Raw genomic sequence first — 72,089 nt, forward strand, 5'->3', positions numbered from 1 at the left:
ACCAAAAAATAAATACACAGTCTTTCCCTCTGATAATACTAAAGCCTAGATTTTGTTCCAAGAATGTGAATTTGGAAACTATCTCATCCTTGCCTTTGATAAAAAAGAATTTGAAGAAGCAGTTGATGAACATGACGGATTGTGGTAGATGGAATTTGATGGAAGTTGTGCCAACTCTGGCTATGGAGTAGGGGTAGTTTTGTTGTCCCCTAATGGTAACTTTTTGCTTTTTCTTTCAAGTTGGATTTCAAGAATACTAATAATACTACGGAGTATGAGGCATTACTATTAGGAATAAATGAAGCCAAGTGTAAGGGTATAAAACTGCTCAAGGTTAGAGAGGATGCAGAGCTGATTGTCAGACAGGTAAGAAATGTCTATTCAGTTAAGAATGATAGATTGAAACATTATAGAAATAGGGTTTGGGATGAGATAGAGTTTTTGGATGCTTTCTCAATTGAAGCTATACCAAGGGATCAAAACACTAGGGTAGATTTGTTGGCTGTTTCAGCTTCTCTTTTGTTACTACACCTAGACTTTAAGGATGATTCTTATAGGATTGAAATGATTTATAGGCCTAGTGTCCCTGATAATGTAAACCATTGGAAAGTATTTGATACAAATGCTTAGATTAAAGACTTTATCGAGTGTATTTGTTCATTTTCCCAATCATATTTCAAAGGTTTCGAAGATAGTTGCAAGGAATTTAGTCCGGATCCAGGTATTGATTCTGATAAGAATTTTATTCAGCTTAAAGGGAACAAAATTTTGAAAGGGCTAGTGACTTTGGAGAGGTTTTTCACCCGAAATGATGTGTTCACAGGAAAGAAAGCTCCTGACAATGACAGGAAAGGAAGTTGTGAAAAGGTTAATCTTGGTGATGAATCTAATCCTAAAATGGTAACAATTGGCAAATTTTGCTCTTTTGAGGAAAAGCAAATACTTAGTGGGCTACTAAAGGAATACATTAATGTATTCGCTTGGTCTTATGATGACTTGAAGGAGTTTAGGAATGGGTAGTTTCAACATCAAATTCTGTTGAAGCCTAGTGTTTCTCCTTTCAGACAAAAATTGAGAAATTTCAATCCCATGATGACAGACATAATTTTTAAAGAGGTACATAAAATGCTTAAAGCCAAAATTATATATCCAATTCATCACTCTACCTAGGTGGCCAATATTGTGCCTGTGAGGAAGAAGAAAGTGGAAATTTGGATTTGTGTAGATTTTCACAATCTGAATCAGACAAGTCTTAAGGATAACTATGCTTTACCCAATATGGATCATATTTTGCAAACAATATCTAGGGTAGAAATGATGTCAATGTTAGATGATTTTTCTGGTTACAATTAAATTAGTGTTGTAGAGAATGAACATCACAAGACAGAATTCATCACTCCATGGGAAACATTTGCATATAATCATATGCCATTTGGTTTGATAAATGCTGGAGCAACTTTTCAAAGGGCCGTGGATTCTTCTTTTAGGGATTTTCGTGACAGAATTATTGTTGTTTACCTAGATGACATGACAGTGTTTTCTAAAGATAGGAAGAATCATCTCAAAGATCTGAGGGTAGTTCTGCAACGTTGTTGAGAGCATGGAATCTCCTTGAACCCAAAGAAGTTAGTTTTCTATGTAACTGAGGGAAAATTATTGGGGCATCTCGTTTCAAAAGAAGGTGTCAAGATTGATCTTGAGAGAGTCAATGTAATTCAACATCTCAGCATACCTTCAAATCGGATTGGAGTAAGGTCTTTCTTTGGCTAGGTGAATTTCCTAAGATGGTTTGTACCTGAATTTGCAAAAACTACCAAGCATATCATCAACTTGTTGAGCGAAAGGCATCCTTTCAAATGGACTGAAGAAGCCAAAGAAGCTTTTGAAAGAATCAAGAGTTCAGTTGCTAATGCGCCAACTCTCATCAACCTGGATTTCAAAAAGGATTTCATTATATACTGCTATGCCTCTGAACATACAATGTTAGGAATATTGTTATAGGTAGATGAATCTAGGATTGAAGCACCTATAGCATTCATGAGTGTTCCTCTCAAGAAGCATGAGCTTAAGTATTCACTCTCAGAGAAACAAGTCTTTGCTGTGGTTAAAGATGTAAAACAATTTCGGTATTACATTTTGCACTCTCATTCTGTGATTTTTGTTCCAGATTCTGCTGTGAAAAGCATTTTAACTTAGCAAGAAGTCAGACTCAATAAAAGAGCGACATGGGTAATGAAAATTCAGGAATACGATCTAGAAATTCATCCTACAAAGATGGTTAAAGGACAAGGATTATGTAAATTAATAGTAGAAAATAAGATGGAAACAGAAAAAGAGTTACCATTCACCCTATTTATTGGATTGCAAGATAAGTGGTTTTCTGATGTAGCCTACTATTTGACTTACGGCAATTGCCCAAGTCACTTGTCAGCTAAGGAGCAGAGGAATCTCAAGTTAAAAGTAGCTAAGTATGTTATTTGGCAATATTTTCTATACAAAAAAGGTTTGGATGGTACTTATTTAAGGTGTGTGGATAAGCCTCAACAACAAAAACTTCAGGAAGTTTATCATGGTGAAGCCTGTGGCGGGCATTTCTCATCCTCTGTGACTACTTTTAGGATTTTAAGAAATTTCTTTTATTGGCTTGGTATGTTTTGGGATGCATATGTTTATGTTAATGGATGTGAAAAATGCCAACTCTTTTCCAAGAAACTGCATTTAGCAGCTCTGTCTTTAAGGCTTGTGGTAATAGATGAACCCTTCAAACAATGGGGTATTGATTTCATTAGGCCAATAAATCCTCATTCCACTACTGGTCATATGTACATTTTGATAACAGTGGATTATTTTACTAAGTGGGTGGAGGCAGTTCCCACTAAGAAGGTGAATTCAGAGGTCGTATGTAACTTTCTCAAGGATTGCATTTTGGTCCGTTTTGGGGTCCCTCAGAAGATTGTTGTAGATAATGCATCCTATTTCTCCTCTGAAGAACTGACTATGTTTTGCTATGAACATCAAATTACTCTCTCGCATTCCTTTGATTACTTTCCACAAGGTAATGGATTGGAAAAATCAAGCAACAAGAACCTGGTAGCAATTATGAAGAAGCTGGTTGATGAAAATGCTCGAAACTGGCATAAGAAGGTATATAAAGCCTTATGGATGGACAAAATTATGCCTAAAAGAGCCATTGGAATGACACCTTTTGATCTTGTGTATGGGATTGGCACAAAAATTTCTTTATCCCTAGAATTATCGGCAGCCAAACTTCAAACAATAATCGAAGATTCCTTTTTCCAGAATGCTCTAGAGAAGAGGGTTATGTATCTAATGAAGTTGGAAGAAGAAAGAGAAATGTTAGTGGATATAATTACTGAGCATTAGAATAGAGTGAAGAAGATCTTTGACATGAGAGCTCATCCAAGAGGTTTCCTTAAAGGAGATGAAGTACTGTTATGGGATAAAAGGAAAGAACCAAAGGCTACCCACGGTAAATTTGACTCATTGTGGAAAGGCCCATTCAAGATCTTTGAAGTGGTGGGACAAAATGCTTTTAGACTCAACTATTCCCATGGAATAGTTATTCCCTATACCTAGAATGGGCAGGACCTCAAGCTCTACAAACTGTGAAATATGTGATTAAGAGCTCCTATATAAAGTAGTTTAGGTGTTTTGTTTTGTGTCTGTTAGGTGTGGGTCCTCTTTTGTTCCCCTTTCTCTTTTTGGCTATGCAAAACCAGAGATTTAGAGTTCTTTGCATTTTCCTTCACAAAACACAATCCCCAATCAGAGCCAATGTTACCTCGTCATTCATCCTTCATAACAGGAGTAAATCACCCAATAAAATTTTATCTGAAGTCCTTATCTTTCTTGGAATTCCTCAGTTCAATCCTTAATCCGTTTGTAGATTGTTTTTTAATCTGAAACACTAAGTTTTAATGATCGGTTTGAACCCCATGAACTCATTGAACCTTTTTGAAGCAATTTCATAAGGTTCATTTAGGTTCTGTAGGTTCTTAGGTGTCTACGAGGTGTCACACTAACATTCACTCAAAGTGTTTTGCAGCAGTTCTTTTAATGGTCATGTTCGGTGATGTGTTATATCATCTCTCTCCAGGCTATGAACTGTTTGAACCTAGTTCAAATGGTTTGGGGGTGTTCAACATGTTCAACGTGGTTCAAAGGGTCAACATCACTTAACATAGTTAATCCTTTCCGAAGAGAATTTTCTTGGTGTGGTGTACACCTTGAACTACTTGAACTCTGGTGAAGTCAACTCAGATTGTTCATGCATGTTCAAATCAGGTGGGTCGCATGAGCTAAAAGACATGATGGTGCACTTATTGCCAAGTATGATGAAGATTGAACCATATCTCGGGTGACGTCAATTGTTTGAGATTTCGAGGCAAGTAATCATTCTGGGAACTGGTGGTTACTCAGAAAATGCTGACATGCATTCAATGTGTGCATGTGATGTCCAATCCAAAAGCTCAGCACATTTAAATTGATGATTGGAATTAATGCACTTAATAAGTACATATCACTACTTTTTCTATAAGGTATGAAGGGACTAATTCTCTGAAAATTTGTTCCTCATTGCTGCAGAGTTACTTTTCTTGGATAGAAGGTTTGTTTGTTGGTAGTCGTCTGATTGCTCTCAACTGTGAAGGTGAGTTTGTTTCCTATCATCTCCAGTGATTTTTACCCACTTTTCCTCTCTCGTAATAAGATTTGCTGATAAAATAAGGCTTGTCATTTATGAATTATGAAGTCCACATTGCACCTTTTCGGGAACATTTTTAGTCTTGCATGTATAAAGCCCATAGTCAGTGATACAAACTTAAAATAGGAAAATATTGAAGTTTTAAAGGAAAGGGTGTTCAAGGGAATTGATGGTTCCTTTGGTGTGGAAATTCTGAGTAGTGGTCGCATAGAAGTGGCAACCTTCCCCCCATCTATCCCTTTCCCAGAAATGGTTAGAGAGTGTATTGCTAGGTATGATCCAATTTCTGAGACCATTAGAAGAGATAATGGTGAAACCCTCCTTGCCATTAACCGCAAAGTTATTTCCTCCATTTTCAGACTACCTAATTACTAGTTCTCAAAGTTTTCTCTTGCCCAATCAATTTCTGAGTTCAATGCAGATAGAACTGGGTACCAGAATAATGTAGCGAAATATTGGTTGAAGGTTCCCCAAAGGGGTGGATCCAGGTTCCCCAAGAATCCCAACAAGAACCATATGCTTCCCCACATTCATGATGTCATGTTACTATTGCACTGAGTCAGAGGCTCGGCGGAGGCCTACAATTTTGATGACTGGATTTATTGCTATGTACAATTGGTATTAGAAGGAAAGCAAGAACTCGATTGGGCAGAGTTGATTGCCGATTCCATGAGGGAGCACCTTCGTATGGCCAAATAGTTCAAGAAGAATTTCTTCATGTCCTCATATATGATATATTGTTTGGCATGTGTTAAGGAGATAGTGGGAATACCTAAGCAACTCACTGAGGGAGAGGTCTCTATATATAATTTTTACCCTATGTTACAAAAGGATAATGCTTTGCAAGACTCTAGGAGGGTACATAATGCCTTCATGGGAGATTTGTGTTATGAATAAAAGAACATGAAAACCAAGAGGATGTCTCAGGATGCATAGGCATTAGTGAAGACATTTGGTAGTTTCTTTATCCAGTTTTGTCACTTTTGCTACATAAGAGTAGGCGGTTTTGAGGAAGAGCCCTTCAAGCTTCCTCATTTTTGTTTAGATTGTTTTGTTTTGGCTGAGATTTGTAGGCAGTTGGCTACCTTGATTAAGAAGGCTCAACCTAGGGATAAATGAGAGGATCATTTTCCTATTCAGTTGGGTATTTTATCCTATAGTTCAATGTCAGATGCTTTGAGCATTGGAGCGGACGAAAAACTTCAATTTTCCACTGTACCGTGAAAGAAAATGCTTTGACAATAAAGGTTTCTCACGAAGTCTTGGTCTGATGTCATACCTCCCAATTCCACATATAGAGGACTTCTAGGAAGATTGTAGTGATCAGCTTGAGGTGTTCAAGAGGGAAAACATGAGAATGGTGTTGGAGCAAGTAATTTCACTGCAGGTGAAGCTTGACATAAATGGGCTTGAAGAAGATTATCTGGAGCTGTTTGAACTTGGATACTTAGACCAAGCTAAAACTGAAGTGTCCTGCATCAAATGGGATGTGGAAGAAGAGTACGATATACAACTAAAACCAAAAAGGGTTTTGGAGAGAACCGTAGAATGGGTTGGTAGGAAGAGAGTGGTGAGATCAGGCACCAAGTCTAACTCTACGAGAAATAGTGAGGTTACTCTGCATTCACCAAAGTGTTTTTCTAATCACACTTCTATGCCTGTTCATGCAGGTAAGGATAAAAAGCCATCTCACATTAGGCACAAGCCTAATCTGGCTCTGGACTTCTCTGCTCCTCGACATACCAAGTCACGAAGTGCTGCGTAGAAAAGAATGGACCAAACCAAAGATACAGAGGCAAAGGATAAAATTCTTGATGCTTAGATATTTGAAGTTGAAGATCTTGACAGTGACATTGTCAACACCATGGATTCCCATGCGGTTACCGTAGCCATGACGCCACCCTCTAAAGTGATCGAAGGAACAACCAGTTTGAGTGTAACTCCTAAGTGGCTAACCACTCCAGTAAGAAAAAAATGGAGTTTCATTCCCATGACCATTCCAATGCAGGACATGGTAGTTAAGTACACAGAGAAGGGCCCCAAGCCAAAGAAGTTCAATACAACTACCCATTTGGATAATGATGAAGGAACCAAAAAGTGGGTTGTTGAGATTGCCTCTTACAAGCCCAAAGATGAAGATAAGGAAGTCAATGCAAAGGAATTTGAGATCACCAAGGTGGAGCTCGGGAACATGAGTAGGGATTTGGATAGTCATTTGTTCCAGGTATCGGCTAAGAAAATGCTCACTAGGTCGAAAAAAGATGGGCGGGAGAAGAAAGAGCTAAAGCGGCATATAAACATTCTCGCTCAATTCATTGATAGCATCAGTTGCTTCAGAGCACTTCCCATATCCCATGCTACAGAGAGCTTTGACCCTACTTCACCAAAGAATAAAAAGCTAACGAGTCAGGTTCAACGAGCTAAAAGCATTGTAGAGGCTATGGAGAGATAATTTGAAGGAATAATTAAAGACGGAGAAAAGTATATCACAAGCTCCAGGAAGTTATGCGATGAGATGCAGAGCCTCATTGCAGAAATTAAAAAGAAAATTTTGCCATGGGATAAAGAGGAACATAAATGGGAAAATGTGTTGCCTATGCTCACCAAAATAGAAGAGTACGGAGCCACTAGATTCCTGACAGAACATTCAATCAAGTTGGTAACTGATGAATGCCAACTCTTTGTATTGAAAAAGACCATAATGTGGCGGGTACTCACATTCAAGTCTGTGACTTTTGATGCCAAGACTTTTGTTTATGAACTTTAGGACCTCCAATGCAGTTTAGTTAATGACAACAAGGTGGTTAATCCAAACCACGATTGGCAGCTGGGGATTTGTTGGCTGAACACGTAGGATGCGATAAAGGCTTTCAGGCTATACATGGAGAAAGTTAAAGATAAAGGCAATTTCACCCCTAAAGATATAACACAAGTTGCCCAGATCGAGTCCATGACGTTTATCGGTAACGATCAGTTACCAAAGCATGCCGAGAAAATGGTGAAGCACAGATGGGACAAAGAATCTACAAAGGCAAAAATCAATGCTATGAAGAATCCAAACCAATCTATAATCAAGGAACTTACAACTACCCATGATGCCCAGGAAAGCGGAGGAGAAAATGACGATGGAAAAGGAGCATAACATGTTGTTAATGGTCTATTTTTATTTTATGTATTTTTCATGATCGTGCAAATGACTTTGGGACATCTATCCCAAATATACTCTGTTGGTTTTCATAACTGATTCAGAGGAGGTCAAGTTTTCAAGGAGACCTCCTCTATTCTAAAGACTATAAATTAGATTACGATAGACAAAACAGGGGTGAGATTTTGGTTAGAATTTTGTTAGTTTTTACTTAGTTTTTCTAGTTTTAGAAGTTCTGTTTTGTTGAAGGAAGTCATCAAACTTTAAAAATCTAGAATTGAAAAGGATTTATACATGTATTGTTGTGTCTTTGTCACATAATATATATATATATATATATATATATAAAAGATCATATTGTTTTTGGGAGAAGGAAAACCTTTGAGTTTTGAATCTGTGTAGTGATATATCTTTGCATATATTGATCTAATCAAATGACAGTGATCACCTTTCCAATGCAGAATATTATTATTATTCTGGGACTCCTTCCTATGAGATTTTAAAAGATATGTGCTTGAAAAGAGATTTTATTTCTCTTATCTATTTTTATGAATTGTTAAACTGGTGTTCTGATCTTTGTTTCGATCACTTCCATTTCTCATGTTGAAGCATTTTGAAGAATATTTTTTCTCTGAAATATGTGTAAATAATTAGCCTCTCATCTAAGAATGAAGTAGGTAGCCTTACATGCTTTCAGGTTAAAAATATACCAATTAAATTTAATTTGATTATTCTTTGAATAACTAATGGAGGGATCTGTACCTATCAAAAATTCAGAGGGAAGTAGTATATGTTACACTTACCCAATTGTTTAGTTGAACTTTTGTCTTTTAAACAAATGGACAGAGTTTGAAATTAATTAATTTGAAGAAAGGAAAAAATCCATTCACTAACAGATATGAAGCCCACTAAATTGGTCAGAGGACAAGGCCTTTGTAAACTAATGGTGGAGAATAAGTTTGAAGAGGAGGAAATTCTACCCTTGACGCTATTTGTGAGTCATCAGGATTCCTTGTTCACCAATGTTGCCTATTGTATATGGTGAAAATGGATAACAACAATGTTGAAAGACTAAATAGATTCAACCACAAAACCCTAGCCTAACAACAACAAAGATCCACCATAACATATGAAGATTACCTAAGACAATGCAAATCAAATGAAATCACAAAGATTATACCATCACATGTCCAATAGGGTTTGGATCTCCATTCTTCCTATCTCTATTGATCTTGCTTGATATATTTGCTCTCATATTTTATGTGCACAAGAGCTCAACAAAGAACCGAAATGTGGTTGCAAGTAGGATCACATATGAAAGTGCAAAGTGTAGTGAAGTCAAGTGTGTAATTGAGTTAGCCAGGATGCATAGATTTATTAGGGTTTGATAATGAAGGAAGCATCTCCTTATATAGAAGACACTATATGAAATGGAGGGATAAGATTGAGAGGTGTAAAAAGAGGTCGGCTATGATTAGAGGGTAGGTAAAGAAAATAATACAATAATGAAAGGGTAGGTAGTGTATGAATTAAGAGATGAATGACATGTGTCATGAGTAGAAAAGGCTAATGAATTAATTAAATAAATAAAGATTTATTTAATTAACAGAGGAAGTGGGATCAATTAAATAAATAAAATATTTATTTAATTTAGGAAAAGGACAATTTAAATAAATAAATGTATTTATTTAAATGAGAAATAAGGCTAGAAGAGGATAAATGAATTAATTAAATAAATAAATATTTATTTAATTAATAGAAGAATTAGGCTAAAATAATTAAATAAATAAAGATATTTATTTAATTAGACATGACAATTTTAGGTGTCTACATTTTGCCCCTCTTTGAGACAATGCAGCTTGTCGCGTTGTTTCAAAGAAGATAAGATGAACTGATACAAAGTTGCCCCAAGATGGGAATGGTATGCCCCCTTGAGAGATTAGATGAAAATGTCTCAAAAGATTGCAGACAATCTCTCGATAAGAAATAAAGACTAGAGTGGACTGACCGGATAGGATAGAGTGACAAAGTCACGAGATAACAAAGACTGACTCAGGAGATGAGGGCTAGGGCTAGGGTAGTCTATAAAATAGACCATGAGGAGAATATATCCTCATTGTCATCCACACATCTAAGATATCAAAGTGCAAAGCGAGAATAGAGTAGCAACAGTCAGCAACAATGGCATTGGTGCATAGATTCGATCACGTTCGCCGATTTCAGAGGCCAGTCGACGTAGGAGAGTTGGTGAGTACCACAAAACATCTTTGTACTTTGTCACAATAAGTGTTGTCATAAATCCATGCTAGGTAGTGCAATAAATGCACTTTAGGATATTGTCAAAAAAAATGTCAAAACATCGAGGCACGTCTGCATTGGTGCCAAGCGCATCTAGGTTGGCTAGGAGCATCTGTGTTTGTGCCAGGCGCGTCTATGAATTTAGCAATGTTTATGTCAGATGTGAATGCATCTGTGTTGTGCAGACATGTTTGTGCAATGTAGGTACATTTTTGTAAGAAATGTGCGTCTATGCAGAGCATAGGCACGTCTATGTATTTTAAGTGTGTCTGTGCAGAGTAGGTGCATTTATGCAGTAGGTAAGCACGTTTATGTCATGAAAGCGCATTTGTGTCTTCAAGGTCAAATCAACAATTTTGTGATGATCATACACTGATGATTGGATAAGCTATTGAGAGGATACACTCAAGCAGGTCCTCTAGGGAAGACTAGGATAGCAGATAGGGCTAGGTTTGACAATTTTGTGATAGGACATATGTTGCCAATTAGGAAACTACTCAAGAGGATACACTCAAGTAGAGGCGCTAAGATAGGATAGATCAAGGCAATTTGTGATGAACAGTGAGTACCAAGACATAGTACTTTGTGTTGAATAGGGAGTACCAATAGGAGTAGCACTTTGTGATGAATAGGGAGTGCAAATATGAGCAGCACTTTGTGATGAACAGGGAGTGCAAAACTCGTAGTACTTTGTGATGAATAGGGAGTACCACTAGAATAGATAGCAACATTTTGTGATGAACAGTGAGTGTCACTAGGATAGAAGCAACACTTTGTGATGAACAATGAGTGTCACTTTAATTGACATGATTGCTTTGCTTGACTATAGGAGTACCTGCCTATGCTAGAGTCACGAGAGAGATTCTTATTGATGCAGAGATTACAACTAGAGCTGACATTCGAGGACCGAGCTGCTATTGAGGCTATGGGTCTAAGATATATCTTGTATATGCCTAAGTTTAGGGTGAGCATGGGGTTGCTGACTATGCTGGCTGAGAGATGGCACTCAGAGACTTGTAGTTTTCATTTATCGATGGGTGAGATGACAGTCACCTTAAAGGATGTATACAGGATTTTGCGGATATTGATTGATGGGGAGCTAATACCCTATGCTTGAGATGGAGACAGGGAGGCACTGAGGCGAGTGTTCCAGGATTTGGGACTAGAGATGAGGGATGGACATGTGGCATGTGACACGATGACACAGACAAGATTGGCACTACCAGTAGTGCTAGGATGAGTGATCACTGGGTTCTTGTGTCCAAACAGGGTGACACGAGTGTTGGATGTGTGTTGGGGGAGTACCTTGGAGACACTGGTTACACAGCACACCAGATATGCCTGGGGACCATGTGTGCTGACACACTTGTACTATGAGCTTCATCAGTTTGTGTATCATGGATCCATAGGATTGGGTTGTAGAGTTACATTGCTACAGGTGTGGGCATATGAGAATTTGCCAGTTACTCGATCGATACACTTCAGGGGTAGGGGTCATGGATGCATCTTTGTTCATCTGTATGATCTGATTACCTCACAGCCATAGATTGGTAGGTTGGAGCATTGGCATCGAGTTCTAGATGAGATCGACACTATGATATGGAGGTCATACCATGAGTGTGAGCAATGGGAGGAGGACGTAGTGGATCTACCGTATACTTTCCAGAGTAGATATCTGATTGGGCAGACACCCTATGTATTGGAGAGATAGCTGATTGACAGGGTGTGCAAGCAGTTTGGCCATATTCAATGGATGCCACGTGGATCCAGGATGTATGCTCAGATAGTTAGGGATCAGGCACACTTTAGGCCATTTCTATAATATGATCAGGTAGTGATGCAGCTGGTAGAGATGGTGTCGATGCCATGGGATATATGGCCAGAGATTGAGGATGCAAGCATGGATGCAGAGTACATGACGTATTAGGCTGAGCATCCCTTTCCATGACTGACAGACCTAGGGGAGCCTATAGATGGAGATGGTGGTGGAGATGGAGATGATGATGGAGATGGTGGGGGGAGAGGCCGATGGAGGAGACAGGGTGCTATTGGAGAGAGGAGGGTGGCTCCGTAGAGAGAGGGTGGAGAGGAGAGACATGCTCGGGTAGTGAGGGGTCATAGTGGATTGCCACTATAGGTGCCAGTAGCATAGGGTCCTAGATAGGTGCAGGGATAGGGGCAGAGGTAGGTACAGGTGCCAGTACAGGGGGAGCCACAGGAAGAGGCACAGGGTGCCGAGGAGGAGGAGGAGGATGAGCTGCTTGAGATGAGGGAGATCTGCTAGGGATAGGTAGATGAGATTCAGGACCTGGAGAGGGAGACAGCTAGGCTCAGGAGGTGACTGAGGGAGATAGAGCATGAGCAGGATTAGGCTATCCAGTGCTCTACTGAGGCTAAGACAGCACTGAGGGCTAGGAGGCAGGCGACAGAGGACACAAGGGCTGGATATGCCTATGTTCTATAGGCAGGGGAGGAGATAGGTTACTGGTGAGACCTATATTATAGGGCAATGCCACCAGAGTAGTAGGAGAGGAGCTTTTATAGACCATCACAGACAACGATGGCCATAGGAGGGACCCAGAGGAGACAGGCATCCAGCGGTGGGGTTATGGGTCCTCCACCACCACTAGATAGAGGGGATAGGAGAGATGATCCTGGAGCAAGTCTTTCTAGGGCTTAGACTCCATTGAGGCTAGGTAGCTCTGAGGGAAGGAGTTCATCATAGCCATAGAGGGCTCCCTATGTATTAGTTTTGTACTATTTTGTATGATGATGTAGACACCTTCGGATGATTTTGTAGCCATATATATTTTGACATCATTGTATCATGACACTTTTGATTTATATACATGAGATTCATCTTTGTGGTAGCTATATGTATGTGTACCTATGTGATGAGATGTTTCATGATGTATGTTTCTATGTGATGGTTATGATATGGATGCAAATATGTACATGATGAAATTCCATATTTTTGTTCTTTTATGTTTTATATATTATGCATATGCAATTGTGAATGTATGGAATACAAATGAATATGATGATGTAAATGATTATTTACATGATGAGAATGTAAAATGTGCTAATATGTGTTGTGTGCAGGATGTGATGCAATTGTGATATCTATATGTATGTATGAAATGCTTAATATGTGATAATGCAGGTGAAACTACATGAGATGCAAATATTTTTGGCGTGTCATTATACTCAATCATGTGATAGAAGGCTACACGGACTCAAGAAGAATGATGGAGGTCAATCAAGAAATGGGGATGGAAGATAGAAGATATGAAAGTGAAAGAGCTTCTTGTGCGTTATCATCATTGAGCTTTATTATGGCAAGTAGGTTATGACAATCAAGGCATATGTTCGACCTAGAAAGTCATTGTACCTGTTTGCATGGAGATAAGATAGTCACAAACAAGGAATGCCCTAGTTCATACTAGAATCTCAATGTCCTCATATCCTTGGACAAGTCATAGCATTACTAAGAGACAATCCACAAACAACAAAGAAAAATAAGTGACGATACCCCATCCTCAGCTTTCTAGTCAAAGACATCTTGGAGATAGAATCTCTAGTCAAAGACATCTCGGAAAAGCTAAAAGACATGTCACCAAAAGATAAAAATCAAAAGAAAACCAAGACTTAATACCAACATTCACTATAGTCCTCAAGTTTAGTGTCTCTTGTCACTTGTATAAGTCTTATTTGATTGTGGTCATAATGTTTACTCTCACAAAAGGATAGATAGCACTAAACCATAATGTTGTCTGAGTCTGTTTAAAGATTTGATTTGTTGAATCCCATTGTTGCTATTGTGTCTCATCTAAAATTGATTGAATCCATTCAACTGATACTTTATTATGGAGAACACAAAACTTTATTGAGGATTTGTGATGCAAATGCTGCCTTATTGCGGATTGTACGCGGATAGATTGAAGAAAAGTGGAAGAAACTGTACTCCTCGAAACACGTAATGTTCTCAATTCCACACCCATCACTAGACGTAGGATTTTCCTTAGCCACAGATAGGAGCTGATTTATTATGAATGGAAAGGGTGAAAAGGGGGTTTATTATGAATGGTGAACCAATCTTGGGTAGATCAATAACAAGCCATGATGGGAATGTGTAAGTTTTATGGTAGATGAATAGGTTGTGAGTGTGTGCAAAGTGAAGGATGAAATGGAATCCTGAAGGAGGGAGGAGAAATGTCTCTACACATGGCACTGGTGACCCATTTTTCACCATGGTACTTGCCCAGAGCGCCACCGAAGTGGTTTTCACCATTGGACGAAAATGTTTTTCTTTACTTTTTTTTTTAATGATTTTTTTTTTTTTGATAATTTTTTGATTTTTTTTGTTGCATTTTTTGAATTAGGACACTCTGAAAAGCTATGTGTAAAACTTGTGAAGGTGCATGCTATTGATAGGATCATCCAAAGGTTCACCCTCTATGGTTGAGAGCTAATATGCACCAGATCCATATGCTGCTGTGATGATGTAAGGACCAAGCCAGTTTGGTTCGAATTTGCCCTTCTTCTCTCTGTCTTGTTGATTTTTAGGATTTTCTCTGAGAACCAAGTCACCTACCTCAAATGTGTGAGGCTTCACTTTATGATTGTAACTGTGACTCATTCGTTGTTGATAAGCCTTGAGATGATTAAAGATGATTAAAAGCAGTTTGTTTTTGTTCATCCAATAGTTCAAGTTCTTGTAAGCGAGAGACCCTGTAGTCTTCATCACTGATAATGTTTTACAAAGAGACTTGTAAAGAGGGTAGCTTGACTTCAGTATGAAAGATAGCTTCAGCACCATAGACAAGTGAATAGGGTGTATCTCCTGTAGGTGTGTGGATACTTGTGCAGTAGGCCCAAAGTGCGAGATTAAGTTGGATATGCCAATTACGAGCAGCATCGTCAACTGTCTTTTTTAAGATTTTAAGGATTGTTTTATTAGACGCCTCAGCTTGACCGTTACCTTGGGGGTAATATGGAGTGCAGAAATGATGGGAAATATGAAAACGGTCATAGAGTTCATGAACATCCTAATTTTTGAAGGGACACTCGTTATCTGTGATGATGGAAACAGGAATACCATATCAACAAATGATATAGTTGAGAATGAATGTAGCAATTTGTTTTCTAGTGACTTGTGTGAGAGGCACGGCTTTGATCCATTTTGTAAAATATTTTGTGGCAGTGAATATGAATTTATGACCGTTGGAAGAGGGAGGGTGAATCTTGCCTATGAGATTGAGTCCCCACTGACAAAAGGGCCAAGGAGTCGCAATTGGTTGAAGTTCTTGTGCTGGCGCATGAATGAGGTCTCCATGAAGTTGACACTACTTACATTTCTTAAGAAACTAATATGAATCTTTTTCCATATTGGGCTAGTAATATCCAATCCTGATGAGTTTCTTGGCTAAGGTAGGACCACTAGAATGTGGACCACATATCCCTTCATGTACTTCATGTAACGCAATCTGAGCTTTGTCAATTTCTAAAAATCTAAGAAGAGTGCCATCTAGACCTCGACAATATAGGATATCGGCTAAAATGATGTATCTAGAAGATTGGCGAATGAAAGTGCGACGTTGATTATTGGATAGATCAAGAGGTAGGATATTGTCATGAAGGTATGCAAAAATGGAACCGTATAACTAGGACTCAGGACCAACAAAACCTATCATCTCAGTAGGAGTGATTTCATATGAGGGAACCAAAAGGTTATCCACCAAGAACTCATAGAAGGTCTCATTCGCTGGTAGATCAATTAGTGAAGCAATTGTAGCCATGGCATCTGCGGCTCGATTCTTCTCTCTTGGTATCTGCTCAAAGTCTAATTTCGTGAAATGTTGTTTCAAGTCATCGACCATTATTTTGTAAGGCATTAATTTCTCATCCTTTGTTTGGTAGTCATCAGTTGCTTGACGAATTACAAGCTGAGAATCCCCAAAAACACAAAGTTCTTGGATCTTCCACTGAATTGCAATCCGTAATCTAGTTGTTATTGTCTCATATTTCGCTATGTTATTAGTGTAGGGAAATGATAACCGATATGATTTTGGTATACAATTCCCTTGAGGAGTTATGAAGAGGATGCCAGCTCCTGCCCCATGCTGTGTGTACGAGCCGTCAAAGTATAGTTGCCATGGCTTTGCATGTGACACTATTAAGATGGATTCGTCTAGAAATTCTGAAATTAGAGGAACGTCATCTATCATGGGAGCATCTGCTAACTGATCTACAATAGCTTGTCCTTTTATTGCTTTTCTGTCCACATACTCGATGTCGAATTCACTCATGATCATCACCCATCTGGCTAGTCACCCAGTAAGTGTTGCTTTATTGAGAAGGTATTTCAATGGATCAATCCTTGCAACCAACTTAGTCTTATGAGTTAGCATGTAATGTCATAGTTTCTGTGAAGCAAAGACCACAACGAGACATGCAGGCTCAATTGGAGTGTAGTTTAGCTCATATCCCACCAATGTGCGAGTGATATAGTATACTAGCTTTTCTTTGCCCTCAACAACTTGTTGTGCTAAGAGTGTCCCCAATGCTATTGAAGTAGCTAATATGTATAGTAATAGAGGTTGGTCTGGAACTGGTGGCATCAAAACTGGAGGATTCAGAAGATAATCTTTGAGTATCTGGAAAGCCTATTGATAGTTATCATCCCATTTGAATTTGATGTTTTTATGTAGCAAGTGCTGAAAAGGATTACACTTATCTGCAAGTTGTGATATGAATCTTCATATGGACTGGAGTCTCCCTTACAAAGATCGAAGTTGACTGATATTTCATGGTGGTTGCATCTCTAGAATGGCCTTGACTTTTGTTGGATCGGCTTCGATTCCTCTTTTTGATACAATGAATCCTAGGAGCTTCCCGAAGGTTACTCCAAAGACATATTTCTTGGGGTTTAATCTTACTTTATACTTTTCCAACTGATCAAAGATGACTGAAAGTATGTCCAAATGTGTATCTTTGTCTATTGATTTACCCAAGAGGTCGTCAACATAATCTTCCACAATTACGTGCATGAGATCATGAAAGATAGTAGTCATGGCTCTTTGATATGTAGCACCTGTATTTTTTAGCCCAAAGGACATGACATTCCAACAGAAAGTTCCCCAAGGGCAAGTGAATGTTGTTTTGTGCTGATCCTCGAGCACGATTTTTATTTGATTGTAACCAAAGAATCCATCCATCAAGGATAACATCGCATGACCTGTTGTGAGACCGCCAATCAAGTCAATATTTGGTAATGGAAAATCATCCTTAGGATAAGCTTTGTTAATATCTCTAAAATCTATACATATTCTGATACTATGACCTAGTTTACTGACAGGCACTAAGTTGGAGATCCATTCAGGATAATCAATTGGGCATATGAATCCGACATCCAATAATTTCTCAAGCTCTACTTTGACAAATAATGTGACTTGTGGATGCATCTTTCTTAATTTTTGTTTCACTGGTTTTGCCCCTGGTTTAACTATCAAATGGTGCATTACCAAATCTAGATCCAATCCAGGCATATCAGCGTATGACCATGCAAAGTTGATTTGTTGTTCTGTGAAGAAACTTATGAATTTTGACCTTTCTGACTCTGTCAAAAATTGAGCCAGGAATATGTTGTGTGGAACTTCTTCTATACCAATGTTTGTTTTGATAGTCTCCTCTACCAACATGGATGACTTTTCCTGATATGATGCTGGGAGAATGTCAAGCCTTCCATCTTTGGGTGCCTCAGAGAGGTTTTTGCCCTCAGCTACATCCTTTCCTTTTACTTTTTTAGGGTCAGACAGCACCACAATGTGGTTTTCGCCATAAGACCCTTGTTTTGTTTTTATTTTTATATTTTTGCGACTGGAAGGTCCGACACCCTCACCAAAATATGCCACGCTGTTGAGTTCTATAGTGTATCCCGCTTTATGGTCCCCAGGGGGAAGATCCTCTCGTATGCCAAGATAGTCAATAAAAGCTTCATCATTTTGGAATGTGTCAAACTATGCAGGTCCTTCATGGTCCCAGTCAATAAGTTGGTGGTGAACAAGGGGGAGGCCTTTTATGTCTTCGAAGTTAGCGGGGCTAAGAGTGAAGATGCAGTTATATTCAGGTATGTCAAGGTAATTATCAAGGTCATTGGCACTCTCCTCATTAGTCTCAATCATGAATGAATCCAAATTATCATCACTAGTAGCACATTCTAGGATAGGTGTTCTCATTCTATGTGATTTCAACCTAGGACCTAGAGGCAAGGACTGTACGGCATCCTCTGGGGTTGTTTCTTGACCAAATTTAAATTTTTCATGAAATTCCTCTTCTTCTATGGGTTCATCTGGCTCTTTGATCATCTCAATGAGTTTGTAGTCACTGGAGGATTTTTCTGAACCCCATTCCCATTCATTGAAGTCTGTGGAATAGTGATTTTCTTGTTGAATTTTGGTAGCTTCGATTTGTAATACTTCTTTTTTCCTTTGAGTGTGGACCTTGGAAGTCACGAAACCAAGTCCCCTTGAGTGTTCCTTTTTGAATGTCAATTCAATTTCTAAAGGTTCAATGATGCCTTCCTTTCTTAAGCTAAGAGGGCTTTTGCCATCATACCCAAATTTTTGTAGGATCTTGAACTCTTTGCTATATTTCTCACATGGTATGCTGATGTGATCTTGTGTATCATTTTCAAGGTCTTTGTAAAGAATTTTGTATAATTCTTCCTCTTCCAGTTCACCCCATCTTTGAAAGATAGTAGGGTCCCATTTGAGTATAATGATAGATACCTGCTTATTAGGATGTGGTTTTCCATATTCTTTTGGTGAACCCATGACTTGTCGTAAGTACATGGTTTGATTCAAAGTGTATTCACCCATGCCCTTGTCCTAGAATTTGCATTTAAGCTCACCTTGTTTTGAGGTCAAAGGTTTTAATGACTCAGGATCAATGTATGCAAAAGAAGGAACAACTTCCCTATTACTTGGAATGATTGTCTCAGTTTTTGGTCTCAAGTTATTGCAATATATGAATGGATTAGGATCCCCATTAACTATTATTTCAACTCCACTGTGAGGAAACTTAATGCATTTGTGATATGTAGATGAGACTGCCCTCATTTCATGAATCCAAGGACATCCTAGTAATATATTGTATGTGAGATCTAGGTCTAGGACTTGACAAACCACATCCATTGTAACTGGCCCAACTCTAGGAGGTAAGGTGACTGTGCCTTTGGATGAATGCTCTTCATCATCATATGCCTTGATGGTAATTTTGTTTGTAGAATTCACAGCTTTATCAGAATATCCTAATTGTTTAATAGTGCTCAATGTACAAATGTTCAGACCTGCTCCTCCATCTATCAGGACTCGTTTTATTCAATGTTTGTGTATGAAGGCTTCAATGTGTAAAGGTGCGTTATGTGACTGACTTATGGAGGCATCATCGGCTTCTATGAATGTAAGGGAGTGTGGAATGGAAAGGTATCCCACCATGGCTTGAAACTGGCCCATGTTCAGATCAGTAGGGACACCAGTGTCTCTCAAGATTTTATCAAGAATATCTTTATATGCAGGGGATATACGTAAGAGTTCAAGGATGGAGATTAGCGCGGGTGTCTTCCCTAACTATTCTACAAGGTCATACTCAGGCTTGGTTGATGAGGAAGCTGTGATTTTAGTTGGAGCACCTTGAAAAGTGAATTTACCTTGATGGGTTGTAACATGACATTCAGAGGTAGGTTCAGAAGAAGATCCAATGCCTTTTAGGATAATCTTGGGTCTTTGGGTAGAATTCTTTGGCGTTTTGTCCTTGATGATAATGGTAGAGACATAATTATCCATTGAATTGTCATTGATAGTTGAATCATAGTTATAAGATGCTCTGGTATAGTTGGTTTGGTCATCTGTGGCTTTAGCTTTTCCCTTGTCGTGCTTTGGGAATGGTTCCTTAAACATCTCATGTTCTTGATTGGATGAGTGTCCTTCAATCTCAATGTCACCTCTATTAATGAGATCTTGTATGATGTTCTTTAGTCAATGACAATTTCCTATCTTATGACCCTTGCTCTTATGAAATTCACAATATTCATCATCATTCCACCAATTTGGTTTGACCTTTGGTTCATATGGAGGAAAATCTAGAACGGTGATTATTTTGTTTGCCACTAGCTTCTTGAAAACTGACTCAAGTGGTTCTCCCAATGGAGTGTACTTCCTTTGTGACTTTGAAGTTGTTTGAGTATTCACTTGATTGTTTGTAGAGATTGATCCTGAAAAACTGATTTTGGGTCGCACTGTATTGGCATAAACAACACCATCATTGACTGTGTTCTTGTTTTTGTTCCAAGATCTTGGCTTATCTTTTCCTTTAAAGTCATCTTTGTTTTCCTTGAATATCTTAATGACTCCTTGTTCGATTAGGACCTTTTATGTTGCTAAGCCTTTTTCAATGACATCCTTGAAGGTGGACAAACAAGTTTTCCTTAGATCATAGCCAATGTTTTTGTTAACATTCTAAGTGAACATTTCTACCATTTGTTTTTGTCGAATTTCACAAGAGCATCTGCTGGCTAGATTCCTCCATCTTTGTAAAAATGATGCAAAAGACTCTCCCTCTTTTTGCTTGGTGTTGCACAAGGTAGTGATTGATATGTTTTTCTCTATGTTGTATGAGAAATGTTGAATAAATGCCTCAGCTAATTCACCCCATGACTTAAGTCCAGGTGGAAGTTGGAAGAACCATTCCATAGCTTGATCACCTAAGCTTTGTGGGAATAATCTCATCAAATATGTCTCTTTTGCTGCTACCTCAATGTAAGCTGTGAAAAATTATCTTATATGTGCCTTAGGATCCCCTTTTCCTCTATACCTATCAAACTTAGGCATCACGAAAATGTGTAGGAAAAGGAGGCATTGGAATGCTCTTCTCAAATGGATAAGGACATATGTCTCTCATTATGTAAGTTGGCTTCGGTGTATTTATGTCCCCCATTTTCTTTTGTAAGTCCCTGATTTGCTGTCCCAAATTGTTCTTAGGTGGAGATCGACTTCTTGGACCATACCCCATGCTTGAGGCACCAATTGGAGGAGGAGCATGTTGCATATATGGATGATATTGATCATACACATGTTCATATGGAGGAGGTCTATAATGATGTTGCGTATAAGGACCACTCGATATAGAATCATGATGAGGAATGGAATATCTACTTTGTCCATGTATACCATACTCTATAGGCATGTCATGAGTTTGTTCTAGTGTGTTGCCCCCTAATTTGACATGAGGTTTCCTTGTGTCCAAATTTTGAGCATGCCTTTGAATATCCAATTGCTTTGGTGGTTGATCCTTAGCATTGGTATGTGATTGAGCATATTTTTCTGCATAAGACCTCCATAATGGTCTGTGAAGGTGAGTATCATATGCTTGACCATGTGTATGTGGAACCTCTAGTTTTTGAAACAAAGATGATGGTGATTCAGGCACCATATGTGGTCCTCTATTGCCTCCACTATTAGGTCTCCTTTGATCCATGTTGGAGTGAGGTTGTTGCAAAGGTCGATTTTCCATTATTTGAGACATGTCAAAATCATGAGGGATCTTGGCTCCACTTTGTGCCATCACTTGTAGAAAGTATTGTCTGTCTCTCCTCATTATTTCCTCAAACAATCGATTGAAATGGGGATTCATAATGGTGTCTTCCACTTTTGTTGAATGTACGAAGAAGTTGTGCATATTCTCATTGTGTGTATCATTGTTGTTTGTAGTGTCCATGTTCTCAACATTTGGAATGTTTCTATAAGCATCCATGTCAGGTAATGTAGTATGATTAGAATTGAAAAATATATCATTGTCATATTCATAAGAGCTCATGTTTGCGGACTCTTGAGCCTCTTTAGTTTCTCTCCTAGATTTTTGGGAATGGGTTTTAACCATGAACTAGGTATTTATCAAGATGTGTGAGACTAGATGAAAATGGAAAGAGTATGGAAGACCAAGAGTTGGATGGAATGTAAATGAATCTGAAGTGTACTTGCAATGTCCAAAGTGTAAGACCGAGTATGTATGTAGTAGAGTAGGTGTGGCTTCCAAAGAGATGATTGTTTCTCTTGATGAGGTAAGTTGACCTTGACTCTAAGTAAGACCAAATGAGACCCAAAGGTGATAGACCTTGATGAGGGACCACTTAGCAAAATGTTGTTGTATGTAGTGTGTTGACAAAGTATGATGAGGACAAGTAAGTGACCTTTAGACTTAAGTTTAGACAAATGTGTATGTAATGCAAGATGTAAAGCAATGATGGACTTTGTGAGATCCAAAGATAGGTTGAATGCTAGATGGAAACCTGAAGAGATAACCTATGAAGCTCAATAAGTCTGAAACTGACTGTTCTTGTTTGCTGAATTATGAAAGTTTTCAATCCTGAACATAGACGTGCTTGTATACTTCACAGACGCACTTAAAGGACACAGACGCTATTCTGACAGACACAGACATGTTTTTGAGATGTTGTAAATGCAAAGTTTCTCAAAAACACAGACACGTTTCTGCCCTTCACAGACGTGGTTATATGACACAGACGTGGTTCTGTCAGACATAGACGTGTTTCTGCAAAATTTGTGCAATTTTTCCAATCTGTAAAGTTTCTTGTTATGACCAAATCTGAATGTTTGACTTTTTTTCATGACAAGAGGACACAATGTTGTTGAAGACTCAATGTTTGCAAGTGTTTTGAGTCCAAAATGACTCAAAGACAAGTGTGTTGTTTGATGTAAATATGTTTTGCATACACTTAAAGACACAAAAGACACAATGTTTGCTGTTTGGTCTTGAATGTTTGATTGTTCAAAATAAGTCAAGCACAATTCTTATGGCTGGCCAAGACAATAGTTGTTGATCTCACATGGAGTTTCCCTCGAGGCTACGCTATTCAGAGCGGATACTTAGATGCTTGACCCCACTGGCTCCACCCTTGGCACTCACTTCTTGAGGTTGCCAAGCATCAATCCCTATGAAAACTCCTCATGGTGAACTTTGTATCTCTACTAAGAATCGTATGTGTGTGGGCTACTACCAGAGGTCTGACCTCTTGCCTCAACAACTAGAAGGATTTTGGCTTCTAAAGCAAAAAGGTGCTAGTAAGGGCATCCGCTCGTGTGGCCATACATGCAGCACTTTCAGCTCTGAAAATATAGAAGGCTCCCAGCCAGTAGGGGTTACACCCTACAAATGATCAAATAAATTTGATCAAATGGGTTTATGGGGAGACATATTGTCGATATGAACTAATCAGCACATGTTATCCATAGTTTTCACCATGAATATAGTTATTTATAGTGGTTTGGAAGAAGATGGCTTTTCTTTTGCTACCACTTGGGTCGTTCTCTCCTCACTAGTAGTCCTAATGATCACACAGGGAGACAAGCCCTCTAAAGATTAAACAAAAAGAGCTTATTGCTCAAGACACAAAAGACAATGATTCAATTTTAGGGCACCAATTGAAGTGTTTTCTAGTCTATGAAAACAAGGCACACAATAAAAATCCAAAAAACCCTGCTAAGGACCTACAACAAAGATCTATTAGTAGTTTGGATTGTTTCAAATGATCACCCCTTCCTGCAAGCACACAAGTTAGGTAAATTTTAAACCCAAAAGGCTTTGTGAAATAGGGGCCTTCAACAATGCATTTTTGCTTTCAAGACAAGCTGCACCAATTCTGTTAGCTAGATCTGAAAATGTTAGCTCAAAATAAATGAGATCTGAAAACCCAGATGATTAAAAATTGAATCAATGAAACCCAAAATGAAACAAGTGCACACAAACACGGTTATCAGAAACACAAATGCAGCTTCTGGACATAGACGGGCTTAGATGAGACACAGACGTGGCTCCAGAATGCAGACGCAACTCTAGAACGCAGATGTGGCTTCTGGACACAGACGCACCTGAAAAACCCCACAGACGCGCCTAGGGAACATAGGTGCGACTTCTGAAATCTGTAAAAAAAAATATATTTTTGAGGATGCAGATGTGATCCTAGATGTCTCAGACGCAAAAGAAAACCAAAAAACGTGATCCAAAAGTATGTGGACACGAAAATATCAAAATGCTATCGAAAAATGTCAGATCTGCAACTTCAAAAACACAAAATCTGCAACAAGGATGTTAAATGTAAAAGGGACAAGAGTCCCACTGGGCGTGCAAAAATGTATATGGTGAAAATGGATAACAACAATGTTGAAAGACTAAATAGATGCAACCACAAAACCCTAGCCTAACAACAACAAAGATCCACCATAATATATGAAGATTACCTAAGACAATGCAAATCAAATGAAATCACAAAGATTATACCATCACATGTCCAACAGGGTTTGGATCTCCATTCTTCCTATCTCCATTGATCTTGCTTGATATATTTGCTCTTAGATTTTATGTGCACAAGAACTCAACAAAGAACTGAAATGTGGTTGCAAGTAGGATCACATATGAAAGTGCAAAGTGTAGTGAAGTCGAATGCGTAATTGAGTTAGCCAGGATGCATAGATTGATTAGGGTTTGATAATGAAGGAAGCATCTCCTTATATAGAAGACACTATATGAAATGGAGGGATAAGATTGAGAGGTGTAAAAAGAGGTTGGCTATGATTAGAGGGTAGGTAAAGAAAATAATAAAATAATGAAAGGGTAGGTAGTGTATGAATTAAGAGATGAATGACATGTGTCATGGGTAAAAAAGGCTAATGAATTAATTAAATAAATAAAGATTTATTTAATTAATAGAGGAAGTGGGATCAATTAAATAAACAAAATATTTATTTAATTTAGGAAAAGGACAATTTAAATAAATAAATGTATTTATTTAAATGAGAAATAAGGCTAGAAGAGGATAAATTAATTAATTAAATAAATAAAGATTTATTTAATTAATAGAAGAATTAGGCTAAAATAATTAAATAAATAAAGATATTTATTTAATTAGACATGACAATTTTAGGTGTCTACACCTATTATCTCACTTATGGAGATTGTCCAAATCATCTCTCTCCTAGGGAGAGACAAAATTTGAAGCTGAAAGTTGGAAAGTACATTATTTTTTATGACATATTATACAAGAAAGGCTTGGATAGTACTTTTCTCAGGTGTGTAGATAAACCGCATCAAGAGGCTTTACTGAAAACTTTTCATGATGAGGCATGCGATGGTCATTTTTCTTCTACAGTTACTACATATAAAATCTTGAGAAACTATTACTATTGGCCAGGAATGTTCAGAGATGCATATGCATGGGTAGCGAAGTGTGAGAAGTGCTAATTGTTCATAAGAAAACCCCAACTAGCTACCTTGCCCTTAAGACCTGTAGTAATTGAAGAGCCCTTTAAACAATGGGGGTTAGATTTTATTGGTCCTCTGAACCCAATTTCCAGTGCTAGGCAGACTCACATATTAACAACAACTGTTTATTTCAGTAAGTGGGTGGAAGCTATCCCTATGAAAAAGACCACTACAAAGATCGTGTGTACGTTCCTTAAGGATAATATTCTTGTCAGGTTTGGGGTTCCCTAGAAAATAGTCACAGATAGTGCATAAAATTGCTCATCATGTGAGTTAATTTTATTTTGCTATGATCATGGAATTTATTTGGCACATGCTTTTGATTATTACCCACAGGGTAATGGCTAAGCAGAATCAAGTAACAAAAACTTGATTAATATTATGAGGAAGTTGGTTAATGAAAATTTTAGATACTGGCACAAAACGTTGCATGAAGAACGTTGATTGAACTTCACCAAAACGAGCCATAGGGATGTTACCTTTTGAGTTGTTATATGGTATTGACGCTCAAATATCTCTTCCTTTAGAGTTAGCGACTTCCAGATTGCAGACTGTAGGAGAAGAAGCATTTTTTCAGAGTTCCTCTGAAAAAAGAGTTATGTACTTAACCAAAATTGACGAAGAGAGGGAAAAGTTGGTTGATAGGATTACGAAACATCAGATGAGGGTTAAAAAGATTTTTGATTAGAAGGCAAGGCCCAAGAAGTTCATGAAAGGTGATATGGTGTTATGATGGGATAAAAGGAGAGAGCCGAAAGGCGCTCATGGCAAATTTGAGTCACTGTGGAAAGGACCTTATGCAATCCATGAAGTAAGGGGCCCAATTCTTTTAAACTTGCTTACCAAGATGGCTTTGAGTTACCCCTATCCTACAATGGATAGGACTTAAAATTGTATCAATTGTAAACAGGTATCCCCTATTAGTTTGTACATACAATTTTGTTGTGTTAGTATAGGTGCGTCAATTTTGTTGTGAGTCGAGCCTTTGTTTTAAATCATTTTGTAAAACCAAAGATTTTGAGGTTCTCTTGCTTGGTACTTTATAGTTCTAGTCCCCATGCAGAGCCACTATTGGCAACACATATAAAAATTTCCATTCTATATGTCTCCTTGTTTGAGTTATGCCCCATCTGGTCCGTTGGTTGAGTCATTTGCTTAGAATTCCCCATGTAGTTCGGTCTTGGCCGTTTTCCTTAAGTTTCACTGTGTTGAACTTGAACCTTCTTGGTTCAAGGTTCAAAGTTCAATGGGCATTCTATTAAAAAAATTTCCTCCTGCGTGATTTTAAGTTTTTCCTAGTCCCTGTCGGTGTTTCACATTCTTTGAACCTTGAACTTGAATTTTAACTTTGTATATGGTTCCAAGTTCAAGATTTGTCATGTTTATGTTTGACTTCAATTTTGTTTCTCAATATTCAGAGTTCGATGTTTAAGTTTACCGGAGATCATGTGACTTGGCATGAGGTGGCGGTGCGGATTTTAAGATGTGATAAATGACGACAGAGAAGAGGAATATTCTTTCTTTAATCATTTGAAATTTGTCATTTATAGCAAGTGTGGTGTGGGGATCCGCATTGCCAGATACAAAGTGACTTGGTATTTAATGTATGCTTGAACACAATCATTTCAAAGTAAGGTCGCATGAGAGAAGAGTAATGAGGATAGTTTGTAGTAATCATGGGTAATATTTTCTTGGCTTTTAAATTGGGTAGCTATCATGTCAAGATTATATTTTTTTTTGGTTAAGTGTTAAGAAGAGTTTGTGGAGTGAGAAGAAATTGACTGTGATAGGGGTTTGCAGATGACAGAGGAAGGAAAAAGAAAGGCTAAGATTAAGGAAGAGAAACTTGACACTGAAGCTGCACTTTCTATTGGTGGTCGGGTTACCAAGTCAAGGCACAAGAAGAACTTTCAGCCACCTGCCGCTCATCTCATTCTTGATTTAGATGCCGAGGAAGTACAGTGCGATATGGAAATCCCTATTTCAGATGTTGATAAGGTCTTAATTGACTCAGATGCTACTGCTCAAGATTCACATGTGCTTGATTCGGTCCAATGCAGACAATGCTACACAACCACCTTCAGGAGCTATGCAATCTAAGGAACTAACACTGGCTCCTAAATGGTTAAATGACTCAATTACTAGGAAAAGAAATGCGGTTCCTATTTTGGTGTCGATTGAAGATGTTGTAAGTAAATTCTTGGGGAGATCCACGAAGCCAGAGTGATTAAAAATGGAGACAATGATTGGTTTTGATGAAGACACAAAGCAGTGGACTGTAGACATTGCCAAACCTACATCTAATAAGGATGTTGCCACTACTTTAGAGGCAGATTATACCATTGAGCAGGTTGATTTGGGGGTCAAAACTAGAGCAGTTGATGTAAAACATTTGGAGAATTTGACTATACGGATCATCTCCCGCACCTAGAACGATGAGAAGCACAAGGTTGAGTTGAAGCAGAATTTAATGTAAATGGCCCAATACATTCATGCCCTATAGAATAGTCCATTGCCATTTTCTTAGAGCTTGGTCCCCTTTAGTTCAAAATCCTCAGGGAATCAGAAGTTCTTTGATGAGGTTCAATGCAACAAAATGATCGCAGAGATTTTCTCTGAATGGCTTACCTCGATCGTGCATAAAGGAACCATTTACATATCAAATTTAGTTCAAGTTTTTAAAGATGCTAATAAGGTTACCAAGGAACTGGATGCCGATTTAATCTCATGGAAAAAAGAAAAGACTAAATGGGCAGTGATTTCAAAGCAAATGTGAGATATCCAGCGCTATGGCTTGATGAACTTTCTTGCCAAAAGACAAGTGCCAGGGCTGAATGAGGACATAATGTTTATATGTAGGGAAAGCATAGAGTGACGCAACCAAATCATTGAATAAGGTGATAGAGAATTAGCCAATCTATGAGGTGAATCAACAGCCTTAAGAACAACTATGAAAAAGGATTTGTGTTGCGTGGATGTTCAATTGCTTAAGGAAGATAACCAAACTTTGGAAAATACTGTAGAGATGATTAATCAATTCAGCAGCCACATCAAACAAATTAAAGTAGAGAAATCCTTGGCTGTGGAAGATTTTACGAGGATTTCCAAAGTGGAATCGATGCTCACGGTTTGCCTGGATCACTTGGATTCACATAGGGACAAAGTACAGATGGTAAAGAGGAAGAAAGAACTCTGGAAGCCAAGAGTAATACACATCATCCTGCCACACGTTACAGTAATTCAGGAGTTCTTGAAGGTGCATCAAGAGTGGAGTGTGGCAAAGGCGATTATGGTGTCCATTCAAACCAATGACTTGGGCAATCCAATGAAGATGAAATCGATGGTATGACTAGCACTGTTGGCAGTTGTCTGCCAGTGAGTCTAACCGTTTGTTTTTAATTTCAATTATGTAGTTAGGGTAGTTTCTCGTTAACTCTTTCAAGTTAATTTTTATCTTTGGTTAAAACTATTGGTCTGGCAACCTATTTATATGTTTTGTAATGACTTTATTTGGGTTCACTAAGTTTTTGAAAAACTATCTTTTGAATTTTGCTGAGAAATTCTATGTATGGAAGGTTGATAATCATCTATGAATGGAAATCGAGTAATAGTTATCTTTGACTTTGAATCTGTGTGTTTGATGTCCGAAATGTGATTTATGTGATTCATCCTCCCCCTCTTAGTTTCCTTCGGGTCCTAACATATGTATACATATATACATTGTTGGTATTATGGATGTGTTGCATTAGCTTTGTCATTGATGTCAACACTTATCCTTCTGGAGATCTACATTGTTGATTTGGCACTATGGTTATATTGGTTTACTGTTGAATCGACACATTCTGCTCACCGGTAGGTTATATGGTTCACGGGTACTGATGATGACTTATTATCATCTAGAGATCACTTGATTATGTCTAAGACATGGTTTGGATTCATGGTTTTGGTGTTTTCATTATTGGTCTAATCGGGTTGAAATATTTGTTGATACTGATCAATTGGTCTAGGTTATGGACCGGTATATATTATCTATTCCAGATCAGCATGACACGTTATGGAGATGATTTATTGATTGGATATTATTGTAACTATATTGAGCCGACATGTTGTATCACATCAAGACTTATTTGTAATTGATTTAATTGTAATATTCTTAGTGAGATGACCTACACATTTATTCTTCGGTTTTGTATAAATGTAAGATCTCATTTGTGAGATGAAGTATGGTATTGCGGTATGGTATTATAACTTGGTATTATTGAAGATCATATGAGAAGATAATAGAGTGAATCAAGAAGACATCATTTGAAGGTTCAAGGAAGGTTTGAAGATGTTTATCAAAGATTAAATCGGTATTGAATCCAGCATTGTAGATGCACTTTGAAGTAGTACACTATTCTAGGATTTAACCATCCTACTATGGTCATTACGACTCCCATTTGAACAGTGTGCTCTAGGTGGTTGGTCTTTCTTCATATGCAGACCCCATTTATATAGACATACTAACTATAGTAGTATCATTTGATTGTGGGTAAGGTTTCCCACCGTGGTTTTTCCCTTACAGGGTTTCCACGTCAAAATCTTTGTGTTATGTGTTGTGGATGTTTTTCTTTTTGTTTCATGCATTAAATTTCATCGGTATTACTATAAATAGCTAATCTGTTAACCAACATTAAGTTTGGTTTACCGGTATTAAGTACTAAGTTGGATTAATTTATAATTGGGTTGAAATTCATTAACAACTGATTCACCCCCCCCCCCTCTCAGTTGTCCTTCCGATTCACTACAATTGGTATTAGAGATGACTCCTCTTTTCGCATAAGTCTAACAACATGAGGAGATCCTATGGCAACAAACTTTTTCAGGAAAGACAGTCCTAGACTTGATGGAACTAACTATGGTATATGGAAGATTAGAATGGAGACACATCTAAATTGCATTGGAAGAGATATATGGAAAGTTACAAAGTCCTATTATGAATCAACCTAATCCACTAACATTGGCTAAGGACTTGGAGAATGATTGCAAAGAAAGAGAAGCACTTCTGAGCGCATTATCAGATCAGCAAATTATAGGATTATCAGACCGATCTACTGCTAAAGCTATTTGGGATAAATTGGAAACATTGAATGAAGGAGATACCACTATCAAAATAGAAAAACTAGAATGTTGCCAGGTCAGGTATGAAAATTTAAAAATGGAAGAAGATGAAAGAATTTTTTCTTTTATTGAAAGAGTTAATGAAATTGTTTTAGGAATACAATGTTGTGGAGGATCCTTAAGTGAAGATAAAATTGTTTCTAAATTTTTAAGATCTTTTCCACCATCTTACAAAATGAAAGTAACCGCTATTAATGAGTTGAGAACAATGCCTAATAAATCAGTATCTAGAGATACCTTGGTTGGAAAAATTTCAACATTGGAGCTTGAGGAATTTGGTCCTCTTGCTATAATTAAGACAGATTTATTCTTCAAAGAATCATTATCTGCAACATCATCATCATCATATGACAAATTTGATTGGAAAGCACTTTATGCAAAAGAACTTGAAGATATCAGGAAGGAAAATGAAGAACTGGAAGAAATTGAGCACTATTTGCAAGGAAGATTCCTAAAGGTCCAGTTGGAAGTAAGTATAAAGGTAAAGCACCGTTTAAATGCTTTAATTGTAATAGAGTTGGTCATATAGCATCTAGATGTCTTGATAGACATGCAAGATTGAGAGAGGAAGCTAAAAGTACATATAAGCCTAACCCTGAATATCAGAGACAAATTTAAGAAAAACAAAGATAAATCATGTTACTATGTTGATGAAGGAGTTACAGATGATTCAGATGAAGAACCAACAAACAATGGATGGGAATTTTTTGCAATAAAAGAAGATCAACTGACATCTACTAGTCTATCGGTAGAGCAGGCCCTTGCAGCTAAAATTGAAGAAAAAGATCAATGGATCATGATAGTGGATGTTCACATCATATGACTAGTAATGAAAGTAAATTCTTATCTTTTCAAGAATATAATGGAGGTCTAGTAAGATTTGGTGATGATAAAGCTTGTTTAATCAAAGGAAAAGGCACTATATCTTTGGATGGTAAGCACAATAATGACAATGTTTATTATGTTGAAGGTTTGAAGCATAATCTTTTGAGTGTTGGTCAATTAGTTGAAAAGGGATTTCAGTTACAATTTAAGAATGGAAATTGCAAAATCAAAAAGAGAACTAGATTGGAGATTGCAACCGGTAATCAGACTAAAGGTAATATCTTTCATTTGAATTACAATGATAAGACATGTTTGATTGCTCACATTGATGAAAGTTGGTTATGACATAAGAGACTCTGTCATGTAAATTTTTATTGCATTGTAAAGATCAATTCAACCAAGGCAGTAAGAGATTTACCTAAGATTGTGAAACCTCATAATCCGGTATGTAAGGAATGTCAAATGGAAGAGCAAGTTAGAATAACTTTTAAAACTATTTCAGAGAAATCCAATAATGTTCTTGATTTAATTCATACTGACTTGTGTGGTCCGACAACAACAAGAAGTCTATAGGGAGATAGATATTTTAAGCTAATTATTGATGATTATTCTAGAATGTGTTGGGTTACTTTTCTTCGGGAGAAATCAGAAGCTTTTGGAAAATTCAAGTTATACAAGGAAATGGTAGAGAATGAAACCTGTAAGAAAATCAAATTTTTAAGATCTGATCAAGGAGGATAATTTGCATCTAAGGAATTTAATACATTCTGTGAGGTGAATGGAATAAAAAGACAACTATCAACAACCTGGAGACCTCAGCAGAATGGAATTGTGGAAAGGAAGAACAAAACTATTCTGGAAGCAACTAGAAGCATGATATTGGAAGAAAATCTACCTCATATGTACTAGAGAGAAGCAATCAATACAGTGGTTTACACTTTCAATAGAGTTCACATCAAAGGTGAAACTAGTAAGACCCCTTATGAACTATGGTTTGGTAATACTCCTCTTAAATACTTCAGAATACATGGAAGCAAATGCTATATTATGAGAGATGAGTATGTTGGTAAATTTGATCCTAGAAGTGATGAAGGAATATTTCTTGGTTATTCATCTAAGAGAAAGACATATAGATATTTTAATAAAAGATTGTAGAAGATCATTGAAAGCGATAATGTGAAGATAGATGAACACTTTAGAGGAAATTCAAGGTCTATAGATTCTGAACCGATAGTTGACAGGATCATTAATGAACCAATACAGATTGCACTAGTACGAAATGTGGATCCAGTGACACCGGCATCACTAGAGAATTCCACAGTGGGTGAAGAACAACAACATGTGAATAAACCTAGGTATGTGAGACTGAATCACTTAGAAAATCAGGTAATTGGGAATAAGTATCAAAGTGTTATGACAAGAGAAAGACTGAAAAATGAAGAGGTATGCTTAATTTATCAAATTGAACCAGCATATGTTATTGAAGCAAGTCAAGGTGAACATTAGATAAAAGCAATGGAAGATGAATTAGAACAAATTGAAAAGAACAATACATGGACATTGGTTCCCCAACCTAAAGACAAAAGTCTAATTGGAACTAAATGGGTATTTAGAAATAAACTTAATGAAGATGGTAAGCTAATAAAGAACAAAGAAAGATTAGTTTGTAAAGGATATTCACAGAAAGAGGGAATTGATTATAATGAAACCTTTGCACTGGTAGCTAGAGCTGAGGCAGTTAGATTATTTCTTGCATTTGCAGCTCATAAGAATTATAAAGTATATCAGATGGATGTAAAATGTGCATTTCTGAATGGTGATCTTAAAGAGGAAGTTTACATTGAACAACCTGATGGATTTTCATTGATAAATAATAAATATATGGTTTGCAGATTAAGGGAAGCATTGTATGGATTGAAGACAGCTCCTAGAGCTTGGTATGCTAGATTGGACAAATATCTTATGAAGCTTGGTTACACTAAAGGTAATGTTGACATCAACTTATATTACAAAGTGACTAATGATGAAATCTTGGTTATTGAAGTTTTTGTTGATGGTATTATTTTTGGAGGAGAAGATGGATTGTGTAAGGATTTTGCTAACAAGATGCAGGAAGAATACTTGAAGGAACTACTGAAGAAATTTGGTATAGAAAACTCTAAACTGGTAAGTACTCCTATGATTACAACTGATAAATTAACATTGAAGGATGATTTAGCTCCTATTAATTCGACAAGATACAAATCTTTGATTGGAGGTTTACTATATTTGACACAAACCAGACTTGATATAATGAATGCAATATGTATTGTTTCAAGATTTCAAAGTAATCCTAAAACAAATCATGAATCAATAGTAAAAAGGATTTTCTAATATCTACAAGGCACAACAAATCTTGGTTTATGGTATCCTAAAGATGAAAATTTTGATTATGTGCATATGCCAATGCAAATTGAGTAGGAGATGTAGATGACAAAAAGAGTACCATTGGTGGTGCATTCTTTCTTGGTAGTAGACTAATTTCATGGATAAGCAAGAAGCGGAGTTGTACATCATTATCAACAGCAGAATCAAAATATGTTGTAGCAACAATTAATTGTACTTAGGTATTATGGATTAAGCAAATGTTGAAGGACATAGAGGTAAAATGAAAAGAAGCGATAATCATTTATTGTGATAATTCAACAGCAATTGATATATCAAAGAATCTGGTATTTCACTCTAAGACTAAGCATGTTTCTATCAAATATAATTTTCTGAAAGAGAATGTTGAAGCAAAAGAAGGAAGATTGGTTTATGTGAATACTAAAAAGAAGATTGCAGATATCTTTACAAAGCCTTTGCCTAAGGAAACTTTTGAATATCTCAGAGAGCAGCTTGGGGTAATACCCTCACTAGAAGAGACTTAGATGATTAAATATTGACATCAAACCGACATAAACTATGAGAGAAATCTTTTTCCAGCTTTGATGGAGGAAAGATACTTCTCAGGGGGAGTAGTTGGTTTTATGTTCTGGCATTTATTCTTAACTACTTTGGCATTTGATGTCAAATGGGGAGAGAAATATATGGAAAAACATTATTCACTGGGGGAGAGATACATGCTCTTTGTGGAGAGATACATACTCTTTGTATTTTGGTTTTGATTTCAGGTATTGATCTATTCTTGAGATTGTTGGTTTTTGGCATTATGTTTTGGCACTTATATGTGTTTTCCATCTAGTGTTGCCATCAAAGCCAAAGGGGGAGATTGTTGGTATTATGGATGTGTTGCATTAGTTTTTTCATTGATGTCAACACTTATCCTCCTAGAGATCTACATTGTTGATTTGGCACTATGGTTATATTGGTTTACTGTTGAACCGACACATTGTACTCACCGGTAGGTTATATGGTTCACCGACACTGATGATGACTTGTTATCATCTAGAGATCACTTGATTATGTCTAAGACATGGTTTGGATTCTTGGTTTTGGTGTTTTGGTTATTGGTCTAATTGAGTTGACATATTTGCTGTTACAGACAGATTGGTCTAGGTTATGCACCGATATACGTTATCTATTCCAGATCAACATGACATGTTATTGAGATGATTTATTGATTGGATATTGTTGCAAATGTATTGAGCCGACATGTATCACATCAAAACTTATTTGTAATTGATTTAATTGTAATATTCTTAGTGAGCCAACCTACACATTTGGTCTTAGGTTTTGTATAAATGTAAGATCTCATTTGTGAGATGAAGTATGGTATTGCGGTATGGTATTATAGCTTAGTATTATTGAAGATCATATGAGCAGAACATAGAGCGAATCAAGAAGACATCATTTGAAGGTTCAAGGAAGGTTTGAAGGTGTTTATCAGATATTAAACTGGTATTGAATCTAGCATTGTAGATGCACTTTGAAGTAGTACCTTATTCTAGGATTTAACCATCCTACTGTAGTCATTACGACTCCCATTTGAACAGTGTTCTCTAGGCGGTTGGCCTTTCTGCATGTGAAGACCCCATTTGTATACACATACTATCTGTCGTAGCATCATCTGATTGTGGGTAAGGTTTCCCACCAAGGTTTTTACCTTACAGGGTTTCCACATCAAAATCTATGTGTTATGTGTTGTGGATTTTTTTTTCTCTTTCTGTTTCATGCATTAAGTTTCACTGATATTGATATAAACTGCTAATCTGTTAACTGACATTAAGTTTGGTTTACCGGTATTAAGTATTAAGTTGGATTAATTTATAATTGGGTTAAAATTCATTGACAACTGTTTCACCCCCCCCCCCCCTCTCAGTTGTCCTTCCAGTTCTTAATGTACATATATACATATGTGTGTGTGTGTGTGTGTGTGTGTGTATATATGTTGTCTTCTTTCTTATAAAATACCTCTCCAATTAAACATTATCTTAAATTATTATTTTTTAATTCAAGCTGATTTGTAGTTTGAAAAATCTATTAAAATGATTGAGAAATATTAATTTTGAGGTGTGCCTTCCACTCAAATCATTATCCAATAAAAAATACTCACATTAACAATGATGTCCAACAATATTTTTTAAATTATTTTTTATAAAAAATTAAAATAATTTTATTATAGATATTAACTATATATATAATTTTTCAGGTAAATACATCTATATGAAAAATAATATTACTTATGTATTGATATGTAAATAAGTGTATTTACTAAAAAATTATAGTATTTTATTTATTTAAAATTAACCCTTATAAAATATACAATTTAAAGAGATTATTTTATAATAGTTTTAAAGTAAATAGAGAAAATCTTAAATAAATAGAGTGTTTTTATGAATATATTTTTTTTTCAAGTAGAGAATCTATATAATATTTAGATCTATAAAATTTAAAATTTTAGAGTAAATGTAAAGCAATATGACAAATTAATTAAAAACGGAACATTAAATATGAGAAATAATAGAATCAAGGTGAATGAACAAACAAAAGAAGGAATAAAATATGCAATTACTAATAAGAACAATCCAAATGTTTTATTTGTCATTATAAGCTACATATTACAAAATAAATTAATAAAAAAATAATATTTTAGTATACAATGAATTGTATGTTTTGGTTGGATGAATGACACATAAATTTATAATGTAGTGTTACATAAATATTTTAAAGAAATTATATTTAAAAAAATATAAGATGAATAATATATTTTAGTTGTTATATTGAATATATTTTACATAGAAGTATTATAATTAAATAAATTATAAAAGAAATTTTAAAAATAGCATATTAGTTATTTAAATTCTTGTGTAAGTAACAATCATAATAAATAAATTCGAAAGTTTTAAGTAATTCTTAATTTTCTCATTTCAATATTTATTTTAACAAAAAAATTAAAAAATTAAAAAACTATTTTGTAATTCATCTAATATGATTGTTAAACTATTCTAGCCAACTTCATCCATACATAATTTAAATATATGATGCAACTTGAAATTTCCGAATTATAACTATTTCAAATAATAACGATTAACTTAAATTTGATCATTTACATTCTTTAATATAAATTTGAAATATTAGATTAATTAAGATTAAATTTGTATTTATTATTGATGCAATAATTTATCACAATTTAATTTTTTTTACATGAAAATTTTTTTTAAAAATATAATTTTATGAAAAAATCAATTATATAAAAAAACTTTTAACTATTTCTTAAGAAATGAAATAAATTATTAATTAAAACATATTTATGAATACAAATTTACAAATTATTTTTTAATTCTTTAAATGAAATTTAAAAAAAAAATTAAACTTCAATAATATTCTTATAAACCATTTTTTTTTTTTTTAATTAGCGAAACATATTTTTTATTAAAAAAATGTGGAAGCTTCACATTGTAAGATAAGAATATATACAAAGGAGAACATTAAGTACATAAAAAATAGCATCCTCCAAAAGAAAGAAAAGTAGATTATGTTGGTGGAATCATAACTTTTTAAAGTTTTGTATCGTCAAAAACTAGATAGCGAAAGCTTGTCTAATGTTTAGAAGAGAAGAGTATCAAACACGAGATTGATATTGGAAGAGAGATGATATCCAACGATGTCATTTAAATTTAAATATAGAGAGAAATGGATCCAAAGAAGATGTAAACATGTAATAGAGTAATAAAATAGCAAGATAGATGAAAAAATGGAAACGGGAGAAATATTGGAATTCCTTGTAGGTAAAACAAAGTCATTTAGGGGAATAATAAATTGTGACAAAAACATAAAGGTTAGAATTTAAATATAATTTTAAAAAAAATTTAAAATTATAATATAAAAAGTAGAGATTATATATTTTGTTTTCTATAATTAAAAATAATAAATTAAAAATTATTTATAAAATTATTAATGTAAAATTGTATTTAAAAGATAATAAAGAGTATCATTATTTGATAAAAGTATTGAGTTTAAAGAATAGATAAAATAATAATAAATAATAAAATTAAAAAATGATAATCAGAAATAGACACATAACACAATGAATTAGATAGTTTACCATTAAGGATTACATTTAGAAGAAAGTAGGACAATATCTTTATTTACTGTTTCTTTAATACATAATATCTAATCTATTCATCCTTTCATACAAATATTTAACTCTTCATATGATAAATAAAACAATCTTAAAATTTTCAATATTTTTAAAATATTTGTTCAGATTATCTCTACCAATATATACTTCATTTCTATAAATTTTAATTGAAAAATAAAACTATCTTGTTTCTTTTCTTAGACAAGACACTCAATCCTCTGGATTTTTATTTTTATTTTAGAAATACAATTTCGAAGATAAGGATATAATTTTTTAATTTTAAAAAACTGGTATATAAAAGAAACAGTTTGAAACAAAGAAGATAAATATAAAAACAGAACAACACTAAACGACTAAATCTGTACAATCCTATATTTAATTTGTTTTTAAATTTTATAGGTTTACTTTTGCTAATGTGCTCATTTAACATTTTTTAGTGCAGTAGTAGAATAAAAGTCGTGTAATCCAATTCCCAAAGTCTTTATCACAGCCCATAACAAATTCGGCGACTTTAAATTTAATACATCTAAGTCTCAAAGGCCGGTGGAACTTTGCAAAATATAGGAACATGTTGCTCGCTAATGACAGTAACGTATTGTCGGTTAAAGACGATGCAATGTCATTATTCCACTTCCCAACACTGCTATAAGTTCCTCCATTGCCTGCATTTACCAACCAAGCCCACAATTTCTCTATTGTTTACTACTTTTCTAAGCAAATCTTTGAGAAAATGGTTTCGAGATTGCTAAAGCCGCTGAAATCTGCGGGAGTGATTGGAGATGTTGTGGATGTGTTTACTCCCTCAGTGAAAATGAGCGTGGTGTACAACACAAACATGGAGGTCCACAATGGCTTTGAGTTCATGCCTTCTTCTATCACTTCCTCTCCTCAAGTTCAACTTCTTGACACTGATCCCGCCACATTTTTCACTCTGGTAAATTTAACTAAATGCTTTCTGCTTACAAACCCTAAAGCTGCAGCTATTAAAAATATTTTAGACACTCTAGGTATTCATTTAATGATTCAAGTTTTGATGGGTACAATTGTGTTTGAATGAAGATCATGACGGATCCAGATTCACCAAGTCCTAGCGATCCTAGCGGACGCGAGTATCTCCACTGGTATTTTGTTGTTTTTTAAGCATTTAATTAGATTTACAGACACACAAATATGACTCTAATGTTCAATGTATAAATATATGGTATGTGATGATTTTTTGTTTTAAATTCTTTTCATGGGTTTTTTAATGAATTCGGTTATGTTGGCAGTAGCAGTATCTATTTCCTTATAATTATTGTATGATTAAAATCGTAGTTTTTGAGATCTAAATACTGATAAATGATGTAACACATTGTTATCTTCACAAATCATTTTGAATATTTAAATGTCGTCCTAACACATTGAACTCAGCCTCTTTATCCAAATACAATGGCCACTGAATTCATTATTCTCATGTTATCCCGACGCTATAGTGCACACATAAGCAAAGTAGAATTTTGTACTCTAAAATTGAATATAATAAGCTGTTTCGTGTAACGTGTGCAGGATAGTGAGCGATATTCCGGGAACAAAGTCTAATTCTTTTGGTAAGCATGGAATAATGTTTCCTCTTTATTTGACAACAAAGGTTGTATGAATTTCACTAGGTTTTTGCTTTGTCTTCATACACTGGACCCCGCTTTACAATGAGTAAGCCGTACTAGATTGGCCTTTGGAATATTGAAATAATCTTTAACCTATTGTACTTGAAATGTGTCAATAGATTGTCCAAATTGTTTTTAGTGTCTTATATCATAATTCTTTTCCGAGATTATTGTCATAGATAACAATTTGGATCCATCTGAATTCATTAAGATTTCCATTTCGCTTAACCTAATTTATAATTGTAATGTTTGATGTAGGTCGAGAAATTGTGAGCTATGAGAATCCAAGGGCAATAATTGGAATCCATCGATATGTATTTGTGTTGTTCAAGCAAAATGGAAGGGGAACAGTTGATCCCCCTCAGTCACGGCAGCATTTCAAGACTCGGCAGTTTGCAGAGAGGAACGGATTGGGATCGCCTGTTGCTGTGGTTTATTTCAATGCCCGAAAAGAGACCGCGGCTAGGTTTCGTTGAACTCCATGGAAGTCTAATATTTTGTTCTACTTCTTCTCTTGCTGTTGTGTCTTCAGTACTCTTCTGTCTGTCTTGTTAAACTATTTTCATTCTAAACTACTAAGTTTCCAAGATTCCGTAGAGCAATATGTACGGAAAGTTTGTTCGGCCAACCCCAATATATGAATAAATAATTACCTTACTTTTCCTTCCTCTTTATCGAACTCTGAAATTTGCTGCTGCCAAATTATACCGACATTTTAATCTTTTCTTTTCAAAAATCATGGTAAAGTGAAGTCAAGTGCCCAAATCTCGACCTGGAATCGTAAATCGGAAGAGGTAAGATTTGAAGCATTTTGCCATTCTCTTAAAACGATTTCAAACTAAGCTTGCATCGTTCAAGCTGAGGATGAATAAGCGAGATGGAAATCTTAATGAATTTGCTTGTTAAAGCTGTTTACTTCAATGGCCGAAGAGACATCTCGGTGATCTCCACACAAAACAAACGTCCAATAGCTTCTTTCTTCTTCTATCTTCCTGTGGTATCTTTTAAGTACTCTTCTCTGTCTCTCTTAAAAACTTTGCCATTCTGTACGGCTCAGTTTACGGAATTCTGGGACCTAAATTTGATGGCTGTGTGAGACAATTTCGTTATATACTAAATAAAAGAAGAGAATTTTGTAAAAAGATAGTTTAATAAGCAAGAACAACTATAAAATTTAGGTTTTTATAATTATGCACAAGAAGCAAGTTTATATAACTAAACTAGTATATCTATATTTAAAAAATATATGTCAAATATGTCAAGAGATATCTTATAATAGAAGAGAATCATCTGTAAAATAAATGTTCTTCTAAAATACTAAACACCAAGAATAGAAATCCATTAAAGTCTTGTGTGCAAAAAACTGCAATAATAGAAATCCATTAAAGTCCTGCATGCAAAAAACTGTGAATCTAGCTAGAGACAAGTGATGAGGGTTCTATTTTATTTGGAGTAATAAAATAAAACCTGCACAAAAGCTGAAACATGACATATTTCATGCATTTACATGTCATTTGCATGTCAAATTATTTCAAAAATGGATTTTTAATTACAGACATTTTGATGCCATTCGACATAACTCAGCATAATAATTGTTTACTCTTTTTATATTTTCTTACCCTATCTTACATTGGACATTGATGATGTCAAAGTCTAATAATGTTCTTGTAAAACTCATGGTAACAAAAAAAAATGGTATTTTCAAATGAAAAATACATGCTAGTGTCACCATGTGTTCCAAATCTAACAAAAGCAAAGAGTTCCATGTAATATGGATTTAAAGAAAAACAGAAATAGAGGTCATGTGCAATTTTATCTTTATGAATTAATATATGTATATAAACGTTTCATGTCATATTGATATTTATTAAGGCATCTATTAAGTAGTATTATAACAAACATTTAGAATTTAATTTATAATATTTTTTTATATATTTAATAAAAAATATTTTTAAAATAGTTGAAGTGTGGTATAAGGTTTAATTTTTTTTTAAAACTAGATGTATATGATAATATTCTAGTGTTTGGAGTTTTTAGTTAACTTCTTTGCAATAAGAAAGATAAGAAAACTAAGAAACTTTATACGAGTATATGTTCTGGCTAATCGTCATCGGATTAGAATGAAAAAAACTCTAAACAAGGTTGATTCTTTAACATCTAGGAATTTTATATTGTGCAATAAGAAATAAGAATATTGTATAGCCAAATAATTGATAATAATATTTGAAATCTTAATATAATGAACAATCAAAGAGCTATAGAGTTATCCTCCTCACAAGCTAAAACCTAGAGATGCATACCTTTTCATTATGAATTAAGTATGTGTAGCCCATAAACTATAAATGAGTGATTCTCTAAACATTTGTTAGATTTCATCTCTCTCAAAATTCAACAAAATTTATAAAATTGAGTCATACACGCATAAGATAAAAACTTGAAGTAATCTTGAAATAAAAAAAATACTCTTTTAATCATTTTGAGTGGTGTGGTGGAATGATAAGTTTCTTAAAATAAATTCCTTCATGACATAGACTACTAAATTAAAAATAGAAATATGAGAACAAAGTATTAACATGAAAATCATATGTGTGATTCATTGAAAATGTGTATGTAAACTTATATATACCAAAACATTCATGAGAAAGATTACTTTAAATAATTCATAATTGATAAAAATAAATTCACATGTAATGCTTAAATTTACTTTTTTAATAAGCTTTGAGATACCCTTATAAATATTTGCATCAAATAGCTAATTAATGCATGTAAACTTGAGATAGAAAATGTAGCCTGAAGAATAAATATATTGTTAATGTATTACATTATAAATGGTTAGTTTAAGGTTATTTTAGATTAATAAATATATTATTAGTTACATGATTAATAAATAAATTACTAGCCCATCCCTAAGTGATTACATCAAACCTTTGGCTATGGAAAACAAGAGCAAAAATATTGTAGTTTATATTCTTCAATAGAAACATTACAACTGGCTAAGCTTTAACTCTTACACTCAAACTTAATAACTTGCTTAAAAAAAATAACTTACATCTAATAGCTCTTCAAAGTTGGACTCACAAGTGAGTACAGAACAAATATAAATCACTCATTATAGAGAACCCTAAGTGACATTGTGGGGAGAGAGAAAATTTATTATGGATAATGGCTAGGTCAGAGGAATAAGTGCAAAATTAATTCAAATATTTTGATAAGATCTCCTTTTAATGCTTGTTGTTAGTGATTGTGTTAATACTATTGATTGGAGAATAAAAAGATAACAAGATCAGCTAGCACAATTAATGTAGCGGTTGTGATTATTTATCTCCAACATTCCCCCTTGATCACAAATATGCATTCTGGTTGTTTTCCATAGTTTCTTTTATTGATGTTGTGGCATCTAAAGTCTTTAGACCTAGAGATTAAACCTAGGAAATCCCATGCTTCTATTGGGATGCTCTTACCATGAGCTCTTGCCCTTTTGGTTACCAATTCATTTTTGGTTAAAGTGTGAGACACACATATTTATTTCGCACCTCCTATAAAGTCACAATGTGGGTGCTCAGGGATCCTAGCAAGTGTTAAACCCACTATAGAATTGAGAGGGGGGTGAATCAATCCGGAACACTTTAAATCTAATCGAGCTATTATTAAACAATGATTAAGAACAATACTAAAAACATCAACCATCAACACTCAAACACCACATTTGTGTGGAAAACCCAATCAAGGATAAACCATGGTAATAATTGTTTTTATGCCTGAATGTCATATGTATTAAGCTAATTATCAAATAAGAATGAATCACCAATTCTCAACTAATTGAAAAACATCAAACATAATAAATGAAAATCAATACAAAATGAGAAATGAATTCAAAGAAAACTCCCTCATCCTGCATCTTTGCTTCCATTGTGCTTCTTTGAATTGTGCTTGTAGGTGGTTCTCAGGTGTTGCACTAGGATTCCTACAAAGATTAGACAATTGTTTCAAGACTGTGATTCTATGATTTTGTGATTCTAGCTTGATATGAGAAATTGATGTTGTTTATGTATATTTTCAACATAGATGGGGAGGGATTTTGAACTCAAGTCCTGATTGATAGTCAACTGATTTAGATTGATTAGTGAACTCAATTGATTGGTCTGTTAACTCAGATTGATTGATGAGAGAACTCAATTGATTGAAGAGTGAACTCAATTGATTAGCTAGTTGACTGGACTAATTGGGGAGATGACATATTAGATGGATTAGAAGAGTGAATTGATTGATTAGTCAGAAAAAACTAATTTTAAGTGAAAATGGGAGATTGAGGAGTTGATTGAGTTAACTAACTAGTTAACTGATTTGATCAATCAGTTTGAGTTTCAACATGTGCTATAGGATTTTGAAGTTTATTTTGATTTTGATTTTCAATTTAGATTTGAATTTAGATTTTGGAATGCTGAGATGCACATGAAATTAATTGAAATTTGTTGAAACTAAAATTTAGTGAAATTAGATGAAATGTGATGAAATTAGAATTTGGGAGAATGTGAATTTGAGATAAATGAAATTAATTGGAATTAGAATTTGGGGATTTGGAAGAATAATTTAATTAATTTAAATAATTTAAATAAAATTATTTAAACATTAGAAATGAGCTTAATTAAATAATAAAGATTATTTAACTAAGGAATAAATCATAATTAATTACATAATTAATATTTAATTAATATTTGAAATAAGGTTAACTAATTAAAATTATTTGAGAATAGAAAGATTAATTACAAGTGTTGAACGGTGATGGTTAAAAGAAATAGTTAGTTTAATCAAATAATTAAAGAATTAATTAATTAATTAGATGAATAATTAGTATATAAATTCAAGAGATATTTTTAGGTGTCTAAATTTGCCCCTCTTTGAAACAATGTCGAAGCAATGTTGTTTCAAAGAAAATGAAAAACTTCTGCCCCAGTATGACTCGGTGACACTAGGGTATAATGCCTCCTCGAGAAATTGTTTGTGCATTGAAGGCATGAATGATCTCTTAAAAGAAGAAGAATGTTAGATGGGAGATGGAAGAATGGTTAACTTGGTGACACGAATGAGTTTGATTAGAGGAAATAAATGGTTAGAATGATTTGTAGATTGATTGAATGATAAGATTGATGTGATTGATAAGATAAAGATAAAGTCTGGTTTCAAGAAGGACACATCCTATATAAGACAAAAATAATCAAAATGTCCTGTTTTAGGGAGGATACATCCTGTATAAGACTAATCTTTCTGGTTTCAGGAAGAATACATCATGTATAAGACAAAGATAGATGATCATGTCTAGTTTTAGGAAGGACTAATCCTATATAAGACAAATGATAGATCAAAAATGTTTGTGTGTGGGGGAAAAAAAGAGACTAGGTTAACATGCCCTAATCCTACCTTTTGACACACATTACAGAATACGAAAGAGCCTAGAGATATCGCACAATTGGCTACTTATTTTGGTGAAAGAGAGAGCCACGGGATATCTATTAGGATTTCTATTCCCTTGTTGAAATTGTAAGATCAAGTAATGCAAGTTCAAACCCTAATCCCAAAATGCAAGTATGAACTAATAACAAGATTGCAGAATTGAGATTAAACAATGAACAACTGTAAATACAAGGATGAAATAAGAATGTAGATGTGTACCCAGAGTCAAAATCAGACTGAAAATGTTCGGGACGGGGGCGCAAGCGCCACTGTCTTGAAAACTGCACCGGAAACTGTTGTTCTGCACTCTGGAACACTGTCGGAAAGCTGTCTGAAAGCTGTCTGTCCGGAGGACCAGGGTGCCCAGCGCCTCTGTCCCAGGGACCAGGGTGCCTAGCGCACTTGTCCCAGTCTTCTGCTTTGCAATTTGATACAGAGTGCTGTCTCGACCTTCTCTCTCCGGATCTGTATCCTGCGGCATCGTCTGAATCCCGAAACCTGCAATGATATCTGAAAAAGGGTGTATGGGCGGCTATATAGGGTTTTGCCTTAGTCAAACCCCCGCTTCGGTGATTTCCACCTCCATGAATAGCCAAGTTGTTTTGTAAAATGTATTGTGTGTGCAGACCTAGTGTGTGTGCAAGGTCCTAAAATGCAAGAAAGCAAACTAGAGCAACCTAGAAAGTAAACCCTAATTGCTTGTAAATGATAATGTAAATGCTCTAAATCAAGATGCAAAGTGATCTAAAGCATGAATAAATGATGTATTGAAGCTTATGTAAAGACATGAAAACAACATGAAATCATACCCAACCCTCAAGGGAGGAGTACAAGCCAATCTTCAGTCGGTAATCTCCTATTGTTCTTCAATGTCTTCCAAGCCCTAAATGGATGAATGGAATTGATAAATTCTTGATAGAGGGATGTTGTAAGATGTTGAAGTCTTCAAAGATCTGCTCTTTTGCTGCATATGAAGTTCCTGAAAACAAAAATCGAATCCTTTCAAATGAAGAAAGAGAGCTCTTATGTATGAAACCCTACGTCGCAATTTTGTCTTTTGGCCGACCTAGAGATTGAATATCCCACCAATTTCTTGGGGTTAAGCTTTATTTTATGATTGGATCGTGCTCCTAAAATTTTGGGAAAAATGTCCGGGACCGTGTGCACTCCGGGCGCCACGGTCCTGACAACTTTTCACCAAATTTTCAAGACCGTCAGATATGATGATTTTAGAGAGAATCCCGAAGTTACAGGTGATTTCGAGATGTTTTGACCCCCGAAATTAAGCCCCCAAGCTCATAATACGGCCTAATTAGGGTTTTTGATTAAGTGATGTATTGGAGGAATAAAATGAAAGGGGCACGCTTTAATGAAAGGGCCCAACTCTGTGATGTGGAAAATGGTGAAATAGCACCTTTAGACCTAATTAATTCGATTAATTAAGTGCTAAAGGGGAAATGTAATGCAAAATGCAACTGCGCGAAGGCGGGTGCTAAACTAGGTGTTAAATTGTACTGCTTTAGCAAGTGCGTACAATTTATGACGTTACATTTAGCCCCCACTTTAGCGGTCATATGAGTACTATGTGCATATGCAAGCTAAAGTACAAAAAGTAAACATTATTTGAAAAAGGATATATCCATAAGTTGTCGGACGAAGCCCCCAGCGGCATCTGCAGTACACAGTTAGGAACCGCACTCTACAAAACAAACGTTAGATCACAAAAATCACCTAATGCTTACTAAGGAAAGTGATGAAATTTGTGAGTAGCTATATGCCCCCCCCCTGTTTTGACTTGCTTATTAGGGAGGTGAAATAGGGTAGCATGTTTACTTACGACAAATTGTGTAAGAGAGTATTGATGAGGGATGTTCACTGAAAAGGCTTCATCAGAGCACTTTTTGGATCATCCCGAGAGTAAGGGACTGAAAATACGATTCTTACGCAACAAACGGTTCGAGAATCGCATCTCCCAAACCCAAGTTATGATGAAATGAGTGAAAGAGGAAAATTAGGGTTTTGAAAATATTTAATCAAGTACTATATTGATGATAAGGAAGACATATGCATTAAGTCTAAGAATCATATAACTAATGTGATTTAATTTTGAACTTAAACACAACATGATACGATTCTACTTAACACATAACGACACTGTATAATATGCTAGCATAATGGAATGTAAATCTTTCACAATTTACATAAATGAATTCAAGACAAACCATGAAGTAAAGAAACACACTTGTCAAGAACGAAGCAAAACATCATAACATTTAATTCTATTTTGCTTTAATTAAGAGAAACTAACATATTATCCAATGTTTGAAGAATTGAAAAGAAGATAAATAAGGAATGAAGAATTAAGCATAATATCTATGCAAGTGCATAGCATTTATAGGTTCTTTAAGAGGCGTACCGTCTACATCCGCTATTTTGTAAGCACCTGATCCATAATCCTCAATAACGATGTATGGTCCAAGCCAATTAGGACTGAATTTTCCCTTTTCTGCAGGTAAGGCATTCACATTGCGCTGATTCTCATAGAGGACTAAGTCACCTACTGAGAAGGAACGTTGAATAACCTTATCATTATAGCTTCGTTGTAGAGTTTTGTGATAGGCTTGAATATGCTCAAGAGCGTTTATACGTTGTTCATCAAGCATCTCAAGCTGTTGAAGTCGTTGTTCTCTATAAGAGTCATCATCTACTATACCTTTGAGAGAAACCCTAAGTGACGGAATCTCTAGCTCTAAAGGCATAATAGCATCAGCACCATAAACAAGATTATAAGGAGTAGTTCCTGTGGCAATTCGTACACTCGTTCGGTAAGCCCAAAGAGCATAGATTAGCTGGTTACTCCAATCCTTACCATGCTTATTCACGGTTTTGCAAAGAATTTGTTCAATTATCTTATTGGATGATTCGGCTTGACCATTTGACTGAGGATAGTATGGTGTAGAAAATCGATGTTTGATATGATACTTCTCGAGGAATTTCTTCACATCCTTGTTCTTAAATGATGTCCCATTATCTGAGATTATAGTAGAAGGTATCCCGAATCAAGAAATGATGTTTTCTAGAAAAAATTGACAAATCACTTCAGCAGTAGTAGAGCGAAGGGGAATAGCTTCTACCCACTTCGTAAAGTAATATGTTGCGGTTATAATGAAGGTGTGTCCTTGAGATGAAGGAGGAGAGATTTTTCCGATGAGATCCAAACCCCATGCGGAGAAAGGCCAAGAAGCTACTTGAGAACGAAGTTCTTGGGCAGGAGCATGAATCAGATTATTGTGTTGTTGACATTGATGACATTTTTTAACAAATGAAAAGGAATCCTTCTGCATAGTTTGCTAATAGTATCCCATAGGAAGCAATCTATGAACCAAGGATTTGCCCCCAAAATGCCCCCCACAGGCACCTGAATGTGCCTCTTCAAGAGCAACAGGGATTTCCGACTTGTTAAGACAACGAAGGAGAAGACCATCATAACCCCTTCGGTAAAGGACATTAGAAAGAATGATATACCTAGCAGACAGCTTGCGGATTCTTGCCCTAGTGTTCCTATTAGCAGAATCAGGAAAGATACCATCGGTCAAATATCTTACGATATGCGAGTACCTGTAGTACCCCTACCCTAATCAATCTCTAACCTGGGTTTAATCTTGATTAGTTTATCTTAATATTATGTTATAGTCAGATGTTGATTTAACGCATAGTTGTTGATGTGGTTTTCACACTAGTTGTATGCAAGTTGTTAGTGTACCTATTCCGTGGTATTAATATTGAGCTAACGCTTTCATTAAATTTTATATATGTATGCATGTATGACTCTTGGTTGCAGGAAATTTCAGGTACAATGCCATATGAGTGCGAGGTTCGTCTTCACCTGGATTGCAGGTTTGAGTGTACCTTTTTAATCCTTAGAGTTGGATTAGGTGGTCGTAAGACCCTAGTTGACCTTAGTCATGCTCAAGTGAGCATCACCAGTCGTCGTCGGTATCCCCTTCTTGTTTGGGTTTGCGAGTCATCTGTTTGGTTGGCTTTCTCGATTTGCATGCTTGGTGTGTTTGGTTAATTTGATTAAGTAGTCCTTAGTAATTATCTTGATTAAATATGTAATTGTGCATTAGAGATTAATGGACTAGATTAATCGGGATTTCGTTATGTGATTTTCGTTGTTATTGGATTGCTCGTTTTAAATTGGAAGTAAGTTCGATTAATGACTGATTTTGAATATTAAATGCATTTTGAATATGCTGTTGAAAAGAAAGTTTTGTATTTTATCGCAATAGATTGATTGTATTCTGTTGGCTTTTGAAATTAGAAAGATTAAATTTCAGTTAAATGAGGAAATCGATTTTGGATTTGAAAAGCAAGTTAATTTGTTGCTATAGTTAGAAAACTATTAATTTGGAGAGTTATTTTTAAATAAAAATTGTTAATTCCAAAAATGGAATTTTGGTCAACTCTTCCATATAACCCAAAATTTGGGGAAATTTTGGAGGATGGGCATTTTTGGAGAATTTTTGGTTGGAAAGAAAATTTGGAATGAAATTGGGGGTTTTGGGAAGAAAGTTTTTTTTTTTTGCTGGATCTGACAGGTGGGCTCTCCTTCAGCTATTCCAGGATTGCGTATGAAGGTAGGGTTTACCCTAATTGTTCTTCCTTGTTGTTATGAAAATGGTTGCTTGTTGCCAAAATCCAATCTTTGATTGCTTTTAGATTTAATTTGGATTTGTGGGTTTAAATCCATGCTTTAGTTGTGTTCTTCAAGAAGATTTTATGGCTGTATCATTGTGTTAATATGATCCTTTTTGCCATGCCTGGTTTTGTTAATAAAAATCAATAGATTTAATGGAGGTGTGTTATTCCTCACAACTGTTGGGTGTTTGAAACCCTTTTGTATTTGGGAAGAATGTATGTAATCAAAAATATGACACCAACCACAGTTCGTTTAAACTGAACTTTTATTAAATCGAAATTGCTATCAATTTTGTGGTGGGCGTCTGTGTTAATTTCGAACTGTGCGTTTTTTAATCAAAATTTTATTATTAAAAAAAAAAATGAGCTGGGCATTTTGACTTCGAAACCCTTGGTTGGTTTGGGGTTGGAGGGCGGGGAGTGGAGCTCCACCTGCTCCTCCTCCCCTCTCCCCCGCTCGTCCCTCACGCATGTTCCATTTCTCCTGCTCGCCGAATGCAGTGCTTGCGGCTCACGGCGGTGGCCACAGGGCGCCGCGGCACCTGTGGGCACCACCATGGCGCCGCCCGTGCTCATCCGCGCCTGCGGCTAGGGCTTGGGCGCCCAACCATCCCAGTTGGGAGGTGGGCCCCACCCTTGCCCCTTTGTTAAATGCATTTTTTTGTTTAAAACATAGTTTTTAAATTGGTTTTTTTTTTAATGTATTTTTTTTACCATTCAAAAAAAAAAATGCTTATAATATGTTAAATATTATTTTAATGTTAAGTGTTAATTAGTTCTTAATTATGATTAAGGTTGCATGAATCTTGATTATGTTAATTGGATATTAATTAATTTTATAATGGAAGTTATAAGTTAACTATTATTCAATTTCATTTTATGGCTTATGCACTCCTTTTAATTAAGTTCTACAACTGTAATATTGCAATTTAATATTGTCGATTATATTCTGATTGATCTTGGATTAATAAATTTAGATCTTACCTTCTAGTTGATTAGAGCATTTGGCTAATTAAGGTAGTATTGTTTAAAAACAAAATAGAGAATAATATGTTATTGGAAAATCGTTGAAATACGATGTAATTACTAATTAATGATGTTAAATATTATCGTAGAACATATCATTTGAGTAATTGAGAAGTAAGTGAAATATTTATCGTTGGGTATTTGAATTTAAACGATATGCTTTGGAAATGATTATCTCCATTTAGATTCTCTTTCTACATTTTTATTTCCGTAATCCGTATAATGCATCTGGGCTTGAGAAATAATACGAAACTGTAGAGGTCGGTTTTAGACTAGTATGTTAATGATGTTTTGTTGGAGATTAAATATCTTATTTATTTGATTAATGGTTGTCTAAGTTTAATTAATATGAATTGGTTTAAAAACTCATCATGGCTTATATGTCTGTTCTATGCTTTGAACCTTAAAGAGTTAGAAAACCAAGAACAACTTATCCCTTGATGAGGTAGATAACTGTAATCTGATTTGGATCTTGTAGAAAACTTGATTGACGTTTAATGTTTAGATCAATTCGGAAAGATTGTATCTGTTGAATATTGTCTTATCTGTTTATTGCCTTTGCGAGTTTTATTGCTGTATTCGCTTTTAATTATGAAATGGCAAGAGTGCTTTGTTTGATAGGACCCTGTCGTATGGCTTGACTTAGGGTACCTGTTTCAGTCCTCTGTTTTGAGTTGACTGTTGTTTTGTGGTGTCGTCGTAGTTGGTCATATCCTCCTTGTGTGAGTCGAATGATGATTCATGGTTGACCTTAGTTTGTCAGGTCTCTAGTTAGAGTATCGTCAGTAAGTGTTCATCTTTGAGTCATGTTTGAACAAATGGTTGTCCTCTTCTTCTTGAACTCCATTCGTCTAACCATGTGTATTCCTTGATTTTGAGTTCGTTTGAGTTTAGTCTAGTGTCGTATGGGAAAGTGGCTTTCGATTGGGGGCCGCACCCAAAGTGGCTGCTGGGTAACCCATCGAAAGTGAGTCTAATAAGTGATAACCTAACAATAGATTAGAATGTAATCTCTAAGTAAGATAATTGTGCCTCACACATGGGATGAGTGCTATCATAGATTCGGCATGCTGTGAGAAGGCCTGAAATGGCAAACTACTATCCTTGTCATCACGAGAGGATGTGTGGGTCCACATGAGGCTTGGATGGGCCGGAAGCTTGGATTAGGTTGCAAGGGTAACCCAGTGTATGGGGCCGGGACCTATGAAGACTAGCCATGGTAACCATACCAGGTTGTGTGATGACACTTGTCCCTAGGTTCGCTAGTGTGTGGTTGTTTTGTCCTGTTAGGAGTACCTTCATGGGTCGTCCTTTCGTTTCTGCCCTTGTGAGTATCGGTTTCATGTTAGACCTTGGGTGGTGATGGGTCAGTCTTGTGGATGCTCTTCTGGACCTTTGTATTAGCTTTGATTATGTTCAGCTAGGTCCTGTTCTTTTCAGGGATCGTTTATGTATTAATTGACCGATGTGGTCGTTTGTATATTGTTTATATTTCACCTTGATGGCTGGATTGTAGTGGTGTAACCTCTTGTATTCTTAACTTTATTAATTATCAGAGGGGTCTTGCAGTTGAGCAAACCCGGAGATGTAGCCCTTTAAGGGTGAACTCCGAGATCATTATGGTGTCATGTGATGTATTCTCTTATGTTCCTTTATTCAGCTTTATCATGTATGATTAGCTTATGTTAGAATGGTTAAGTGGATAAGTGGAATTATCTTTAAATGTTTTATGCAGTTCTTTCTTGTATGCCATGTTGATCAAATGCATAAGTGGTTTAGATGAGATTTATCGTAGATGCTAGTATGCAATCATTTTTTAAAATGCAATGAATTGGCATATGAAAGAATGTAACTTAGAGTAATGGTTATATTCAGTTGTTGTAAGGGAATTAAGTATGCTTGAAAAGATCTCTTATGTTTATGATGAAAATTCTAGTGTGTTAGAATATTAGATGTGTGGCTTGTAATTTTAAATGAAAAGCTTGAATGAGATTATGAATAGATCTTAATGGATGAATCTTTGCTTGTGTTTTATATTTCCATCTTCTGAAAGAAATTATCCTAAGTAAGAATTATCTCATTATTAAGGTAATCAGCTTATTGGACTAATTGTGTGAGTTAAGTGAATTGTGAAATTTAAGTAATCTCGTTGGGAAACTCTTTAGGTGTGAGTTGATGTCTTCCGCTATGTAATCTGAATCTTTGTTATCTTGTTGTATCTTATTGTGGTGTAACTTAAAAAAATAAAAATAAAAAATTTTTGCACTCTATTCTTGTGTTTTGGCTTAATCCCTTCGGGGTTTCCTGGCGGGGCATTACAGTACCATTCATCTGAGTCTATAAAATCACAACATGTTACCAAGCTAGAATCGTCTACAATAGCTGGAGAAATAAGGTTGTGAATAACAAATTTAAGATCAACCACAGGGTCCTCTAAAGATACAAGAGAAGCCACACATGCCATTGCATCCGCATGTCGATTATCTTTTCGAGGAACAGGTTCCATGGTATAAGAATCAAATTTCTATAATAAAGAGATGGCAAGATCTTTATATTGTGATAATTTGTCTTGTTTTGCTTGATATATTCCTGTTACTTGTCTTATAATCAATTGCGAATCTCCATAGATATGTATGTGTTTTATGTTCAGAGCTAAGGCTGCTTTTATTCCCGCTATAAGAGCCTCATACTCAGCAATGTTATTGGTACACAGGAAATTTAGACGATAGGATAAGGGAATCGGTTTCTTTGTAGGAGAAATGAGAACAACACCTGCCCCCGATCCCGTACGACACTTAGAGTCATCAAAGTATAACTCCCAAGTTTCATCTTTCTCTATAGAAAGAATGAAGTCGTCAGGAAAGGACTCAGGGTTAGGGAAGGAGAAAGGTGAAGGGGCCTCAACTAAGTGATCGGTCAACGCTTGTCCTTTAATTGCTCTTTGTGAAACAAATTTAAGGTCAAATTCAGTTAACATCATAACCCACTTAGCTAGACATCTTGATAAATCAGTTTTAGAGAAAAGATGCTTCAAAGGATCAAACTTTACCATGACATGGACTTCTGAATTTAAAAGATAATGTCTCAATTTCTGAGTCGCAAATACCAAGGCCAAGCATTGTCTTTCTATCGCAAAATATCGGGTTTCATAATCGAGTAAGGTACGACTTATGTAATAAACCGGACATTCCTTACCATCTTTATCATGTTGTGCCAACAATGCTGCGAGAGCATGAGAGGAAGCAGCTGTATACAGAAGGAAGGGTTTAGAAGGTACGGCAGGTTGAAGAATAGGAGGACTAGCCAAATACACTTTTAAATCTTCAAATGCTTGCTGACAATCCTCATTCCATTGAAAAGTGATATCCTTTTTAAGAAGTTGAGTAAAAGGAAAGGTACGATCTGCAAGCTGAGACACAAACCTACGAATAGCTTGAATCTTTCCTTGTAAGCTTTTAAGTTGAGACACATTTCTAGGAGGTGGCATGTTGACAATAGCATCTATTTTCTTAGTATCCACCTCAATTCCACGATGCGAAACTATGAACCCTAATAGTTTTCCACTATCCACACCAAAAACACATTTGCGGGGATTCAAGCGCATGTGATATTTACGAATTCTTTCAAAGATTTGACGAAGGACTTTAACATGATCCATGCGAAGAAAGGATTTGGCCAAAATATCATCAACATAATCCTCTAAAATCTTATCCATATAATCATGAAAGATAAGGGTCATCGCTCGTTGATAAGTTGCACCGGTGTTTTTAAGTCCAAAAGGCATCATTATCCAACAAAACGTACCCCAAGGAGTGGTGAAAGCAGTTTTGAATTGATCTTGAGGGTTAATAAAAATTTGATTGTAGCCTGAAAAACCATCCATGAAGGATAACAAGGCATGTCCTGCCATAGAATCAACTATCATGTCAATGTTTGGAAGAGGGAAATCATCTTTTAAAGAAGCCTTATTTAGATCCCGAAAGTCGGTACACATTCTTATTTTGTTGTCTGGTTTAGCCATAGCAACAATATTTGAAATCCATGGGGAATAGTCAATAGGGCGGATAAATCCAGCCTCCAATAATTTTTCAATCTCAGCCTTAACAAGCAGAGCCACCTTAGGATTCATTTTTCGAATCTTTTGTTTCACAGGCTTAGCATCAGGAACTAAGACAATATTATGAGTAACGATCTTAGGATCTATACCATGCATGTCAGAATATGCCCAAGCAAAGATCTCAGGGAATTCATGCAATAGTTCTTCATATTATTTATGTTCCTCTTCATCCAAACATTTCCCAATTTTAATGACTTTCTCTTTATTGCAAGGATCCATCTTAACATCAGTGGTGTCACTTATGAGAAGATTACTTTGTTGAGGAGTATCCTTTAACTGAGGGAATTCTTTCACAATCTCATCATTATCAATCTCTTTTCCAAAATAGGCTTCAGTGTTCAAACAATAAGGGAGTCCCCTATTGTGATGATAACGAGGAAGAGTGTCATAGGCTCCCAAGAACTCAGCTAAAGCATCGTCGGTAGGGAGGACATCCAAAGCACAGGCACACGAAGGATCCCCATCAATATACTCAGGATGTTGTATTGATAAAGATGTAGAGATAGCATTAACACTAATGCATGGTCTTTTAGAAGCTTTAGCACATTTGTAGGGATTAAAGCCAAGTCCAAAGGCATAATTGTGAAAATTAGTCTCTAGAGGAACTCTTATCCCTTGTTCATGAGCACCACAACCTTTTCCATGATACCCATGCTTAGCAAAAATGCGAAAACCATGACCATAACGATCAGCCATTTCAAGAAGAGAAGGTGGTTTTTCATAAGACAAAGAATCAAACTCTTCATAATTAGAGATGTGAGGAGAAGAAGTTTGAGAGGCGGCCACAAAATTATTACTCATAGATTCAGGTAAGGTTGATTGATTTTTAGTTTCTTCTTTCTTTTCAACTTTAATTTCTCTAGAAGGAACCTTATATTCACCCACAAAGGTAGGATTAAAATCAAGGGATCCCCAATCGTCGTCTTCGAGGATCTTCCCAAGATCAAAATCCTTCTTATGTGTAGTTTCAAGTTGAGAAGAATCTTCTCCAAGAGCTCCAGACTCATCCAAAGAATTTTGATCATCGGAGAGCGAGGATTCATCGATAGGTATCTTATTTAAAGATTCATCACTAGATGAGGACGGCTTAGAAGAACCCCCCTTAGAAGTGGATGTTTGCAAACAAGCTTGAAAATTAGTATCACCTATCAAGGTATATGTCTTATTGTTATAAATAAATTTAACTTGTCTATGCAATGTAGAAGGGACAGCTTGCATACTGTGAATCCAAGGTCTCCCCAGTAGCAAGTTGTACGTTAGATTTCCCGACATAACATGGATAGGTGTAGGCAAAGTAACAGGCCCCACTGTGATGGGTAAGGTGATAGTACCTAATGAAGTTTTAGCCACATTATCAAAGCCTCGAATAGGACGAGACTCTGGTTCAATTAAGGATGTATCCACATTCATCTTATGCAAAAGATTAATGCTACACACATTAAGACCAGAGCCATTATCTACTAGTGTTCGCCTTATAGCAGTGTCTTTCATGATAACCACAATCATCAAGGGATCATATTGATGTTGGATTTCACTAGTAGGCAACTCATCTTGGGTAAACACAATTTGAGCTTTAGGATTCATCACAGAGTTAACCAAAGATGCTATATTACTAGATGTATTCAGTGGAGGAACATTCAAATCTTTCAAGGCATCTTGTAACATTCCATGATGAGTGGAAGAAGTTTGAATCAAATCCCAAAGGGATATCTTAGCAGGGGTAGCTTTAAGTTGTTCTATGAGATCATATTCCTTTCCAAGAACTTGTGAAATATGTGGAGCTTGTGGAAGAACCGGTTGAGGATTCGGAAGGGAAACTGGGATAACAAGAGGAGGACTAGGCTGCCTATTATTTCTGGTATGATAAGTATGGGCAACCGCATGATAACTCTCTCTAGTTATTTGCTTGGCATAATTATAAGGACTTATAGGTTTTCTTCCTTGCACAGTGATGATTGGTTTATTCGGAGTACGAAAGGAATCATGATCATACCCTCCTTGGACAGTAAGGAGAGGTGATTTAGAAACTTGAAAGGTGGGAGAAGGATAAGCTCCTTGGACTTCAAAGAGAGGCTTTTTATGCTCATTCAAGTTTATCATGTTAACTAATTTAGAAGTTTTGTTCTTGTTTAAAGATTTCGATAAAGCCACAAAGTCATCAAGAGCATCATCCAACAAAGCATGATCATATCTATTGAAAGGTTTATCTTTTGATTCAAAAGGAGACATCTCCTCATAGAGGGGATTGGTGAAAACAACCATGTTACTAGATTTAGTGGAAGAGTTGATAGGAATGTACCCTTGACAGGACTCATTCAACTTATCTTTCTCATCACAACGAAATGGCATAGTAACAAGGTTTATGAGTTTTTGGTAAAATGAAGGTTTGGCATCTTTAGGGTTTAAAAACTCATCTAAAGCTTCATCTAATTCGTCTTGGCTATACTCATAATAATCATCGAAAGCATGAACATTTTGCAAATAAAAATCTGACATTTTGAAAAGATTACAAAACTTAAACACCCAACGCAAAGAAACACACTTTTTTTTTTCCTTTTAATGAAAATGAAATGAAAACACACTAAATCTAGATCTAGATCTAACAAATGCAATGCAAGAGGAAGAAATGATAGATTTCACGTCGGGTTCACCAAAATGTGTGGGGGAAAAAGTGAGACTAGGTTAACATGCCCTAATCCTACCTTTTGACACACATTACGGAATACGAAAGAGCCTAGAGATATCGCACAATTGGCTACTTCTTTTGGTGAAAGAGAGAGCCACAGGATATCTATTAGGATTTCTATTCCCTTGTTGAAATTGTAAGATCAAGTAATGCATGTTCAAACCCTAATCCCAAAATGCAAGTATGAACTAATAACAAGATTGCAGAATTGAGATTAAACAATGAATAGCTGTAAATACAAGGATGAAATAAGAATGCAGATGTGTACCCGGAGTCAAAATCGGACTGAAAATGTTCGGGATGGGGGCGCGGGTGCCATTGTCCTGAAAACTGCACCGGAAATTGTTGTTCTGCACTCTGGAACACTGTCGGAAAGCTGTCTGAAAGCTGTCTGTCCGGAGGACCAGGGCGCCCAGCGCCTCTGTCCGAGGGACTAGGGCGCCCAACGCCCCTGTCCTAGCAGGACCAGGGCACCCAGCGCCCCTGTCCCAGTCTTTTGCTCTGCAATTTGATACAGAGTGCTGTCTCGACCTTCTCTCTCCGGATCTGTATCCTGCGGCGTCGTCTGAATCCCAAAACCTGCAATGATATCTGAAAAAGGGTGTATGGGAAGCTATATAGGGTTTTGCCTTAGTCAAACCCCCGCTTCGGTGATTTCCACCTCCACGAATAGCCAATTTGTTTTGTAAAATGTATTGTGTGTGCAGACCTAGTGTGTGTGAAAGGTCCTAAAATGCAAGAAAGCAAACTAGAGCAACCTAGAAAGTAAACCCTAATTGCTTGTAAATGATAACGTAAATGCTCTAAATCAAGATGCAAAGTGATCTAAAGCATGAATAAATGATGTATTGAAGCTTATGTAAAGACATGAAAACAACATGAAATCATACCCAACCCTCAAGGGAGGATTACAAGCCAGTCTTCAGTCGGTAATCTCCTATTGTTCTTCAATGTCTTCCAAGCCCTAAATGGATGAATGGAATTGATAAATGCTTGATAGAGGGATGTTGTAAGATGTTGAAGTCTTCAAAGATCTTCTCTTTCGCTGCATATGAAGTTCCTGAAAACAAAAATCGGATCCTTTCAAATGAAGAAAGAGAGCTCTTATGTATGAAACCCTAGGTCGCAATTTCGTCTTTTGGCTGACCTAGAGATTGAATATCCCACCAATTTCTTGGGGTTAAGCTTTATTTTATGATTGGATCGCACTCCTAAAATTTTGAGAAAAATGTCCGGGACCGTGTGCACTCCGGGCGCCACGGTCCCGACAACTTTTCACCAAATTTTTAGGACCGTCAGATATGATGATTTTAGAGAGAATCCCAAAGTTACAGGTGATTTCGAGATGTTTTGACCCCCGAAATTAAGCCCCCAAGCTCAGAATAGGGCGTAATTAGGGTTCTTGATTAAGTGATGTATTGGAGGAATAAAATGAAAGGGGCACGCTTTAATGAAAGGGCCCAACTGTGTGATGTGGAAAATGGTGAAATAGCACCTTTAGACCTAATTAATTCGATTAATTAAGTGCTAAAGGGGAAATGTAATGCAAAATGCAACTGCGCCAAGGCGGGTGCTAAACTAGGTGTTAAATTGTACTGCTTTAGCAAGTGCGTACAATTTATGACGTTATAGTTTGGTTTCAGGAAGGATACATCTTTTATAAGACGAAGATAGATTAAAATTGGATGAATGATAAAATATGATGAAGGTGAGGAATAATTGATTGATAGATAGAATAGTTGATGTGAGGAAATGATAGAATTATAGATGAAAATATTGGAATTAAGTGATGAGAGAGATCATGTTAGAATGATTGAAAGAATTGAAAAGGTTGATTCAAGGAAATATTCTTGATGAGAGAATGATCTTGATTGATACAATCAACATGATGAGATTTAAAAAAATGAAATGATAATGATTATGAGTAGTTTTCTTGTTTTTATTCATAGTGCAACATTTTCATCACTGAGCCTTATTATGTAATAATGAAGCTTTGTACACCAGGATGTAAAGAACCAAGACACATAGATATCTCATTGCAAAGAACAAACACCTTGCAGACAAGGAATGAACCCTCCATTCTGGGAATAGCGCCAAGGGTCGAGATATGTGCAGTAGTCACAAGAATAGTTATCCTTAATGAGATACTTGCCAAATGAACGTACCAATCCTAGACACCCACTGGAACTATTTCCTAAGAACTTCATTGGTTCACACCACAAACAACAAACAAAGAAAAAAACCATGCCCATCACGACTCCTCTAGTCACTTGTGGACATCCTTGGGTAGCATAGTAACATAATCTGTTGTCGAATGATAAAAGATAAAAACTAACTAGGACAAAATCTATCAGCCATACTGATCTTTGTCTTCATGTGATTTCTTGATGTGATAGTTGATAATGTGTGGTTTCAGAAAGTTGCAGACCCCATTTAAGAATGATCTGTCTGGTTTTGTGTGTATGCTCTTCTGTTTAAGACAAGATAATAATCACATGATAAGGATAGATTGCTGATTTATAAGACTTGATCAGTTTGATTGCTAATGTTTGGTTTAATATAGTTATATCCTTTGTGAACTTCATGTGAAGTGTTTGTTGGATAGCTGCTAGGATATTTGATTCTTGTGAGACATGTTATTGCAAGTTTTTGATGGTTTTCTATTTTAAATTTATTTTTGAAGAGATTTTTGATGTTTACGGTTTTTGGTATTTTCTCAATATTTTTGTGCTTTTTTGAGGATTGTATTTGAATGTTTTTGTTGTGATTTTGATGTTTTCTGATTTTTAATTTTTTCAGCACTTTTTTGAACATTTTTCGTATTTTTCATGGTTTTCAAATGTTTCCAGTATGTTGATGTTTTTGATTGATTTTTGGATTTTTTTGAAACATGACCTACCATTAATTGATAAAGATAAGACTAACCTGGACAAAATCTAGCAGTCATACTGATCTATGCCATTGTTTTGATTTGTGTGATCATTGATAGGAATGTTTGGTTTCAAAGAGTGAGTACCTCATATAAAACCGATCTATCTAGTTTCGAGTGTACCCTTCCTTGTATAAGACATGTTGATGTTGGATAAAGTTTGATCGATAGATTGATTAACAAGAAATGTGATCAGTTTGATTGTAAAATTTGAGAGTTTGTCTATTATTAATTTGATTTGATGGATGGTCTATGGTTTCTTGCTTTGACTTTTTCAATTTTTAATTTTGTGATTTTGATTGCTTTTTTAAGGACATTTTTCAAATTTTTTGGATTTTGGATGTATGATTTTTAGGATTTTTCAAGTGTTTTTAGGATTTTTAGTTTTTTCAGTTATGCCCCCAAGTATGCAAACTTGTATGATATGATGATCTAGACAATGGACATGGAGACAATTAATTTTTTATATGAGTTGTGCTAATGCAAGAAGCATGACAAAAATGAAGTTCTGATTCGAACAAAGATGATTGTGTGTGTTTTTCATTCTGAAATGCACTAATTGAATCAAAGGTAGGAAATGTTTCAGAGAGAGGAGTTCAATCCGTTCTCATAAAACCCTAGACCATCCAACCTAACACACTATGTTGTGATATTTTGCCAAGATCAAGGGCACAATGAAAAGAATAAAATAGAGACAAAAGAATGACAAGAACAAATTGTATTCTCATCAATATGAAAATTATCAATTGGATCAACCAATACAATGAACATAGGCCTGCTTATATAGGTCAAGCCATATGGATGTACAAGCACACAATCATGACATGTGACTCAATAAGAAACAAGGGTAGATAAGAAATACTAGGGGTAGGTAGGAGAAATAATATAATATTCCACAAGAGGCGGATGACCCATCGAATGTGGAGTGTAACAACAAAAAAAGACCACAAAATGTAGAATTTATCCTACAAGCTCTATCCCTATGTGCACACATCCCTAAGTGTCTCAAATCCAAACTATGAAGAGATACATTATCCTAACTAAACTTAAGTAAAGTGTAATAATATCCATAATGAATGTTTATTTACACCAACACCACCCCTTAAGTGCAAGTTAGGGGAATGAAGACTCAAATCAACAATGCAAAATGGGTCCCGACTACTAGGCGATGATAGGTACCCATGTACAATATGCAAATGCAAGCAAAACAATGTAATGCAATCTCTCACAAATGGAGAAAGGGAGAAAACACAGTGGGAAAAAACTCCCCCCAAAAGAGCGATGAATGTAAAAAAGACTCTCAAAGAAGAAGGACAAAACCTCAAAGAGGAAAAAGTCACCCCCATACGAGAGGAAGGAGAAGTCCGCTAACCCCCCCTAATGACACATCCCACACCCCCAAGAGTGCTCGCAACTGCTGGAACTTACTCTCGGTGAAAGGTTTGGTGAATATGTCTACAACCTACTCCATTGTAGGACAATACTACAAATCAATGACCTCCTCCTAAATCATCTCTCAGATATAGTGCATATGAATCTTGATGTGTTTGGTTCATTGGTGCTGGACTGGGTTCTTCGAGATTGCAATAGCACTCTAATTGTCACAATGTAGAACTATCGGCCATGGAGTGGTGAACCCAAACTCTATGAGAATCTGTTGAAGCCAAATGGTCTTAGTTGCTATGTTAACAGCTCCTTGATACTTAGCCTCAGTCAAAGAAAGAGCAATAATATGCTACTTCTTGCTCTGCCAACAAATGGGGCCTGAACCAAGGTGAAAACTATAGCCTGAAGTAGACTTATGATCATCAAGATCGCCAGCCCAATCAGAGTTTGTGTAACCAACCAAGCGAAGTCCTGTGTCTGCTGCATAGTGAATCCCATAGTAATGTCTACCCTGGATGTAATGAAGGATGTGTTTGGTGGCTTTCCAATGAAGCTCATGTGGTTCCTGCATGAAGCAAGAAACCATGCCAGCGACAAAGGAAATATCAGGGCATGTATGAGTCAAGTAGATGAGACTACCCACAAGCTGACGATACAATATGGCATCAACTAGTGGAGAAGAACACTAAGTCTCAAGCTTGACTCCTAAACTAAAGGGAGTTGGGGCAAGCTTACAATCAGCCATATGAAAGTGTGCAAGTAAATCAAGAGCATACTTGGGCTACGATAGGGTAATCCCAGAAGGTGACTGTGAAATCTCTATCTCGAGAAAGTAGTGCAAAAGACCCAAGTTAGTCATAGCACATCTGTCATGCAAAGCCGATTTGACCCTACCAATGATGGATGCAGTACTCCTTGTAATGATCAAATTATCAACATAGAGCACAAGTATCAAGTGAGAGTCATCCTGTCGCAAAATGTAGACATTTGGATCAAAATGACACCTATTGAACCCTATTGAGAGAAGAAAGGAATCCATCTTGGCTTACCAAGCCCTGGGGGCCTTCTTAAGGCCATTGAGAGATTTCCTTAGTCTACAAACTAAGGAAGTATCCTGGATGAAACCCTATGGCTGCTCCATATAAATCTCCTCATCAAGATCACCATGAAGAAAAACACTCTTCACATCCATCTAATGTACAACCCAACCATGAGCTACAACAATAGAAAGTGTCAAGCGAATGGAGTTCATCTTGGCTATGGGCACAAAGGTCTCAGTATAGTCAACACTTGCAACGTGAGAGAAACTTTTTGCAACAAGTCGAGCCTTATACTTATCCACACTACCATCCACTGCATACTTGGTATGATAGATCCACTTACATCGAACCATCTATCTCCCCTTAGGGAGATGGATTAAATCCCATGTGTTGTTCCTCATCAAGGAACTATACTCTTCCTCCATAGCTTGGTCCCACTCAAGAACCCCTAATGCTTCCCGAAATGTTTGTAGATCGAAAGTGGTAGAAATGAATGCATGTGGAAGATCTTGATGTTGCAATTGAGTTCTCTGTGTATCTGAAGGATCCCCAACAAGAGAAACTGTGGACTCAAGTGTCTATCAAGCCCAACGAGGTCTAGGTGGAGGTGGAGAACGAGGCTCCTCAACTACAAGTGGACCCTCTGGAGGTGTAACCCTGCGAGTCAGAGTTGAAGAAGTCTCATCAGCTGAATCACTAGCATAACTATCCATAATGGAGGAAGGTGGAGGAGGTAGAGAGGATAAGCTAGGAGAGATTAGTCAAAGTGAACACTCCTCTCAATGAACACCTCATGTGTCTCAAGATCCATCAATCTATATCCCTTAACACCATCAAGATATCCAACAATATGCAAGGCCAACTCTGAGGTTCCAATGCCTTGCATTTCTATGGAGGTATGCGAGCGCATGCTAGACACCCAAACACTCTGAAATGTCTCACAATCAGTTTCCTACTAGCCCAAGCCTCAAAAGGAGTAATACATTGCAAAGATTTGTGAGGAACCCAATTTTGGATGTGTGTGGCACAACTGATAGCCTCTACCCAAAAGGAAGGATCAAGAGAACATGCATGCATCATACAACTAGCCATTTCTTTGAGAGTTCTATTCTTACATTCTGCAACTCCGTTCTGCTGTGGAGTGTATGCAACATAATGCTGAAGATCAATCCCCTCAAATGTACAAAAATCCTCAAGTCTCTTGTTCACATATTCCCTTCCATTATCTGTACGAAGAATCTTGACCACTTTCCTAGATTGCTTCTCCACACGAGTCTTGAAGTCCTGAAATCTGTCAAATACTTCACTCTTATGAATGAGAAAGTAGACCCAAGTGAAGCGGGAGTAGTCATTAATGAAGGTGAGGACATAGAGGGCCTTGCTAAATGAAGGTGCTAGAAATGGACTTGCTACATCGCTGTGAACAAGTTGAAGAACTTCCAAAGCTCTCCAAGCTTTCCCCTTACCAAACTTCTCCTCGGGATGATTGCCCATGGAACAACCTGAACATACACCCTCTGAAAAACTGATTTGAGGTAGACCTGTGACCATGTCTTTCATGCTGAGCTGCTGAAGATAGTGGTAGTTGAGGTGACCAAACCACTCATGCCATAGCTTACTTTCAGAATTTGAATGAGTAAGCAAGGCCCTAGAAGGTGAACTTGGCACAAAGTGGGAGAATGAATAAAGCCTTGAGTTGTCATTGACTTGTCCCACTGATACCAAGGTATCATCATCAAGTTCCTTTACCACAACTAAATCAGGTGTAAACTAAACCTTTTTCTCATTCTCATAGTGAGTGATTTGGTAGATAGAGAGAAGGTTGGTAGACACGTTAGGAACATAAAGAAAATTCTCAAATGTTCCATCATCCATGTCAACTAAACCTTTCCCTTCAACCTCTACTTGTGTATCATCAACTATGTAAATGTGAGGTACCTTAGATGGCTCCAATGAAGGCACTCGAGTCAAGTATCCACTGCTATGAAGAACTTGTTGTAGCCACAAATGCTTTCCCTTTTCCCTTAGAATGTGAGGAAGAGGAAAGAGTTGAATCCTTCTTTGTGTAGGCAGATGGCAAGTTGATGTTGTTTTTCTTAAGAAGATTAGTTAACTCATCAGCTTGCTTAGTGTAGCATCAATGCTCATCATGACCATACTTCTTGCAATATGCACAAGTTGGTTTATCCTTCTTAGGTGGTGTCCCCTTCTTGGAAGAGGATAAAAAATTGCCTTGTGATATAGAGGATGATTGTCCTTTTTCCTGATGTGGCTTTGACTTAGAGTGCTTGTTCTTCTTGTTGGAATCTTTGTCATGACTTCCTTGATTCCCTTGATTAGCCACCAAAGCCTTAGACTTTGAAGACTTGAGAAGCCCCATGGTCAACAACTTAGATTGTTCCAATATCAAAATTTCTATGAAAGCATCAAATGAAGGCATAACATAGGAACTCCCCACTATCAAACGATGAGTTTGGAAGCTAGACACAAATGCTGCATATTCTGGTGCAAGCTTGTCCAACAAGTTGAATATCAACTGAGCATCCTTTTTGTCAATTCCACAATCCTTAAGCTTTTCTCTTAGCTCATTTGCTTTGGTGACATAATCTTGGATTGTATCAAAACTCTTGGGATCCAAGTTGGTGAGCTCATTGTCAATCTTCTAACCTCTGATTTCATCAGCTTGACCATACAATTTCTGAAATATATCCCAAGCCTCTTTTATTGTTGTACACTTCTCAATGTGAAAAATAAGGTCATCTGATACATACTTCCACAAAGTTCCAAGAGCCATGCAATTATTAGTGAGCCATTTTAACTGAGCATTAGGATCAACCTTAGGATTAGGTGGTGCTACTATTGTTCCATCTATGTAATGCTTGAGACCTTTTTCAATTAATTTGCTCCATACTTTAATTTTCCATGATGCATAATTATGTGGAGTTAAAGGTGGAAATTTATGAGGACTCATTGCAACAAAAATGAAAGAGCACAAGGAAAGAGAGGCACAATCAGACAAGACACCCCCCAAAATTCACTCAATCAAAGAACCCCCCAAAAGTGATGATTTGGCACTTTATACTTAGTGCGCGTACAATGGGCCACTTGCAAAAAATGGGAAAGTGGACTTCTGATTTCAATTTTACAACTACCTCAATAAGGCCAAAAGAGACTCAAATTAATAGTGCAAGAGATCTAAACTAAGATCCAAGCAACTGACAAGTACCAAATAGGCCAAATAAGACCAATAAATGAAAGTACAATCTTCACTAAAAATATCTAAAATATGATCATATATTATGAAAGTAGATGAAAACAAATGCACTTTCAAAAAAAATGACACTTGAAAAGGAGGTCAAATGAGCTCAAACGAGGCCTTTGAAGTTGCAGAATTGAGGATTTGACAGGTACAACTGAGAGAATCTGAAAATTCCTAAAAACCTGTGAACCGAAACCAGAAAATAACCACACCACTATGAAGAGAACAAAAAATTAGCCCAAATAAAAAAAAAAATTGCACCCAAAAAGGAGCAAAATTGAGCAAGTTATGAGCCTCCAAAGTTGGCCCAAAAAACCAAACAGCTCAACAAAGAGGGGTCTGAGAATTTCCAAAAAATGCTAGCTAGGCACTGATTGGACGCTAACTGGGTACTTACTAGGCAAAAAATGTTGACTGTGCAAAAACTATCAGGTGGTGCTGACATGGCAAGCAGGCTGTCTTCTGTCAGTGGTTGTCGGAAAATGGACAGTCGGTAGTCGGAAAACTTTGACTGCGGCCAGAAAAGACTGTCGACGGTTGCCGAAGGTTCGTCGAAGCGCTGATGGTGCCTACTAGAGCAGAGGGTCGGCGGAAGGTGCCAGTGGCAGCGACCGACATGGCAGGGTTGATGGCATGTAGGGCAGTGGAGGCACCGCAGGCAGCATGGGAAGTTGAGGGGCCGCACAGAGGGAGCTTCACAAAGGCCTGGTCTTCTGCGGGTGGTGGCGATGGGTCTTTGGGCACAGGCGGAGCTAGAAGGGAGCAGTAGTAGGGAGAAGTAGTGGGCTGCGGGCGACAACAAAGAATGAGGCCACCGGGGCTAGACCTGTCGGTGGTCGGTGGTCTCGGGGCTGCCGGAGCCACTGATTTCGAGGCTGTCAGAGCCAGTGGTCTTCGGGGCTCTGGTGGACCAACTAGTGGCGAGACAGGAGCAGCCTGCAGGACCTGCAGAGTTGTATGGTTCTGGAGGGGGGGTCTATGGACCCCCAAAAATAAAAAATAAAAAATTTCTTTTTTTTTTGAAAGAAATAGAAATCCTTTTTCAGATTTTTTTGAATTTTTTATTTATTTATTTATTTTTTCAAAAAAAACTTTTCAAAAGCTGAAAAATTTTCAATTTTTTTTTTTTTTTTTTAAATCCGAAAATTCCATACCGTGTCGCCCAAATTGGGCAAAACATTCCTCCACCCCCAAAAAATGATTTTCACCAAAAATGGTCAAGTTTATACTCGATTGTTATGGAAACGGCCTCCCAGACACAATGGTGAGGTCGAAAATGCTCTAAGATGCCTCCAAAAAATGCTTGTTCCTCAAATCCGAAAATAGAAGCCTTCCAAAATGTCTCCAAAAACCAATCAATGAAGCCCCAATGGCTCTGATACCATGTGAGATTTTTTCAAGATCAAGGGCACAATGAAAAGTATAAAATAGAGACACAGGAATGACAAGAACAAACTGTATTCTCATCAATATGAAAATGATCAATTGGATTAACCAATACAATGAATATAGGCCTGCTTATATAGGCAAGGCCATATGGATGTATGAGCACACAATCATGACATGTGGCTCAATGAGAAACAAGGGTAGGTAAGAAATACTAGGGGTAGGTAGCAGAAATAATATAATATTCCACAAGAGGTGGATGACCCACCGAATGTGGAGTGTAATAGAAAAATAAGACCACAAAAGGTGGAATTTCTCCTACAAGCTCTATCCCTATGTGCACAATTCCCTAAGTGTCTCAAATCCAAACTACAAAGAGATGCATTATCCTAAGTTAACTTAAGTAAAGTGTAATAATATCCATAATGAATATTTATTTACACCAACATATGTAACCAATATTTATGAATGGAGGTGTGGAAAACTTCTCCATAAATTCTTGAAACTTTGATCTTCTTTTGCCCATTTGTGTGCAATTGAATTTATTCTAACTTTTATAACCATCAAAGAGCCTTCGAATCCTATGTGAATAGCTACGTAGGTTATTTTGACTTCAAAAGCAACCTGGATAGAGCCTCACTATCAGCAAGCTTTTAGGGCTTCGATGAGTTTATGCACTATAATCTCTCAAATATTTCTCCATTGTCAGAAGGTGTCCATAGCCTCAATGGAGTTAGTTACATGTTCCCATAGTCAAGCTTTTATTATCGCACTTGTATGCATGATATTTTAGTTGTATATTTTTTCTCTTTTTGCCATGATATTTTTATATTGATTTTGTCATAGCTCTTTTTCTTTTATTTTCTTTCTTTGACTTGTAAGTAATGAAACCTTCTTGGGTATGACAATTACAGTGGCGCTGAAGTAGAACTTTAGCTTTTTGACTAGCCACATGACCAACTAGGTATCTGTAATGACTTAGAGGTATTGATTAATGTGTGAGATATAGCAATTGATAGATTTTGGGTAACAGGACTTGATAGTGAAAATTCTACCCAACCAAGGATAAAGCTTAATCACAAGGTGACGTTGAAGATGAATGACTAAAGGCCTCCTAAGGACTTCACAAACAAGTATCTAGGAAATGAGACCACCTTCTTTCCTTTCAATGAAGACAAGTGAATGACTAAAACAACCTCCTTGATTTATTGAGGGCACTATATGAGAAAGTGATAATGATATGCAGCTATATGTTGTGTAATGGGGATATGTAAGCAACTATGATGTACTCTGAAATGAAGATATGCAATGCAATAAAGAAATATGCAAATGCCATACTAAAAATTGAAATGAACCCACCCTTAGATGTAATATATTTTTAGGTGCATGTTGTTATAGAGCTGGTATGGATTATATGTAGATAGTTTATTGGTCTTTGTTTGATGAGTCGAATAAACCTATCTTTTTCAATAGGATATAAGGATTCAGCTGGGTGTATTTCATGTACAGTTTCTTCTATAGTCTTATTATTTCCAAACCAATCTAGTTGTGGTAGATGATCTTTCCCCCAATCTATCAAGTGTGGGTGTATGAGACAAATAGATTTTGGTTCTAAAGTTGTGACATGAGAAGGTTCTATGTTTGTTTTTCTTGATGCACTTGGAGAGGATGATGATACAATTTGGGTGTTGATCTCATTTGATGATGGCACACATACAATTGTTGACAAGTTGCCTTGTGTAGTATGATTTGAATTGGTGATTTCATTGATGAGGGGTTCATGAATAACTTGTGTAGAGGCATTGGGATCATGAGGGAATCTTGTGAGAGAAAATTTGGTAGACTCATTTGAGAGGGAATATTGTGAGAGAAATGGAAGATTATGACATAGAAATGAAGGGATGGAGGGATCTTGATCAGGATCAAGAGAAATAATGGGATCTTGTTTAGGACATGAAGGTGAAGGGATGCTTTGATCTTGACTTGTAAAGAGATTATTTGGAAGGATGTAAGGTATGTCTTGATCTTGGTTGAGAGGTGGATGGTGGATGGGACTTGAAAGAACAACTTTCTTTTGAGAAGCAAAGCTATTATTATGAGTGGATCATCATAACATTCTTGGTTGGTGGGATCTTGATCAAAAATTGGGTAGGATGGAAGGGTTTGTTCTTGATCTTGATTTGTTTCATGACTGATTTCTTCTGATTTTGGAGTGTCCTCCTGACACAGAGAAGGAGTTTGCATGGGAGATTTTTGGAAGGTTTCAAACACTTTGGCATGATGAGGAAGGATTTTGAATCAGATCCTCTGAATCATAACTTGAATTAGATTATATTTGTACGATGGATAGCCCTTGGGAGATTTTGTTATTGTCACAAATTGTATTTTTAATAATGTACATTTTAAAGATTTAATGTGATTTTTATGTATGCATTGAAATTAAAATAGATTTGATCATTCATAATCCAGTTGTGAGAAAATATTGTATGCATTTTTATTCCTGCAATTGATATGAAATTCGATATTTAGTATTCTTTAATTTGGGTTTGTCAATACTGATAAACTATCGAGTGCAAGTGTTGCAGGATCAGGCGAACGAGGTCGAAGGCAAGAACACGAATCAGGTAGAGTTGTTTTTAACTAAATGACTTTGATGGAAAAGGGAATCTCACACACCACATTAGAGAAAATATGCATATACGTTTAGGTCTGCATTTATGAGTGAAATATTATGTTAATTTGACTATATAGGATGAAAACTCGATTAATGATTTGAATTATATAGTGATTCTATGATTTCTCGTTCCTTGTGTGGAAATTAGCGATTATGTTTGGTTTTCAGAACTACATTTTAGTTGTACGTATAAGGAATCAATTACAAACTTGTATATTCAAAAGTGAATATAGTTCATGTTAATTTATTTGAATATTTGAGTATGATTAATTAGTAGTTGAATAAATTGAATTCTATGACCTAGTATATAAAATGATTAGTCATTGTTATATAGATGGTAGACAACTTGAATTTATCGATTACACATATACGTATATATATTTAGGTGAAATTGTAAATTTAATCAATACGAAAAATTGTCATACGCTATAAAAATGATTGCTTATGAAATTTTATAGTTTTCCAAAGTATGAAAGATTGTCTTCAATTAGATGAATTAGACAAAATAATGTTAGTAGGAAAAATGATATTTCTATTTTTGCTTTAAAAAAAGATTGTATTCTCAATTGTATTTGAGTTTGAGGGAACCAAGCTAGGGATTGGCTTGAGTTAGAAAATTACCTTTCAGGACGGGTGCCGAATGTGGATGTTTTTAGAGAGAATAGTTGATTTTTCCAACTATTATTTTGTTATGCATGGCATTATACTCAGTCGAGTTATTATTTGAATTATCCGTAGAAAATGATGGAAATTCCTTATTTTATGCTCTCTACCACATCCTTGAATAGTCTTCTCTCGCCCTACCCACAGCCGCCTAGTGAATGCTTGTTTCTTAGAATGGAGTAAAAAATAGAAAATGCATATATTATCTAGGCATGCACCAGATTCCCTCTTGCTTTCGAATTCTTTGGTTAAAACAATTCATGCAGGGTTGGGTATTCTTGATTGACCAAGAATTTCAGGAAAGCATAAGCTTCAAAGTTGGGCGGAAAAAGCGCCTGATTCTTGTTCTCGTCTTCATTCAAAGGACTAAAGGAAGTGACTCAGAATGGAGATCAACGGATGCATCTCACGTTCATTTTTATTGTATATACTTAAGGTAATATAAAAGCCTAAGTAGGAAATAAGGACTTATATGTCGAGAAATGTGTATTAGTCATTTACATGATAATGATATGTTTATGAATGTTTTTATATCCATATTTGATGTTTCCCTATATTTTGTATGAAATAGACTTATTGTTTGCAATATGAGTTTATTTGTGAATAAAGAGTAGATTAGGTCTTATCCTTAATTTACGTCTTTACATTTTGGTATCAGAACCTAGGTTTATAACACTAGGACCTATATGAGTCACTTTGCTAAGATAAATTTGGAGATTAATAGCTTTATGTTTAAAAATTATAGAAATGGTGCGTACTAAGCAGACAACCCGAAAGTCTGTAGCTGGGTATGCCCATTATCTGAGGGTCAAGAAGGATCCTCAATCTCCTGTCAAGCCGGTTTTGGATGATGTCCCTTTTGAAGCGAAACTAGCCCTTGAAGAAAGTGTTATGATAGGAAAAAAGCCTACTGAATGTCTTACTGAGAAGATTATTCCTATAAAAGAAAAAGAGCCTGAGTTACAATACTCACCTATAAGGCCAATTGTCATAAGTTTTGAAGAATCCGAGGAGTATACTCCTCTAAGTGATAATGAATATGAGGGATATACCCCTCTGAGTGAGACTGAATCTGAAGG

The 72,089-nt window shown here is 36.2% G+C and overlaps 1 protein-coding gene across 1 annotated transcript; it reads left to right on the forward strand.

Annotated features, from left to right (window-relative positions):
• The first annotated feature begins 38,779 nt into the window (after nt 1-38,779).
• Nucleotides 38,780-40,272, forward strand: LOC131067133 (CEN-like protein 1). The gene is made up of 4 exons (XM_058002065.1): nt 38,780-38,983; nt 39,109-39,170; nt 39,595-39,635; nt 39,951-40,272. Exons 1-4 carry the CDS (start codon nt 38,780-38,782, stop codon nt 40,166-40,168), a joined length of 525 nt encoding a protein of 174 aa, XP_057858048.1. The 3' UTR covers nt 40,169-40,272.
• Nucleotides 40,273-72,089: the final 31,817 nt, after the last annotated feature.

Source organism: Cryptomeria japonica, chromosome 11, assembly GCF_030272615.1.
Source record: "Cryptomeria japonica chromosome 11, Sugi_1.0, whole genome shotgun sequence".
Lineage (NCBI taxonomy): Eukaryota > Viridiplantae > Streptophyta > Pinopsida > Cupressales > Cupressaceae > Cryptomeria > Cryptomeria japonica.

What these genes read in the sequence shown, in the direction of transcription:
- LOC131067133 (XM_058002065.1), top strand. Translation starts at nt 38,780, where the DNA reads ATGGTTTCGAGATTGCTAAAGCCGCTGAAATCTGCGGGAGTGATTGGA. An exon ending in GGACGCGAGTATCTCCACTG is followed by an intron (nt 39,171 to 39,594) that starts GTATTTTGTTGT and finishes TAACGTGTGCAG; the next exon opens with GATAGTGAGCGATATTCCGG. An exon ending in AACAAAGTCTAATTCTTTTG is followed by an intron (nt 39,636 to 39,950) that starts GTAAGCATGGAA and finishes TGTTTGATGTAG; the next exon opens with GTCGAGAAATTGTGAGCTAT.